This window comes from Cornus florida, unplaced genomic scaffold, assembly GCF_030987335.1.
Source record: "Cornus florida cultivar Cherokee Brave unplaced genomic scaffold, ASM3098733v1 CherokeeBrave_3.0.0_Hap2_Chr02, whole genome shotgun sequence".
NCBI lineage: Eukaryota > Viridiplantae > Streptophyta > Magnoliopsida > Cornales > Cornaceae > Cornus > Cornus florida.
Genome location: NW_026775572.1, coordinates 33,715,913 through 33,785,656, shown reverse-complemented (window position 1 = coordinate 33,785,656; position 69,744 = coordinate 33,715,913). Strand labels below are relative to the sequence as shown.

The 69,744-nt window shown below is 38.1% G+C and overlaps 3 protein-coding genes across 3 annotated transcripts; all 3 read left to right on the top strand.

The window, feature by feature from the left end:
- Nucleotides 1-22,018: 22,018 nt before the first annotated feature.
- On the top strand, nucleotides 22,019-25,445 carry LOC132286425 (uncharacterized). The gene is made up of 3 exons (XM_059788758.1): nucleotides 22,019-22,189; nucleotides 24,233-24,293; nucleotides 25,111-25,445. Exons 1-3 carry the CDS (start codon nucleotides 22,127-22,129, stop codon nucleotides 25,332-25,334), a joined length of 348 nt encoding a protein of 115 aa, XP_059644741.1. The 5' UTR covers nucleotides 22,019-22,126; the 3' UTR covers nucleotides 25,335-25,445.
- An 18,625-nt stretch (nucleotides 25,446-44,070) lies between these two features.
- LOC132294614 (zinc finger protein GAI-ASSOCIATED FACTOR 1-like) lies at nucleotides 44,071-47,759 on the top strand. Its single transcript, XM_059792525.1, has 3 exons — nucleotides 44,071-44,579; nucleotides 45,619-46,015; nucleotides 46,676-47,759. The coding sequence occupies exons 1-3, from the start codon at nucleotides 44,372-44,374 to the stop codon at nucleotides 47,595-47,597; spliced, it is 1,527 nt and encodes a 508-aa protein (XP_059648508.1). The 5' UTR covers nucleotides 44,071-44,371; the 3' UTR covers nucleotides 47,598-47,759.
- A 16,206-nt stretch (nucleotides 47,760-63,965) lies between these two features.
- LOC132296016 (uncharacterized) lies at nucleotides 63,966-65,672 on the top strand. Its single transcript, XM_059794267.1, has one exon. It carries the CDS (start codon nucleotides 63,966-63,968, stop codon nucleotides 65,670-65,672), a length of 1,707 nt encoding a protein of 568 aa, XP_059650250.1.
- The last annotated feature ends 4,072 nt before the right edge of the window (nucleotides 65,673-69,744 follow it).

Below are 69,744 nucleotides of genomic sequence, written 5' to 3'. Positions count from 1 at the left end.
GGTCAAGAATCCACGTTCTGAACCATTTACAACTTTAATTTCATAAGGAATGCCACCTGTGAATTTACGAGGCTTACCACCCTGCCCCTAACCATTTTTTTTCCTCACCTGAGTAATGAAATACCTGAATAATGAAATGTCAGAGATTGCTTCAGAAACACTTTACCAAAAAAAATAGAGCGAAAAAATACTTTAACAAATTGCGATTGCCGAAAAAACCAATAGAATTACGGGGAAATTCTATTATGTGCACTCCCCATTCTGAAAACCCTCATCCTCTATAATTACAGAACAGTCAAAGGAAATATACACAAACGTTTCAGAACAATGAAAAAAACACAAATTGGGTCGCAAAAGTAGTCTCAAAGTGTGTTCAATTGGACTTAAGCATAACCAATTTGGGTTTCTAAGATGTTGTGATTAAAAGCCTAATTTCACTTAAGCATACCTAATCAGGGTTTCTAAGATGTTTCTGATAAAGCCCCAAATTGAATGAACAAGTAAAACCTTAATTTCATCAAACAAACAAAAAAGCATGTGCACAGATAATAACAACCATGCATGTGTACACCGTACATCTAATCAAAATCCATTAATAAAAAATAATAAAAATAAAAAATAAAAACCTAATTTGATCAAATAGGGAAGAAATTTACACATAATGGTAACCGTATATATTTATATTATTATTAAAAGTGTAACAAGTTTCAGATTTCAAAGAAAAATGATTTTTAAAATTGTTTCAAGGGGCAATTTTTTTTTAAAAAAGGGGCCCATTTATGTTAAATTGGTCACAATAGTTATAGTTAGGGCATTGGGAACTAGTGGTTAGGTGATGCACCCAAAGGCGTGTTTAGTTGTACCTATAGATGGCAATCATGGGGGTTTGGTTGTACATTTGACCTAAATGCTTTATTTATGAAGTGAATATGCCTGCATGCTTAAATGCTTCACGATTTGTTATAAACAAAAATCAGCTGAAAATCTTTATATCTCTCACTAAAACGAGAATGTCCCAAAGAATGTTTATTGCAGAAGTATTGGATCTTGATTTCAGATAAGTCTAAAAGACAAAAGCAATAACTTCAAATCCCCTTCCAAATTTTGATACTTAACATCAAAGATAAGATATAATTCCAACAATCAGTTTCATCTAATATCTGAAACTTCAAACCCAAAGTCTGGAAAAAAAAAAATATTCTTTCAAAAAAATAAAAAAATAAAAAACTTAATATTGCGCCGTGCAAGAAAGCATTTGATAAGCTAACAAATGAGATTCTTATCTGTTCAAATTTAAAGTATAAATAAAGCCATATAACAACAAAATGAGATAATTATTTCTAATAGATAAAAAATTCAATTGATAAACAATATAGAACTAGTAGAACAAGTAAAATAAGTTGAAAGACTTTTACCTTTCTTTTTTCCGATTCCACTCATTTCACTTTGTGTTTTTGCTTCTTTTTCAAATGTAAACCCTGCATCTTTCAAATTAAGACGCACCATATTAGGAAACTTGATGTTAACACTTTTGATATGTTCTATAGTTTTGAAGACATAACAAAAATAAGGCACATAACATAGTACACAGATTTTAGGTTGTAACAGATGCAAAGAATCTCCCTCAGGTGCTTTGGGCGTACCGAACCACTCCACGGTGGCCCACGGGGGAAAGTCCATTTGCCATGGCCTATGGTCTCGAAGCTGTGATCCCAACCGAGGAGGCAGTTCCAACCCTTCAGACATTCTTGCTACTTGAAGGACACAATGGGCAGCAGCTTGAACACAACCTCGATTTCCTGGACGAGAAAAGGGATGTTGCAGCAATTAGGCTTGCTTCATATCAGCAACAGTTGCGCAGCAGCTATAACAAACGCGTTAGGCTCAGAAGCTTTGTGGTAGGCGATTAGGTTTTGAAGCAAGAGACAGCTCATGTAAAGAAACTGGAACCTAATTGGGTCGGACCCTATAGGGTTACCAAAGTGGTGGGGAAAGGAGCATACTGTTTAGCCGAAGCTGACGGGCATCCCATTGCGCGTCCTTGGAATGCGATACACCTTAAAAGGTACTACCATTAGATAAGTTTGACAATTTTACAAGAATTTCTTCACAAATAAGGCTACTTATGCCCACAGTCAGCTAATTTATTTCTTTATGTTACTTCTATCATATTCGATGTGGGAAGCCATTATGCTTCATTTCTTTCTTTCCATAAAAATGGGGGCCATACTAGTACCCTACCCAACAATTATGCGATTTTCATAAAACATGCATTTTTATGCATACACATTATGCAATTTTTATATGCTAAGATGCATTATGCAATTTTTATGCCAAGAAGCAATGCCAAAACCAAGATATCAAGAGGTATTCTTCACAATGAATCTTTTTATTTAAAGCTTTCTATCCCACATCGATAAAAAAAAGTACGTTTTGCATTCTATTATATATGAGAATATTAAAATAGTTGAGTGCAGTGTAAGGAGGGCCCACTGGTATTGAGAGCGGCCAAGCCTAATACCAGAGGCATACCTTACACTGACCTTTTTGTAAAGATGGAGTTATTGACCTATATTTGACAAACTCTAATCTATGTCCCACATCAAATAAGAGTAGAAAAGGGATGCGGTTGATATATACATAATCCACTACGTCTAGCAGCCAAAAAAAGAGTCTCAATGGAAGAAAGTCTCTAAAAAACGAATAGGAAACTTCCCAGCCATTGTTACTCGCTTTCTTGGCTTCCTATCATTTTTTAGTCTTCGGCCTCATGACAGGTTCAGGCTCAGCGCCGGGGAGTAATTCATTTGCTTCGGACACTAAGTGTCCGGTTCAGCAAAATTTCCCCTCAGCACCATCGCCGGGGAGTAATCCATTTGCTTCGGACCCTAAGTGTCCGATTCAGCAAAATTTCCCCTCAGGCTCAGCGCTGGGGAGTAATCCATTTGCTTTGGACCCTAAGTGTCCGGTTTAGCAAAATTTCCCCTCAGGCTCAGCGCTGAGGATTCATTCCCTTCGGACCCTAAGTGTCCAGCTCAGCACACCTCCCCTCAAGCTTAGCGCCGGGCAGTAATTCATTTGCTTCGGACCTGTAAATGCAAGAAAATATCTCTCTAAATTTCTTCAGAGTTTCATTACATTCTCACCATTCTTCCTCCCTTTTCTTTACCACTCTTATCTATTTATAGGCAATTACCAGCATTATTGGGATGTCATAACTGATTTCTTATGCTGGGCTCCCAGCTTCGGGCTTCCTTCCTAATGGGCTTGACTTTCCTAGGTAGATCTCAGAGGTTTGGCCCATTCTGCAGTGCCTCTATGTGGGCTGAAACCAATTGCTTGATCCGATGCTCCTTTCGCGGGTCATATCCGGATCGTATCCGGCCCATGTCGCCTTTGGTATCCTCAATTGCCCCCATAATTACTCCCTAATAAATTTGGGAGTAATTATCGATGACTGCCAATCATGATTTGACGGCTCAAGGAGATCTCATGGAAAAACGAACGGTTGGATCTGGAACCAACGCCTTAAAATTCAAAATCTTCTCGTTTCCCTGACACCTCGGTCTTCGGGCCCACTTTGCCTTTATAACCCTCAGAGATGTACTTTCAATTTTTTTTACTGTCTCTACCCTATCTCTCTGTTAATCAAACCGTTGTTCGTCTCTATTGCAAGGCGAGTTAAATCTTCTCCGGCGAATTTCTGCAAGAGTTACTCATTTTTCATCTTCTTGAAGCTTCCTTCAAATCCTTCAATCTCCTTAAGGTCAGTTCTGTTTTCCTTTTTCTTCAATCTTATTAAAAGCAAAAACTTTTACTCTTTCTTAGGGTTTCTGCTTTCATCTTCCTGACGTCGTACAAATTAAAGAATGCCCTGAAAAGGTGAACATTAGGACTGGAGAGGGGCTCATTCCCGGTGAAGTCATGTTTTCCCTTCATCAACTAAACATTATCAGATTCCCTCTGCACCCCTTTTTCAACTACGTTTTCAATAAATTGGGGCTCTCTCATCTGCAAGTGAACCCCAACTTTCTCAGAGTTATATCCGTTTTACTACTTCTGAGTCGTGACCGAGGTCTAGATTTTGACATTATTGACCTCCTTCTTTGTTATAAGGTCAACAAAATCAGGTTGAACGATTTGTACTACCATTTCTACCCTCTGGAAAAGGTGTCAATTTGTACGGACAAACTTGACTCTGAGAAATGGTGGAAAACAAACATAGTTGGGGTTAGGGGAGCTTGGTCCACTCCTGCCGCACAGGATTACCCTATTCCGACCGCCTTTAGCGAGTGTTCGATTTCTTCGTACAAGAAATACAAAAATCATAAGGCTGATTGTCCTTGTGAAATTTGCGTTCCTCGCTTCTGCATTTTCTTATGCCGTTGCCTAGGCATCCCTAGTAATGACTAGAGCTATGGTGTTTGCAGGGATAGGGTTAATTACCTGAAGAAGTACGTTCTAAACAACGTCCCTTCCTACTCAGATCTCCTCACTTCGGATAATCTTGCTGACATCTCTCTTCTTGGCAAAAGCATAAGTCAGCTTCAGATTCTTTCCTTCGGTAGGAGGAAAAATCCTCCCCAGGTCACTGCTGCTGTTGCGGCAACCTCTTTTCCTACTTTGGCATCTTCCTCTGCCACTATTTCTAACACTACTCTGAACGTAGTGGCCGTTGGTCCAACTATTGACGTCCTTCTTACTACCCAGAATGTAGCTCTTCAGGTTAATACCTCTTCTGCTGTCATTGCGGGTGCTCAAGACAAAGAACGAGGCAAAAGTCCACAACCTGACAGTGAACCCAACCTTGATGACGTCCCTCTGACAAGAAGGATTCGGACCTCTGGGCTGAACTTATTGCACCGTCCAATCAGACCTACTGCCCCCTCTGGGTCTGCTGCAGCCACTACCTCAACCTCTGCTTCTGTGGTGTTACCATGGACTCTTCAGCTCATCCGAATGGATGGGTCAACTGTAAAGTCAAATGAGACCATGTTCAAGGATGGTCAGACTGCTATAGCATATTACAGGAGCATGTGGACTCCTAAAGACATCAAGGTGGCTAAAAGCCTGTCTCAGAATGAGGTATTCAGCCGCTTTCCCTTGTCGGCCATGGAGGTAACTCTTTCCCTTCAAATAACAAATCTTTGCATAGTCCTTATACTTGAATTCCTCTAACCATACGCTCGGCTTAATCAGTACTCATGCATATCTCTGCAGACCTTGTTCGGGATGATGGCAATGCAGAAACAAGTGGAGTTGGCTAATGCTAGGGCTCGTAAGTTCTATGACAGCCTTGATGTGGCCAATAAGGAGAGCAAAACTTTAGGCGCCTAGAATGATGAACTGATGGTGCAGCTAAACAAAGTCGAGAACGAGAAGGACGTTCTGAAAAAGGAGACAGACTCCCTTCAAGATGAGAGGGATGCTCTCCAAATTGAGAAGAGCATCTGGCAGACTGAACGTGAGTCACTCAAAGCTGAGAAGGAAGAACTTCAACGCCTACTAAGTGATGAGCAGTCTGCGCGGATGGCCTTTGAGAAAAGGGCCTTAACCGAACGTGATGCCTTACTCAGCACCATTGGTAAGATGAATGGTGGTATGTTGGCCCTTCATGCATGCTTTTCCAGGATCGGTGCCCTTAGGTATGCACAAGGATTCCGAGAGGGCTATACCGATCGTGTTCCTGATGAAGGTCAGACCGGCTCTTCTCCAGATGAGGTTGACAAGGAGTTAGAGGTTGATCCCCCAAGAGTCTACGTTGATCCAAACTCCACTCCTGCTGACCACATTTTTTATGAGTGTCAGGAAATTGCTTCCTCAAGGGTCGTTTCTACTCCCTCCGTTGCATCGGGTTGCAACTCAATTTCACCCACATCAATGTGTTGATATCGATCTTCTTCCCGTAGAAATTTTCGCAGCATAGATACATGAAAAACATTATGTACCCTATGAAGATTATCTGGTAGAGCCAGACGATAAGCTACTGCCCCAATCCGATCTGTAATCATAAAAGGACCCACAAAACGATGCGATAACTTACCCTTGGACCCAAACCGCCTTACTCCCTTCATGGGAGAAACCTTAAGCAAAACCTGATCACCAACCTTAAACTCCAAAACACGAGTTCGAAGGTCAGCATAACTTTTCTGTCTGCTTTGAGCTGTATGCATCCGATCCCTAATGATAGCGATCTTTTCTGACGTGTCCTTAATAAATTCAGGACCCAAAAAGCTGTTCTCACCAACTCCAAGCCAACAGACAGGAGACCTACACGGTCTACCGTACAAAGCCTCAAATGGTGCCATGCCAATAGTTTTCTGATAACTATTGTTATAAGCAAACTCTGACAGCGGCAAATATTCCTCCCAATTGCCCTTAAAATTAAGAACACATGCCCGCAACATGTCTTCTAAAATCTGATTAACTCGCTCAGTCTGTCCATCTGTTTGAGGATGATAAGCAGTGCTAAGATAAAGTTCTGTACCCAAAGCCTGCTGAAAGCTCCTCCAAAATCCTAATACAAACTTCGGATCTCTATCTGATACGATGGACAATGGTACGCCATGAAGTTTCACCATTTCTGCAATATAAAGCTTAGCATACTGTTCTGACGTAAAGTTTGAACGAACAGGCAGAAAATGAGCGAACTTGGTCAATCTATCAACAATGACCCAAATAGAGTTATGATTATGATGTGAAGTAGGTAATCCCTCTATAAAGTCCATAGAAATACTCTCCCATTTCCACTCTGGTATGGGAAGTGGCTGTAGCGATCCTGGCGGTCTCTGATGATCAATCTTAATCATCTGACAGGTGCTACATTTAGAGACAAAGATAGCTATATCTCTCTTCATGCCGGCCCACCAAAACTGGCGTTTCATGTCCTGATACATCTTGTCTCCCCCTGGATGTACAGAGAACTGAGAAGTGTGTGTCTCTCTCATCACAACATTTCTCAAATTGTCAGCTGAAGGCACAATTAAACGTCCCTTGTACCTCAATCCTCCATCAGTCCCTATAGAATAAAAAGGAACATCTCCGGAGGCTAACTCCGAAACCCGATCAATACACTGTTGATCTGAGAGTTGCGCTTGAATGACCTAATGAATTATAGAAGGAATTACTACCACACATGCCATAAAAGCGTCTGCTAACTCATCAACAGTCTTCAAAGCATCCCACTCTATTGCAAACAAAGCTTAAAGGCTGATATAGGGTCGGCGGCTGAGTGCGTCTGCTACAACATTCGCTTTCCCTGGATGATACTGTATAGAGAAATGATAGTCTTTCACGAACTCCAACCATCTGCGCTGTCTCATATTCAGTTCCCTCTGTGTGAACAAATACTGTAGACTCTTATGATTGCTAAACAATCGAAAAGTCTCCCCCAAAAGATAATGCCTCCAAATACGCAAGGCAAAAACCACTGCTGCGAGCTCTAGATCGTGAGTCGGGTAATTAAGCTCATGAGGCTTAAGCTTCCTAGACCCATAAGAAACTGGTCGCTCTTCTTGCATCAACACACAACCCAAACCCTTCAGAGAAGCGTCGGTAAATACTAAATACTCGATTCCACTTTGAGGTGTGGCTAAGACAGGTGCAGAAGTTAACTTACTCTTCAATTCAGCAAAAGCAGTCTGACAAGAATCATCCCATACGAATGGTACATTCTTCTTAGTTAAATGAGTAAGTGGACCCGCAATTTTGGAAAATCCCTGGATGAACCTGCGATAATACCCCGCCAATCCCAGAAAACTGCGAATCTCTGTCGGTGAGGTAGGCTGTCCCCACTCCATAACGGCCGCAACCTTGGCTGGATCTACTGCTAACCCTTCTTCTGACACTACATGACCCAGAAATTTGACCTCTTTCTGCCAAAATTCACACTTCTCAAACTTCGCAAACAACTGATGTTCTCGAAGTGTCTGCAACACTGTGCGTAAATGTCTGGCATGGTCCTTCTCCGACTTAGAGTAAACCGGAATATCATCAATGAAAACAATGACAAACTGATCTAAGTATTCTCTGAATACCCTATTCATCAAGTCCATAAAGACAGCTGGAGCGTTCGTTAAACCGAAAGGCATAACACGAAACTCATAAGATCCGTACCTTGTGAGAAATGCTGTCTTTGGAACATCTTGTTCTCTGACTCGTAGCTGATGATAACCAGACCTCAAATCGATCTTTGAGAAGTAAGTAGCTCCCTTCAACTGATCAAACAGGTCATCAATTCTGGGCAACGGGTACTTGTTGCGAATAGTGACCTTGTTCAGTCCTCTGTAATCAATACAAAGACGAAGAGATCCATCATTCTTCTTGACAAACAGTACTGGTGCTCCCCATGGTGAAGTACTCCTGCGAATAAATCCCTAGCTGAGCAACTGCTGAATTTGATCTTTCAACTCTCGCATCTCCACTGGTGCCATTCTGTACGGCGCCTTAGCAATAGGCGTAGTGCCTAGAGCTAAATCAATGACGAAGTCTATCTCTCGACTCGGTGGCAAGCCTGGAATTTCCTGGAATACATCCTGGAATTCCTGTACTACCGGGATACTGTCCAGAGATACCGCAGTCGCTTCCTGTGAGTCCTCCTCAAGAACGAATAAATAAGTGCTAGGCCCTCTATCAGGTTGTGGTACAACAAGAAGATACATCTCCTGTCCTGGTATAGCAAATACAATAGACTTTTCGTAACAGTTAACCTGAGCATGGTACTGAGATAACCAGTCCATCCCAAGTATAACATCATACGAATGCATATCTAACACTAACAAATTTGCAAGAAATCGAAGCCGGCCCATATCTATAAGGATATCACCGCTACACTCTCGTAAAATTGCGCCAACTCCCAATGGGGTATAAATATTAAGAGGTTGGTCACATAACTGAGTCGTCATACCAGATAAGATAACAAAAGATCTAGACACAAAAGAATAATGCACCAGTGTCAGACAGTATACGAGCAGTTCTACCATGTATAGAAAACATACCCTTAATAGCCTGAGGAGCCTGCGCATTATGTGGCATGAAGTTATAAACTCTGCCATGATGCAACTGCTGTGGAGGTTGTCCCGGAGGAAATGGTGGTGCTAGAAGTGCCGGAAAATTCTGAACTTGCCCACGTGGCATCGGTGGGGCCGGTAGAGGTAATAGCTGATTAGGTCTCGGCTGACCATACTGTCCCTGCTTAGCTTTGGGACACATCTTGGCCGGATGCCCAATCTCTCTACAGTGATAACAACGTCCTGTAAAAGGAACTGCCTGCCTCCTCTGTTGACTTCCCGAAAACTGTTCCTATCCGGTCTGAGGTACCCCACCTTGTCTACCCTGATTAGGGACTCCATCCCTCGACACATCTGGGTTTCCTTTGTTTTTCTTCCAAGGTTGATGTCCTTGAAATCTGCCCCGATTATTGGACTTGGTACCACTGCTACTTCCTTTCTCCACTGTCTGGTAGTCTCGGTTAGCCCGCTTATCTCCCTTGAACTTCCGGTAATCACTCCTCATCTGGTAGTGCTGTAAAGCGGCATTAACCACCTGGATATAAGTAGTATATGCAGGACTACCTGTGATCACCACTTTAATCGGCCATATCAACCCCTTCACAAAGCGGTCTCTCTTCTTTTCTTCCGTATTGACCTCCTCTGGTGCAAATAATGACAAATTAATGAACTTCTGTTCATACTCAGCCATAGTCATATCCTTATGTTACAGATCCAGAAATTCAGTCTTCATCACTGATCTTACTGACATAGGAAAATATTTGTCATCAAAGCGAGTCTGAAATTCAGCATAAGTCAATCTGGTCCTCTCTTCGACAGTAGTAATAGACTCCCACCACTGCAATGCATTGCCTATCAGCATAAACGTAGCTAGCATCTGTTTCTGCACTTCGGTACAGATTACCATCCGAAGATGACGCTCGCTCTCCTGTTTCCACTGATATGCTAACAAGACATCTGTGGACCGCGCAAACAATGGTGGATTCCCTCTGATAAACGAGTGACGAGTTTTGTCCTATGACATTGGCTGTGCCACTGGTTCAGGAACAGGTACTATCGGAGGAGGTTGCTGGTTTCGTAGAGCAGATGTTACTCCTGCTGCTACAGCTCGTGCAATAATATTAGCAACTTGAAGGGAAAATTCCTGATTCTCATTTTGAGTTGGGGAAATACTGCGATGACGGTTCGCATTCCTTGTCCCACGCCGAGACATCCTTCTTTTGGATTCAGAAAAATCTAACGTCAGTACATTATAATGGACCGACTAAAAGAATACAAAGAACCCTAATACTTAGGCTCTAATTATCAGAATACACAACGCGGAAGTATAGTAATCACAGATCCCTAAGACACTCGAACCTGGAATGCTCTGATACTAACTGTGACACCCCCAACATTTTCCACGCATAAGTTGATCAGGCTTATACACGAAAAACGAGGGATATCAAAAACAATTAGCAATATACAAGCATGGAATACAAAATGATGATAATAAAAGAATTTAGACAGGAAAGGAACACTAAATAATACAACATCCATCCATCCTTTATTTAATACAGTACTCCATTACAACTTGGAAATCCTATGTCAATGATCCCTAAATATAAACCTGAGAGTTCAACGTCAAAAGTAAATAAAAACTGAAACTGAAGTAATACATAAAACTTCTACCCTGAACTGGATCGTAAGAGTAGATGAGTTCGGATGGTGGTCCCTCACTGCTAACCTCAACCTTGGAACGGGTACTGACCGTATCCTGAAATAACAACAATGGTGGGTCAACCCCACGAGCAAGTCCTCTCTACTATGACTCAAATCAGAAAATCAAATAAATTAATCATTATGAATCGGACGAGTACTATATTTGCATACATCCTAAGGGAACTATCCAATGTATAACATGACCTCAACCAGAATAGACGGTGATCACTCAGACTCACACTAGGTGGTTAAGTGTCTCCTTTCCCTACCCGGGAAATCAGCTATTATACATGGTGCACGGTACTGACAACACAGACTGTAAAGATTACATAGTAATATCGCATCTCCATGTACTAATGAGTTACTGAGCATAACAATTAGGCAATACATGCCAATAATAATACTAAATATACTGAGTATGTCAATTAGGCAACACATGCCAATAATATAAATAAATATACTAAGTATATCAATTAGGCAACACATGCCAATAATATTAAACCACATACCCCGACAGCCACACATCTGTCTATAGCAACGAATGCATAAGGTATAAATGAGTCTAAACTTATTAGCCAGCCACATGGTTCTATATGGCAACACATCCATATAATATAAATGCGACATAATAAACAGTCAATTTATTCCCTGAAATGCACAGAGCATAATAATCATGGTTTATATACGATTAACAGTATAAATATCCCATAATATAAAATGGGTAATTTATATGACTAAAACCATGGCATTATTTAATTTAAAAGCAATGATTAATACCATTTAATAAAATAATAACACCATCTATATTTAACAATGTCGTTAAATAAATCACATTCATATCCGTACGGTAAACGAGCCAATAAATGCTTAGAAAAGATTAATCGGCCATAAGAATAATTAACGGGTAATAAAATAATAATTTCGTGGCCCGTTAAACCCGTAACTACCAACACAGGCCCTAAAACTCCAAGTTTAAGGTTCTGGAATTTACAAAACAGGCCCTAAGGGTATTCTGGTAAGTTCCAGCAGCTGACAGGGCCCTTCACACGCCCCCACGCGCCGCCCTAAGCTCCCCCACGCGCAGCCCAACCTTCCCCACTCTCCCACGCGCGTCTGGCATCAGCCACGCGCGCGCACGCGCTCCCACGCGCGGGTTTAAGTCTCCTGCAGACGTGGCACCTCCTAGTTGGTTGGCTGTATTGACTTGCTGTGGGTGCCCTACACAGGATCACTTCATCTCATCTCACCTAATCCAAGGGTCAATGATCCGGGTGTACCGCGGTAACATGGACCACGATACACCGAATCAATCAGATTCATCTGAGGCACAGGATGCGCGCGCACGCTACCCTAAAGTACGCCGCATCACACCGGATCACTCCGGTCATCTCCCCCACATCCGGTGGCCGGAAAACTCGCCGGAAATTGCAGAAAAGCCCCGGAAAAATCTAGAAAATTCTAGAAAAATCCCTAAAGCCTTATTTAATTATTTTCAGCCATTATAAATTTCATAGGATATTAAATAAATATATAACGTCCTATATAATTAAAATTTCATTAATTTAATAAACTAAAATTAATAATTTATTAACCTCCTAACCTGGTCTCTATGCATAAAAATAAACTAAACAATTAATTTATTAATTCAAAGGGGAAAAGTAGATAATAACTTGCCTTTTGGATTTAAAATAAATCCGCCGGTTGCGCGTAGTCGGGTAAATTTCTCCTACATCGGTCCAAGCTCCTTTCTTTCTCTCTCTTCCTTTCCACACTTTTACAATGGCTCACTAAAAGTTATAACTTTTTTTAACTCCCTTTCATTCCTTCTAAGGTAGGCTAACTAATTTATATACAATTTATATAATATAAATATTACAAATATCTAATTTTACATTTAACTAACCACATTCCCAACCATATGGCTTCAAGTCTACCCATAAACATTAATGAAATCCTATCCTAATGTCTAATTTCATCATGACATTATGATTTAATACTATTATTATTATTATAACTATTATTATTATTATTAATAAACTATTATAATTATTATTATTATATTATTATTATTATTAATAAACTATTATAATTATTATTATTATTATATTATTATTATTATTACATAAGAATATATTATATCATCATAATACTTTATAACACCAATATAATACTTTAATTAACTAATATTGCTTAATTAAACATAATCAACAAATAAAAATTATTAATAATAATACATGCACAATTAAATGAACTCAATATAAGATGGTAAAGAAATCTACACATTAATTAATACAAATAAACTAAACTCTTTAATAAAATACGGGGTATTACACTTCCTCTGGACGTTCCTCCCCCGTCTTCCATGGTCCCATCTGCCAATACTACTAAGAAGGGAGGTTTTCAGAACGAAACAATCATTCAGCTTGACTCCCTTCCTCGTGGAGATGGGACTACCAATGATGATGATGGGACAGCTCAGCATTATCAAGAAACTAATGAGGCAGATGCAACTAATTAGGACCTTCCTTGATGTATCAATTCCCTCATTTGCTTTATATATACTTTGCCCTTGTAGACTCAAAATATTATGAATGAAATGAAGGGTTTTTAGCTGAACTTTGTCCACATTTTCTAATATATTATATTTTTGGCTAAACTGGTTAGTGCTTGACGCTTGGCTGGAATGCCACTTGCCACTTTCACTTTCATTTTTTGTCAAGTTTTTGGCATTCGGCTAATAGTGCTAGCTGCCACATACTTTGCTGAAGTGATTAGCGCTCAGCTAGAATGCCACTTGCCATTTTCACTCTTTATTTTTTGGCAAATTTTTAGCGTTCGGCTCATAGTGCCAGCTACCACTTACTTTGCTGAGTGGTTGGCGCTCGGCTAGAATGCCACTTGCCACTGTCACTCTTCATTTTTTGGCAAGTTTTTGGCGTTCGGCTTATAGTGCCAGCTGCCACTTACTTTGCTGAGTAGTTGGCGCTCGGCTAGAATGCCACTTCTTACTATCACTCTTCATTTTTTGGCAAATTTTTGGCGTTCGGCTCATAGTGCCAGCTGCCACTTACTTTGCTGAATGGTTGGCGCTCGGCTAGAATGCCACTTGCCACTTTCACTCTTCATTTTTTGGCAAGTTTTTGGCGTTCGGCTCATAGTGCCAGCTGCCACTTACTTTGCTGTTTTTCAAACACTCAATTTTTCAGAAGAAGATAGCTCTTTATAGATTTCAACATTTCGTACATTCATACGTACACAATTTGAAAATGAACAATGATAAAATTGGAACTTAACTTTCTATTGATAATACCTTTTTAGAGATGTAGCATTCTATGGCTTGTTGACCAGTCTTCCAGCCATGGTCTCTAAGGTGTAAGCCCCATTTCCTATGACTTCTGCAATTCTATATGGGTCTTCCCAATGTAACACCATTTTTTTAACCATTCCTACCTTCCTCTTCAGAACTAGATCACCTGGTGCAAAGTCTATGTGCTTTACCCTTTTATTATGGCTGTTCATAAGGGTCTGCTGGTAGGATGCGAGCTTTACTGCCGCTGTATCTCTCTTTTCTTCCAACATATCAAGGTTAAACCTCAACATACTGTCGTTTTGCTCTCGGTTCCATGCTAAGCTTCTGACAGTCGAAACAAAGTGCTCGACAGGTATAACTGCCTCAGTACCATATGCCATGGCGAATGGGCTCTCTCCGGTCAGATGTTTTGGGGTCGTTCTATAAGCCCATAAGATGTTCGGCAGTTCATCTAACCATTTTCCTTTCTGATCTTCAAGCTTCTTCTTGATGCAAGCAAAGATTGTTCTATTTGTGATTTCTGCTTGGCCATTTGCCTGGGGATGACTTATTGCTGCCAACTTCTGGTTGATTCCATACTCTTCTAGCAACTTTTTTACTTGCTTACTATTGAGATTAGTTCCATTATCCATGACAATCGACCTTTATTCCAAATGAAGCACCTCACATGAGTTTGGGTTACACTGGGATATGGCTCTGCTTTCACCCACTTGGTAAAATAATCGGTTACTAGCAGAACGTACTTGTTCTGTAATCTTGTGGTCGGCAGAGGGCCAACCACATCTATCCTCTATTGTGCGAAAGGCCAGGGCGTGGCCATTACATGCAAATCTTTAGGTGGTTGGTGAATCAGTGGTCCGAACCTTTGGCATTTATCGCATCTTCTAGAGAATTCTTCTGCATCTCGTGACATGTTCGGCCAAAAATACCCCTGCGCCATTGCTTTGTGCGCTAAAGACCTCCCCCCTGAATGATTCCCACATACATCTTCATGAATGGTTCGCAATATCTGTCAAGCCTCTGCGGAGGTGACACATTTTAAGTATGGCCCAAAGAAAGATCTTCGGTACAACTGGTTATGCACTATGGCATATTTCACTGCATTTAACTTGATTTTCCGAGCTTCATCCCTTTGTTCAGGCAGAATGCCATCCCGTATATAAGTCATGATCGGATCTATCCAGCTCGGTTCATATAGAATGATATTCACCTGCCAAGGATCTGAGCCTGAAGGTTCTTTGAAGATGGATGGCTGGTTCAATATTCTTACCGGATTCACCCTCGCCAATGTCTCCCCAGAACTCAAAGCACTGCATGCCAACCGATCGGCGTCTTCATTTTGCTCCCTCGGTAACTAGACAAACTTGACATTATCAAAGTTTTTAGCCTCGCGCATGACGGCAGAACGGTATGCCTCCATTGTTTCGTCCTTAGTTTCATATTCGCCATTCACTTGCCAAAAAACCAACTGTGAGTCACTAAAAGCGGTTAAGTTCCTAACTTTCAGCTCATTGGCTAGCTTGAGTCCCATCAGCAACGCTTCGTACTCTGCTTCATTATTAGTAGCTCGGAATTTAAGTCTGAGCGTTTGACTTAGGAATATGCCTTCTGGCGTCTGTAGTTTGATCCCAATGCCTGCCCCCATCTGATTTGAGGATCCATCTACAAAGAGTTTCCATGGACAACTACGAAGGTCTTCCTCCACATCTTCTGAATCACATTCTAGCAAGAAATCAACCACGACTTGCCCTTTGATAGCCGTTCTGGGTTCATACGTTATGTCAAACGAACTTAACTCTATGGCCCACTTCGTCATTCTCCTCTAGAGGTTTGGCTTATTCAGGATCACTCTGATTGGAAAAGCGGTTATAACGACGATAGGATGGGATTCAAAATAATGCCTTAGCTTCCTTTTTGCATTTATGAGCGAGAGTATCACTCGTTCAGCCTTTGAATATCTCCGTTCGACATCAGTCATTGTTTTGCTGACATAGAACACTGGGTACTGAGCTACTTCCTTGCAGCAAATCAGAACAGCACTCATCGCAATACTAGATACCCCGAGGTACAAAAATAAATTTTCTCCTGGTTTGGGGGCAGACAGGATCGGAGGGCTCTGCATATATTCTTTCAAACTAGTTAGCGTTTGTCGCTGTTCATCCCCCCAGGCCTGTCTCCTATGGTTTCGTATGGTATCCAAGAATGGCTTGCAGCAATCCGACAGCTTAGAAATAAACCTGCTCAGTGCAGCTATCCGACCTGTGAGGGCTTGTACTTCTTTAATTGTCTTTGGTTCAGCATTCTTGGTCAGAGCCTCTACTTGGGCTGAGCTAACCTTGATTCCTCTATGATTAACCACATGTCCTAGGAATTGACCAGAACTTATGTCGAATGAGCATTTGGTTGGATTAAGCTTCATTCCATATTTTCTCAATACCTCAAACACGTCCTGCAGATGCTTCAAATTGTCAACTCTTCTTTTGCTTTTCACCACCATGTCGTCAGTCTAAGCCTCTACAGTCTTCCCCATCTGATCCTTGAAAATCTTGCTAATCAGCCTTTGATAAGTTGCCCTAGCATTCTTTAATCTGAACGACATAACTTTGTAGCAATAGGTCCCTCGTTCAGTTACAAAAGAAGTTTTCTCCTCATCAGCCGGGTTCATGGGGATTTAATTATATCCTGAATAAGCATCCAAGAAAGTTAAACGTTCGTATCCAGTAGTGGCATCCACCATTTGATCAATCTTTGGCAGCGGGAAACTATCCTTCGGACAAGCTTTGTTTAAATTAGCGAAATCGATGCATACTCACCACTTCCCATTCTTCTTTCGTACAACTACAACATTCAAAAGCCAGTCTGGGTAATATACTTCTCTAATGAATCCCGCATCAAGCAACCTATCAACCTCCTCGGCTATGATCCGATTACGCTCTGGAGCGAATCTTCTCTGCCTCTGCCTCACAGACTTCGCGTTCGGATTGACGTTGAGGGAGTGGCAGGATGCCAAAGGGCTTATTTCGGGCATGTCCGAGTGGCTCCAAGTGAACACATCAGCATTTCGAGACAAGAAATCAATTAACTCATGCTTCTCTCCTTCGTCGAGTCTTATTCCCGCTCTGGTCGTTCGTTCCGATTTGTTATGATCGATCTGCACATCAACAAGGGGTTCTTTGGTCAAGTTTAATAATTCCTCCATACTTTGGCTAGGTGGAGGCTCCTGTAATTGCTATCTGGGGCTTGCAAAACGGAAGGGAGCTTTTCCCTTTGCCGCAGATTTTAATGTTACGGAATAGCATTCTTTTGTTGCCACTTGATCGCCATGAATATCAATCACTTTAGTTCCATCTGGCCCCAGACATCGCATGACCTGATGCAGAGTGGAGGGAACACCTTGTACTCTGTGAATCCACCCTCTTCCCATCAGGAGGTTGTAAGAGGGGTGGATCTCAACAACAACAAACTTTTCCGTCAGAATTCTTTCCGCAGCTTGTACTTCCACTTCCACCATACCGATGGGTTCCATCCTAACAAGGGGTTTACAGTGGGCTTGAGCTTTTCCGGCTTGATCTCGAGCCGATCAAATATGTCTCTTGGCATGACATTCGCACTGCTTCCGGGATCGATCAGAACTCTTCGCACCAGGCACTCTGCCACTGTCAAATTGACAACCAACGGATCTTCATGAGGAATTTGAACACGCAGCAGATCCGTCCTGTCGAACTTTATCTGTGTTGATACGCTCTACTAGTGCAGGGCATTCACACTGCCAATCCTCTTCTTTATTTGTGCTTGACAAAGGCGCATTCGAAGTAGCTCATCTGACTCCTCGCTAGGCTCGGGCCGACCATGAATTACATTGATTATACGAACTGGCTGTGAGTTATGGGAGCTCAGCTTCTGATTCCTCTTCACTTGCTCCATCGGTCGGTTCTGTTCTACCGCGGGGCCTTGAACATAACTTGCGAACTCCCCTCTGGCTATCAATATCTCTACCTGTCTCCTTAAGTTCCTGCATTCATTAGTCTGATGGCCAAAGTCAGAATGGAATGCACAATGCTTAGACTGGTCCCTCTATTCGAGGGGCTGTCTGATTGGTAAAGGAGATCGGAATTTATCGTTATTTTCTTTGTATAGCCTTGCTAAAGTGACTTTCAGTGGAGTAACCAGCTCTTCCTCTCTGGGCCTCTTCTCAGATTTCCAGGAGGTCTGACGATATGGCTGAACCTGCTTTTGCTTGATCTTGGCTTTGGTTTTCTCTTCTGTTGATATGATGGATGTCTTCTGAGCGTTAGCTGCCTCTTCTTCTTCTAAGCGCACAAAACCATCAGCTCTTTCATTGAGTTCATCCATAGTCTTCGACGTATTCACTACCAAGCTTGTATGGAATGGAGTGCCACGAGTCATGGCCAATTTAAATGCTTGAATCGCCGTAGAAGGATGACATTCAATCACCATGCTCTTTGTAAGGTTAAACCTGGTAAGAAAAGCTTGGAGACGCTCGTCCTCATGCTGTTTCATTGTGAATAGGCTTGAAATGTCCTTTGCTGGACGTTTATTCCCATAGTACTGGCTTATGAACCGATCGCATAAGTTTCGGAAACTATCCACTGAGCCCCTCGGCATTTGCACATCAAGGAATTGTTCTCAGTGTTCAAGGCCATTTTCAACTGGATGTGATATACATGATCAATCGTTTCGGTCGTCTCGTCAAATAGAATGAAAACGGGCATGGAGAATTTCCTCGGACTCGGAGCATTCAGAATTTCATCGGTAAATGGCAAGTCAACCATTCGAGCCACTGAACGGAGGGCGTCATTCTCCCTCTGGAACCCTGCGGTAACTCTCTGATCTATAGATCTCCTTTCTGAGCTTTGATAACCAAACGTTACCATGGAAGGCCGATAAGACGGATCGAATGATCTTTCCTCCATAAACTCCTTGTGCCACGGCGGTATAGCTTTATGGCAATCAAACTCCATTGCTTCTTCTCGGCTGAGCATTTCTTGATATGGATCGAAAGTCATGGCTTCGTTTCGCCTGATCTGTTCACGCCGTGGATCCACGTGAGTTGATCCTTCACGATCATCAACACGATGAGGATTTGGCTGTAAATCATTTGGCCGGACCTCCTCGTGGTGAAGATCTGTCTGGTTGTTCCCTACCTCCTCACCGTGATGTGCAGCACCGGGACGTAGAACTTCTTCTCCTGCCGGGAGCGATCGTGGAATCACCGGAGCTTCTTGACGTTGCATTTCAGTCCTTAGCTCTGCATTCTCTCTCCTGAGAGCTTCGATCATGTTCATCAACTCATCAAGTTTCATCTGCTGGACATTCTCTACCGGATTGGAGTTCTCACCCTAGTCATCATTCCGGAACGGAGCAAAGGCATGAATTGCAAATTCTAAATCAGATCTGAGTTTCACTAATGCGAATCACGTCAGATCTGGACTCAAATTTTATGAATTACGTTCACCATTTGCTAGATCTGAGCTTTCCTGGCTTTGAACTTGTCAGATCGAGCCACAACAGAATGAATCACCACTGCGTAAATCTGACGCCAATTTCTCAAAATCAATCAGGAATCAAGAACTTCTCAAGAGCAAACCGCAATCTCTCAGATCTGGATTCAATTTCCAGAAATCGAGCTTCGTCTTTACGAATCAGTCTGAATCAACATGATGTTGATCAAACATGAATCAATCTTCAACGTTTCCCACAGACGGTGCCAATTGTAAATGCAAGAAAATATCTCTCCAAATTTCTTCAGAGTTTCATTACATTCTCACCATTCTTTTTCCCTTTTCTTTACCACTCTTGTCTATTTATAGGCAATTACCTGCATTATTGGGATGTCATAACTGATTTCTTATGCTGGGCTCCCAGCTTCGGGCTTCCTTCCTAATGGGCCTGACTTTGCTGGGTAGATCTCAGAGGTTTGGCCCATTCTACAGTGCCTCTATGTGGGCTGAAACCAATTGCTTGATCCGATGGTCCTTTTGCGGGTCATATCTGGATCGTATCCGACCCATATCGCCTTTGGTATACTCAGTAAACATCAAAAATTTTAAGAAATTTTTATTTTTTGAACTTCAATATTTTGGGTGGGTCAATCAAGTTTCACAGCTCGAATTTAATTTATTTTATTTTTTTCAAATTTGCAAATTATATTTTCCTTTTCATGTTTGTAAACATCAAAATTTTTAAAAAAAAATTTATTTTTAAAACATCAATATTTTGGGCGGGTTGTGCGGTTTTCACGGGTTGTTTTTTTTATTATTATTTTTTTTTTATACACATTACATTTTCCTTTTCCATGTTTGTAAACATCAAAAATTTTAAGAAAAAATTATTTTTTAAGCTTCAATATTTTGGCCGGATCGATCGGGTTTCACGGGTCATTTTTATTATTATTTTTTTTTTCAAATATGCAAATTATATTTTCTTTTTCCATATTTGTAAACATCAAAATTTTTAAGAGAATTTTATTTTTTAAACATCAAAATTTTGGGTGGGTCGGTCGGGTTTCACGGGTCATTTTTTATTTTATTATTTTTTTTACAAATTACATTTTCTTTTTTCATGTTTGTAAACATCAAAATTTTTAAAAAAATTAAACATCAATATTTTGGATGGGTCAGTCATGTTTCACGAGTCAAATTTTTTTTTTTAACATCAATATGGGTCTTAACGGGTTAACCCTATACATTATTTAAATATAATTTTTTTAAAAAATAAAAAATAAAAAAATAATAATTAATGGGTCCACAGTTCATAACGGGTTGACCCTATACATTTTCTACCGGTCCATTTTCAACCCGCTCTGAACGAGTTAAATATAAGTCTTGACTCATGTTTAACCCGCCCATTTTCAACCCAGCCCAACCCGCCCATTTGCCAGAAAATTGTAATGTAACAAAATTTGGTTAGGATGCTGGGGGTGATTTTTCCATTAATTTATCTTCTCTCGGGTGAATTAGTAGTACAAATAATGTTATCACGGCTAGATGTCAATGACACACTTTGCACAATCTCATGCTTGCTGGTTGGAACTGTCTAACAATATTGGCCATAGTAGTGGTCTTTTTGTTAGGCACAATCTTCCTTTTTTGTGTTTTTTTACTAGCTTGTTGTAACATTATTCTGACATATGCCCTTTTTATTAGTTAGGGTTAATCGATTTGATTATTATTATTATTTTTTTGGTACTTATGAAGATTGAAGAGCCACGGCCACCCTTTCTATGCCAGAGAGCTATCGTGAGGGCGTTCTTACAATGAGAGTGCCTCCTAGTTGTTGATTGATCACATCTCAAACTAGTTTTGGAAATGGAAATAAATAGTAAATTTACATATATAACCATTTGTCAAAGTTGCATTATATGATTCTACTAAGAAAAATGATAAATAGCACAAAAAGGTCTAGATACATATTTCGTGTTTAAAATCTATTAATAAACATCCAATCTCAAGTCTCAACAGGCATGGACCAAAAATAATTAACCACAGTAAATTAAAAGAATATATTGTTTACTCGTGAAATGATCCTGACTTATCTAGAAAGAAGTAGAATTTGTTCAGGAAGTGATTTGTTTTGTTCAGGAAGTGATTTGTTCTCATAAAAAAAAAAAGGTTAAGTTTCATTTTTTTTACTTTCAGTTTAGTCATTAGTAATTGTTAAAATGACATATGTTTATCTCTCTATATCACAGCAAGTCAAAAAATCAAATAATGATAAATTTGAGAAGAGGGGTCAAGATGTTATTAAAAAATAATTTTTTTCTCCAAAAATTTGGTCTATTTATGACATTTGAAATTGCATAAAGAAAAAAAAAATTCTATTTAATTATGAAAAGTAGGCCATTGCTCTCTTGGAGGGAATCCACAAATTTTCAAAAAACATCTAAGGGTATTTTAGACATTTCACTAGTAAATACAGTCCTAGGTCGTAACCGTGCAATTATCACTTTGTTGGGCGGGTCGCTGCCTTGTACTGCATAGGGTCGTTGCCTTGTACCGCATAATTTTTGCCTTGGCAACCTCACTTTGTCTTGCTCTCAAAAACAAAACCCAAATCCAAAACCACCAATCCAGCGAGCAACAAGTTCATGGCGTGCTTAGTCTCCATCAGCCTCTCCATCTCTCTCTCTTCTTCCAAAACCCCAATCCAGGTAAAATTAGTTGGAGCAAAAATGTTCTTCACAAAACCCTAACTCTGTTTTACTTGAAACTGTAGCAGCTCTGTTTGGTTCCTGAGAAAATGAAAGAAAATAAATTTTCTTTTTTTTCTATCTTTTTTGTTGATTATTATAATTTGTTTATTTATGGCTCCGGGTGAAGAAAATTTGCTTTATTGAGTATATGTTTGGTTACCTGGAAAGCATAGGAAAAACGAAAAGAAAGTGTGAATTTTAGCTTTGATTTTTCCCAACTAAGTGAGGGATAAATAGATGCATTAGGCTTCAGCTGCATAGTGATAGTGGTATTGTTGTTCTTCAATTTTTGAAAAATCTAATATTCAATATTTGATAATCTATTCCTATGTATCTTCTCCAACCAAACATACCTACAGAGACATGGAGGGGATCAATGACATTAGTCTGTTGTATAATTTCAATTGGCTTAGTTCAGCTAGGATGGTGTTTATTATTATTGTTGTTAGTGTTCTTTGTTTTTCTTTTCTGATGTTAATGGCATTAGTTTTCGGCTCTGTAGATAATTTGGTCACTAATTCAAAATTGCAAGGTTTTGTAATTAAGTGGGGCAAAGCTTGAGTGGGATGACTCGTCCTGATATCCTGGAATATTCATAATTCTTGATAATGTGGTCTCCAAATATTTTTTATCGGAAAACGAAGAAGATAATCGATTATGATTTGGTCTTCCTGTACAGCAAATGTTAATAATTGCACAAGTGAGGAAGAGTGATGTGTTCTGCATTGTGTTGGTCCTCGGGGAAAGGGAAGTCCAAAAATTAGTACCGTTGAAATATCAAATAGTAAAGAAAGATGTTATAAAATGCTGTTTATCTTAAATTATGGTCTAAAATAGAGCGAAATAAAGATTCATATAGCTGATACCAAATGGTTGGAAAAGGTTTTGTTGAGTTGTCTAGTGAGAGTCTATAATTTTGAAAAGTAACTTTTAAAAGTTTCCGAAGTTTAAAAGCTGTCTAACTGTCCATACTTTTGGAAAATTTGAATTTTTTTGGAATTGGGATAGAATTCTTTGGTCTTGGGATATAATTCTTTGGTTAACTTGTGAATCAACAAACGATAACCTTGGTTCAGGTTGCCTTTGGATCATAGTGTCATAAAACAGTCATACACAAGCAAAACTTGGTTTGGCTGCTGCTGTGCTCAACTGAATCACATATTCGGGGTTGAGTAACACAATTGTACCGCATTGCATCAAATTCCGAACTTTTCTAGATATTCTACAAAATGTAGGATGATTAGGAAAAGTCTCTAGTCGACTTAACATTTGCTAGGATTGAGTAGATTTTACTTTATTACTAGCCTTTGTTCATTAACTTGTGGCCAGATTGTTTAACTGTTCTTAGGTGTTGCAGAGAAGTTATTAATTGAATGATTTCATTTTTCAGTAATTTATATATTTTGTATGATTATATCTATCTACTTATAAAAAAATAACAATACATTTTTTATTATTATTATTTTTTATCACAGATAGCTAAAGGTGAATTTAGTTAAATGCATATTGGCATATGTAATTGTTATTTGTATTATTTTCACTACATTTCTTTAATATTCATTATGAAAGGTAATTTTTGGTGACGAAAGCAATTGATTTTTGGATGTTGGTTGTGTGTTCATATCTGAATCCTTGTCCACACACAGATTCCGTTTAACATGGTTTTGTCTGGTCAACCTAGTGTAAATTATTTCTCTGTGATTAACTGCTGCTAGGTATCTGACAGACTGTGGCTTAATGACTAGCATAATGGTTGACTAAATCTGCTAATGTTTACTTTAATTTATCTTATAAATACACAAATTTATATCCTTAAAGCTCCTGTAACTTGTAGAAACTGTATATGAAGCCTTGCTTGGATGACTATATAAATTTTCTTATTCTAATTATATGGACAAGCATTGCCTTTACTTACTAATAACTAAACCATTGCCTAAGAAAGAGAAATGGATTGTGTAATTGTGAGTTTTCATGCCTAATGTTTGATGGATGTGATTTCAGGAAATACGTTCAAGGAGACAAGCTCTCTGGTGTTCTTTAAGCCAAGTAACCAGAGGAGCAGGTGCTTTCTTAATTCTTTTCATACTAATTTTGGCGCCGCTTTTACATTAGGAACTAAACTTAACCACTCATATGTTGTTTTTTGAGACATCTGCGAAAGCAAGTGCCAAAAAGATTGTAATTTTTGGCTGAAGTTCACTCAGTTGAGAAGACAAGTTGAAACTTTAAAACCAAAACTTTGGATTAACTGAAAAGGGTTTGAACTTTCACGTTCCGATAGATTTCTGTACCACCACAAGTTCAATAAATTTTGGAAAGTTCGACTTATATACTCTTAAATGGAAAAAGAGGGAAACGAAAAAAAGGCTTTCCTTCAATGTTAAATTACTGTTCTCTTTGTTTGCCAATTTTGTTCATATTCTTGGTTAAAAGGCTGCCAAAAGTCCCAAATAATGTCTAATATGATCAAAATTTCCTTTGGTTTTCTGAATTTACCCGATGAGAAAGACTGAGATTTTGCCACTATATAAGATCAAGTTGTTCTTTTCTAATCCTTTGACTTGGTAGTTTTTTCAAAGCAGATTAAAGAATTAAGTTTTTTTTTTAATTAGTTTTGAATATTTGCTCATTTTAAGATAGCTATATATATAAATGGAAATACTAGGAAGCAGATCAGTAACTTACCATTGGAGTGAAGAGGTTGAATGTATAAATGGAGATACTGGAAGTACAAACAAATGATATTATTGCACTCAAGAAATTGATTTATTTTAGATGCTGTGAAAAATGGAAGTGGACTTGCTAGAATACATTTGCCGATAACGGTCCTTAGTCTATGCCTGCCTTCGCCAAGCTGACAATTTCATTTATATTTGCAGCAAAGAAGCTCCATGCTCCCAACTCCTCTGGTAGAGGTCAATTTTCTGTCGATAGAAGCTGTCATCACCATATAGCGACACCCTCAAGATGTTTCTATGAACCTATATCTTGTCATTTTGGTGCAAGTTCTTGTATTCATACGGTGATATCGGGTTTTTGGGTGGGACCAGATCCCGAAGATGGCTGGGGATTTGTAGAGGCTTTTGTAAATTGGATATCTTGATTCTTGGTTTTTTTTTTTTTTTCTCTAGTTGGTACTCACACATACTTGTCTCCTCTGAGACTTGAACTTCTAACCTCTCTTTGAAAATAAGAGGCTGATACTGTTATGCCACTTATTCTTTTTCCTCCTTTAGTAGATGGGTCTCTGGCAAGAATCAAAATTACCTTTTGGACTGCCAATCTTGGTTGACTTGGAAACAGAGTTGGAGCAAAAGGAAATTTTGTTTCTGAAGATGACAGAAATGCTTGGAAACAGAGTTATGTTCAAGTTCATGCTTGGAATCACAATGGGAACAATCAAAGTTACTTCCATCCATGTTATTTTCCAGATCATTATGAAATGGAAGCACTTACGCGGAATTCACAGATTTGATGCATAGACTGATAGACGAGTATTGTTATCATGTAATGCTTGGGAGCATAGATTTATTAGTGTGGTTTGGATTTAAAATTGAAAAAAAAAATTAGTTAAAATTTAAACTAAATTTGTTTCAAATTCAAATCAAAGTGTTGATTCTGTATTTCCAAAAGCAACATTAGGGTTAAAAAGGGAATGTTTCTCTAGTCTCTAGATAATATATGTAAATATATTTTTTCTTTGCAAAATTAAGAGAAGGGGGACTCCAACATGGCACAAGTCTGGAGGCAAGTAATATCTTAATAATATTGAGAGGAACAAAATTAGGTCTTCTCAAATCTCTGAGTCCTACCGGTGAACTTTACTTGTTTAGTTGCTTCTCATTATTGTCCTTTACAAACTATAAATTTCCAATGATTAAACTTACGAGGTTGTGTGGTAAAATTTTAAGACCAAATAGAGATGGATCAAAAGTTTATCCAATCATATTTTTTGGATCAAAATTCTATCCAATCATGTTTTTTTTTTTTGATTTCTAAAACAATCAATGATGAATAAACTTGAAATAAATAACGAAATCCACCATTAATAATTATGAATTTCACCTACCAATTAAAAAATAAACCTGAAAACTTAATTTTATTCGTGTCAATATATCGTAATTACAAAGTAAAATTAATTGTTGTTGATGTAATTAATGTCAATTGTCAAATAGGGAGAAATAAGTTAGTTCAAATTTTAAATTTGATGTTGATATAATTAATGTCAAATAATAAGTTAGTTCAACTTAATTTCGAAGGATAAATTAATTTAATTTCGAAGGATAATTTTGTCACAATAAACACAATTAAAATGGGGAATCCGCATAACCCATCCTATGGTACCAACCACCATCCCAATGTAATCATCATGATTCATGAAGATCTGAAATCCGAGCAAGTATCGTATGAAATAGTTCCTACAAACTCTTTTCCTACAACAACTATCATACCAATTATATAGAACCACGTCATCAATCTTATTTCTTTTTGTACGAAAATACCCTTTAATATTTACCGAATGGACTAAAACGTCGTTTTACTTGTTTGGCAAACCATTTTTTCAGTTTCTCTCTCTTCTTAAGAACACCCTTTCTCTCACTCACACACACTGATATACACACACTGATATATACATTTCTATTTTCTCTCACTGAAAACTCGTAGACAAAAGAAATCGTTCTCTTTCTAAACCCCTTTCTCTCTCTCTACACGCACAAAACTACGAAAGGGCAGATGGTTTTCCAAGTTTACATGGTCCCACTCTCTTAAGCAAACAATGGAAGTTGAGCTCCTTTAAACCAGGTAACCATTCTCTGTCACCTCCGTTTCTCTCTCTATATATAATACACATTTATATACATATGGTTTCATGTGTGTGTGTATATATACAGTGTGTGTTGGGTGCTCTGTTCTTCCTCTTTTTTCTTTTTGGGGGTAAATTGCTCTGTTCTTATTGTTGTTTCGACGTGTATCATACAAAAGATGGACAATCAAGGATTCTAGGTGATTCAAAAACACACAACCGTGATCACCCGTTCGTCCATGTGTTGGCTCTCACATGGATTTGAATCTTTGAAGCTCTTCCATGGAGGTTAGTGACTCACATTCTCATTACATTCACCGGGTTCTTGTTTTGAATTGTATGAATGAGTGGAAATTCTGTGGGATCACACTGAAATTATCAATGCTATACTGGATTCTTGATGTTCTTGTTTTGAACTGTATATATTGATTTTGTATTTGTTGTTGTCGTTGTTGTTTCTTGATGGAGTTTTGCTAGTGAAAACGTCAATTGGTTGCTTCAGATGTGACAGTCCTGTGTGATTGTGGATTTAGGGTATGGTTATTCTTGTTCTTGGTTGGCGATCTTGAAACAACTCTGCCTGGATGTGCTTATGTGTACAAATTTTGTTGGGTAATCAGGCAATGGACTTCACTATTCTGTGTCTGTGATTATAAATGAGAGTTTCCTTGATTCACACAAACACACACACACGGGGAGAGATTGGGTTTCTCATTCTAGATTAGTGTTCATATTTAACTTTGTTCAGGAATTCATTTACGATTTCTAGTTTTGTTGAGGGTTTTCCTTAATTAGTTTAAGGGAAATGATTTTAAGGCCAAAGACTCAGGCTTATTCACTTAACGGATGCCTTGACGGCTTCGGCTCAATGAATAGTTTAGAGTCTTGGGCTAGAATAGCAGGACTCCTAGTTTAATTTGCAATTAGATTGCCATTGTGGATGCATCATAAACATAAGCAATTGTCCCGTTGTTATAGGATATTAATTTTTGGGGCAATAATTATTGTGGGAAAGATCCACATAAATGTAATAGTTAAATTAATGTAGTAGTTTAGATGTGAAGATTAAGCACAAATATTCGTACAATTCAAACGTGTCCCCTTGATTAGTTCTCAGAATATCTGCCTCGAATAAATGTTGTTATTAAATTACTAAACCACTCTACAGAACATTGATGGATCTGCTTCCAGATTGATTTCATTTGTGATGAAATTCAACCAGTGTAGGAAAATTTAAGCAAGTCTTTTAATTTTCATAGAAGAAAGAAAATTTGTAAAAAAAAGAGAGAAATTGGCAAGAATTTGCAAATGTCAAAATTCCTGTAATAGGTCAAAATGAAGTGAAATTTGTGTAGTATGTCAAACAACTCGTTGATATTTATGCCTCAAATTAGTGTAGTAGTTTAGATGTGAGAGAAAGCAAAAATACTCATACAAGTTGAACATGTGTCCTTGATTGGTTCTGAGAATATCTACCTCAAATAAATGTAGTAAGATTAATAAGCCACACTAGATTACTTAGGTTGCCACATATATATGCATCAGATGGACAAATGTTTGAATTGAACGAGTATTTGTGCTTTCTCTTTCACATCTAAGCTACAATGTATACAAAAGAGTGTATACATTGGTTTATATGAGATTGAGAGGACACGATTCAGGTGGAATTTCTTATGGTTGTATTCCATGATGATCCGATTTGAGTTAAATGCTCCAAGGATCTTAGTCTATACCATTTGGCAGATGGATCACAAAAGCATGTGCATTGAAGGAATGTTTTCTCCTGATTCTCCTAATAGAAGTGATATATTTGGAGACCCAAAGATGCTCCCTCGAGTTGGCAATGAGTATCAGGTGCAAATTCCGCCCATGATAATGGAATATGAGTGTCTTCATCTTGTAAAAAGCCCACTTCTATTACCCATTCCAGTCATGTGGATTGATGATAATGTAAATAACCACAAAAATGGAGAGGGATTTAAGAATAATCCGGATTGTTCAGTTAATCCAAATGGGTTGCTGGGATCAAAAAACAGAGAAAAGAGCCAACTTAATTCAAATAAGAAAGCTTTCGAAGTCAGAGTCGAATCATCAGATGTTGGTTTGGAAAATGGAGAAGAATTAAAATCACCAAGGGCTGAGGCAGTAGAAGGTAACTGGGCTCAAGAGTATAGAAGCAAAAGCTGCTCTTTAGTTCCTGGTTTGTTAGATGATTCTTGGAGTGACATTAAAGTGGATACTTTTGTCCTTGGTTTATATGTCTTTAGCAATGGCAAGAATTACCAGGATGGCAAGAATTGCAAGTAGAATCACAAGAATCTTGTTGAGGTGAATAGATTCATGGAGAGCACAAAGATGGGGGAAATTTTGTCTTTCTACTATGGAAAGTTTTACAGGTCAGGTGGACATCGAAAATGGTCAAATTGCCGAAAGATGAGCAAGAAGTGCATACTTGGAGAAAGAATTTTTAGAGGATGGAGGCAACAAGAGCTCTTATCCCGTTTGCGTCCTCATGTCTCAGAGGAAGTGCAAAAAATCATGGTGGAGGTATTTCATCTTCTTTTCATACTTGACATATCTGTTGCTACAGAATGTTTTGTTTTATCTCGCTGCAATGAACATGTATTCTTTCTTCTGTAACAAGTTTAAAAGAAGCATGTAATTTTTTTTGGAATATATGCTAACCTAGCAATGTTTACTATCCTTCAGTTTACATGATTGTTATACTATTTTCTTAAATAGCTTAGCTATTCTAAAATCTGGATGTGTTAAAGATCAGTGTCTTATCCTTATATTTAAGATGAGGGCTATGGAAGGTAACTGATGGCTGACATAAACTTTAGTCAGATCTATATAAATATGTCCTCTAAGAGATTTGGTACAGTGAAAAGGTTTCATATACAACTCAAAGGAACTGAAATCAAATCAATGCAGCATTAACACTAAATACTTGGAATTGGCTTTATTGATTCCTTCAGCCATATTCAAAGCAGAAACAGGTTTTCTGTTGCTGATTACAAATAAATGGGACAAAAGCTCTGTTGAGTTGAGTTCAGTATAGCTTCACCATTCTACTTACAGATTCCTGCTTTCTAAACTTCTTTTACCGCTCTGTTTTCTTTCTTATCCTATTTTGTGAATGACAACATAAGTGCTAATGTTGTTCCCAAAATAAAATGAACATCAATTAGTACTTAAAATTGTCTATGGCATCATCTTACTCATTGCTTAAATAAATATTAAGGTGCAAAAGGTATAATAAGTAATAAACAGTTTGAAGTAGTCAAGTGCAAGAAAGATCAAAAATATCTTTGCATGCAATCTAACTATGATGCTTTAGACATAGACTGGTATTTTTTCTTTCCTATTTCTATGACCGCACACTGGGAACTAAAGGGGAAAAATAAAAAATTAATCATTTGATATATTTTTTTGTGGTTTTACAGAAGAATCCTAGGTTGCGTGCCATATTTTCTGAAAATCAGCTTTTCTATCAACAGGGATTGGGATCTAAAAAATAAGGTTACTGATACTATTGGGTGAAGTATGTATCACCATGTTCATTAAGTTGGCATGCTATATTTTTTATTTACAACAGCTAATGTAGGACAGAAACTTGAGTGGCAGACCTTCTGGGGAAAAGGAAAAAAAATAAAAACTCGAGTAAGAGAATCAAGGCTGCTCTTTGTCTCTCCCCAAACTTTTTCGTTGGTCGGAGAATGGGACCTTGTGTGACCAGAGACGGTTCCCAAAGTGACTGTGACTAGTAAGGCCTTGTTAATATGATTCAATAGTCACCACCTAAACCTAACACTGAGGTTTATGAGGGGGAAAATTTGTAGTATGAAAATCCTCATCAAGAATATTTACTTTTTCTCAGTTTCAATGAACTTTAGGTGGTTATAGCGCATTCTCTTCAGAGATTGATTCTCTGGATCTTTCGTGCGAAGGAAATTCTGTGTGATTACTAAATATTGATCATGCACTGGTGATGCTAAATTTCAATATCTTACATAACAAAGTATCGTCCTTTATTCTTTGTCTAAGTATATGGTCTACAATCAGGTCTCCAAGACATTTGCAGAGGGAGTAACTTCTCTAGAAGAATATGTCTCCACTCTAAAGGCTACTGCTGGCATCAGTATGCTAATAAAAGCTGTAGGAATTGGCAAGGGGAAGGAAGATCTCACGAGCCTATCAATGGACCTTCTTAAGCCAAATCAAGTGTCCCCTGTTGTCTCCGAAATACTAACTGAAAAAAAATGTCCATTCCTAACGTTTGAAGACATAATGAAGTTTCTAACTGGAGACTCCCGGTCAAGCAAAACTCAATCAAATAATGTTTTCTGGGAAGCTGTTTGGCCCCGTCTGCTAGCAAGAGGGTGGCACCGTGAGAAAACGAAGAATCTGGGTTGTTCTGATTCAAAAAAGTCTCCTTTTCTTATGCCTGGTGTTGATATGATCTCGAGAAGGAAACACGTGAAGGGAGTCGATTACTTTGATTCCTATTTTGATGTTTTGAGCAAAGTTACAGCAGATCCTAAACTTCTTGAGCTTGAGGCTGAAGAACCTGGAGCCATCAGCTGCAAACCAGAAGCAGCATTGGACCTGGATGATCCATCTGATCATCAAAGGCCTTGTTACATTAAACCTCGAATCTCAACTTCCAGTACGAAAGTGGTGAATTCACTGGATGAGCCAGACTGTATTGGTATGTCTACGATGGTTGAGGAAAGAACTAATTCTCCTTACCATGCTAAGGATGTATTTGATGATACTAGTTCAGACCAAAGAATGCAAATCAATGGCTCAGAAGCTGCAAAGGAAATGATGGAAAGTCACGAAAATCAAGACACTAATGCATCTAACGAGCAGCAATCAAAGAGGACCATCAAACACCAATCCAGCCAGAGAGTGAAACCTCGCCATGCAAACGTTTCTGTGCCCCTTGTGGAAAGTTTGAAGTTTATTGTTGTTGATACCAGTTTGGCTCATGGAGGCAGATCATCTATGGTGAGAGAACTGAGAAGTTTACCATCTGACTATAAATATCCTTCTAACCTTAGTAGTCTTCCTAGAGAAATTGAAGGTGATCCCTTAGTGAGTTCACTGGATGAGCCAGACTGTATTGATAAGTCAATGATGGCTCAGGAAAGAACTAATTCTCCTTACCATGCTAAGAATATATTTGATGATAGTAGTTCAGACCAAAGAATGCAAATCAATGGTTCAGAAGCTGCAAAGGGAATGATGGAAAGTCACGAAAATCTAGACACTAATACACCTAACGAGCAGCAGTCAAAGAGGACCCTCAAACACCAATCCAGCCAGAGAGTGAAACCTTGCCGTGCAAAGATTTCTATTTCCCTTGGGAAACGGCAGAAAGTGACTGCTTGTTCTAAGGCAAAGACAAGCCAAGGCGTGGAAAATTTCATGGTGGGCTCTGAACTAAAACAAGTGGAACCCAATTGCGTCTTATATTCATCAGATGCATGTAAAAATGTTGTTTCCGATGTTGATCTTTCTCTGAAGAAGGTATTATCTAGCAGTTCTTTAGCCGAAGCCACTGCAGAGGAGGAGAGCACTTGCATTATTCATGGGGAAAGTTATGGTACAAAAATGTCTCCTGAGAAGCTTGAGAAACCTCAACTATTCGACCTGAATCACCCCCAATTTCATCAGATTCTGAAGATGGTGAATTCCGCATGCTGGAGGAAAATCCAGATGCAAATATTTCAAGCTTTTCCTCTCAGACAAACCAACCTGTGAAGGAAAATTGAGATGCAAATATTTCAAGATTTTCCTCTGAGACAAGCCAACCTGTGAAGGATTCAAAGGGATCAGGAACTTCTGTTAATGGGAATGGTGCAAAAGAGCAGCCAGTAGAAAATCTGAGGCAGCAAAGCACAAGAAACCGGTCATTAACCACAAGAGCAGTGGAAGCTATTTCAAGCAGGTTCCTGAGCACAACAAAGTACTGCAAGTCGGATGCATAAAAACCCAAGATCAAGGCCTTCGAATTGGTCTCACATCAGTGTCATTGAAACTTCAAATGCTGTCAGCACTAATACTGAAGAAAATGATGTGGATGGAGATTAGAACGGTAAAAAAATACATTTAATGAATTCTTGTTGGAAGTCAAAGAAAATCTGTTCAAGAGATACTAGAGATCTGTATGGCTGCCTTTCATCAAGAAGCTTTGCATTTCAAAGATGATTGATCTGGTTAGGTGCTGATTTTCCTATCTCTGACACAAAGATTGGGTTATTGAATTGCTTGAGTCGCCAAAGCAGCCACCATCTTCATGAAAAAACGCTTACAATAGTGCTCCTAGCCTGGAAGTTGTATTCAACACTGTTGCTAACTATACAGGAGAGGACTTGCTATATCATCTTCATCTTCTTCTTCCTTTTTTTCTTTCTACAATTTTTGTACACCAATTACAGTACATCACGGCAGACATCCTTTTTAGAACAAATGTAGTTATCTTTTGTTGAGTTCACCTTAATTTTTCATTCTTGGTAAGTAAACAGTAAGTGTCGCTCTGCTCTGGGTGTAGCACGTTACATTTTCGAGCAGGATGGCAATTGCCACTTGCTGACACCATACAGAGATGATGATCATAGAGGAGGCGAGCTCGCTTTATAGAAAGTATACAACAAATTTCAATCTTTTACATGGCTGAAACTGTTGGAAATCTTATCTATAAGTTGACTCAACGATTATGACAGATTTATTGGGTCTTCAATATAGGCTAATTTTTAGGGATTTTATTTTTATTCTGATTTGATTTTATTTTATTTTATTCTCTTTTTCATATTTGTAATTTTCCGCTTGTATATAATGATAGTCAGGCTCTCAAATTGAGTACGCCAATTTTACCAAGTTACTTTTTAGTATCAGAGCCTCAAACCTACGCCTCCCCCATCTCTCTCTCTTTCACCGCCGCTTTTAATATCTCTCTCTATCTCGTTACAGCCCCTTCCCTATTTTTTTTTTTTCACAGACCTTCTCTCTTTTTCAGGTCGCTGTTGCGACAGTCCTAGGGGGAGTCAATCTCCTCTAGGTTCGACTCCTGTAGGGGTATTCCCTTAGTCTTTTTCATGCACTAAGGGTCAGAAGACGTGTTTGTAATTTTTTGGGGCTGCCGGGATATTCGGCAGCATTTTCGGATCAGACCGCTGTGTCTCCGGCTTCTTGGTTTGATCAAAATCAGGTTTATTCCTCCTTTATTTGAAATTATTGGTAATCTGTTGAATTGATCTATTTAATATTATGGCTGAATCAAGTAATAATAAAGAAACTCTTTTTTCGGCGCAACACACACCGGCTCAACGAGTTACTAGTGTGCTGTTGAATGGCCGTAATTTTGCATCCTGGGCTCGTTCCCTCGACCTTTATGTTGGTGGAAAAGGCAAATCAGGGTGGATTTTGGGTACTGAAAATAAGCCAGATATTAAAGATCCTAAATATGCTCAGTGGGATATGGAAAATTGCACCATTTTAGGATGGATGTCCTTCATGTACCTAAATTTGCCTTTAACCTTTTATCTGTTAGCCGGCTTGCAAAAAACCTCCAACGTGCAGTTATATTCTTACCAGATCACTGTTTGTTGCAGGACCTTTGTTCGAAGAGGATTTTTGGCAGGGGTTATGAGCGTGATGGGCTTTACTACTTTGGGGAACCACCAGGAACGAGTCTTCAAGCTTCTGTCCTACCTACTTTTAGTGTTTATGATGTTTCTTTTCGCACTTTTAGTCTGTGGCATGCACGTTTGGGGCATGTAAACTTTCAATATCTATGTCTATTGTTTCCTTCGTTAAATAAAGCATGTAAGGACCATAAGTTTCAATGTGAAGTTTGTGAGCTTTCTAAACATACTAGAACTAGCTATATTTCTCATATGAGTCGTGCTCCTAGTATGTTTGATCTTATTCATTCTGATGTCTGGGGCCCTTCCCCAGTTACCGCTTTCTCTGGACATCGATATTATGTGACATTTATTGATGATTATTCTCGTTGTACTTGGGTTTATTTATTGAAAAAGAAATCTGATGTGTTTCTTTTATTTACCCAGTTTCTTCAAATGATCAAAAATCAGTATAACACTGTTGTCCGTAATATTCGTTCTGATAATGGATGAGAATATGTTTCGAATGAGTTCCGGTCTGAACTTAATAAAAAGGGGATTTTACATCAACTCACTTGCCCCTATAGTTCTGAGCAAAATGGCGTGGCTGAACGCAAAAACCGTCATCTTATGTCTGTGGTCTGATGTCTGCTAAGTGGTATGCATGTGCCTAAATTCTATTGGCACATGGCTGTTCTTACAGCTGCTTTTCTGATTAATCGTACTCCCAGTCGAGTTTTGTGTGGTAAGGCACCACTTCAGATTCTCCAGCCTGATTATACATTGTTTCACCTTCTGCCTCGTGTTTTTGGCTGTACTTGTTTTGTTCATAACCGTAGTCCTTCTCGTCATAAACTTGATGATAAATCTATTAGGTGTATTTTCTTGGGGTATTCTGCTATGTCAAAGGGTTATCGTTGTTATGATCCTGTAACCAAACATATGTATCATTCTCTTGATGTGACATTTCATGAAACTGTTCCTTTTTATAGTACTAATTCTGTGGTACAGGATTCTCTCTCTTGTGATCTGGAGAAGGAGATTTCTCCTATTGCCCGTCCTGTTCCTCTCTTTGAAAATCACACTGTCCTGGAATCTCCTTCTCCATCCATGCAGGGTTCCCCTCCACCTTTGCAGGTCTACTCTCGTCGCCATCGCACTCAACCTCCCCTACCAGAATCATCTTCAGAACCAAGTCCAGGTAACTCTCCTTCTCCTATTGCTCCTACAATTCCTGAGCGTACCTCCCGTTATCCTACCCGTGATCGTCATCCTCCTAATTGGTATGGTTTTTCTAGTAGCACTAACCACCCTATTTCCCAGTATGTCTCTTATGATGGTCTTTCAGGTGCATATAAATCCTTCCTGGGCAAGATTGGGACCGTTTCTATTCCTCGATCTGTGTCAGAAGCCCTCCAGGATCCCAATTGGATGTCTGCCATGACAACAGAAATGGATGCTTTACACCATAATAATACATGGGAACTTGTTGCTTTACCTTCTAGGGAGAAAACGGTTGGCTGTAAGTGGGTCTTTAATGTGAAGTACTTAGCCGATGGTTCTATTGATCGGTATAAGGCTCGGTTGGTGGCAAAAGGCTTTACTCAGATTCCGGGTAAAGACTTTAGTGCTACCTTTGCTCCTGTGGCTAAGTTGACATCTGTGCGACTGTTTGTCTCCTTGTCTGCTGCCCATTCTTGGCCTCTGCATCAGTTAGATGTCAAGAATGCATTTCTTAATGGAGACTTACTTGAGACTATATATATGGATCCACCCCTTGGGATTTCGGGCTGAGGGGGAGTATGCTGGGAAAGTCTGTAGGCTACGGAAGTCTCTTTATGGTCTGAAGCAATTTCCTAGAGCTTGGTTTAGTCATTTCAGTAATGTTGTTTTATCCATGGGCTTTGTGCGCTGCCACTCAGACCATACTTGTTTTATTCGATGTCACTCTAATGGTTATTGCATTTTGTTATTGGTATATGTGGATGATATCATTATCACAGGTGATGATGCTTCAGGGATTGCTCAGGCGAAACTCCATCTTCAAAAGTCCTTTGATGTGAAGGACTTAGGTCCTCTTCGATATTTTCTTGGAATTGAGGTTGCTAGATCCCGTCGTGGAATTTCTTTATCTCAAAGAAAATATGTTTTGGATCTTCTTCAAGATACTGGCATGCTTGGGTGTCGACCCGCTTCCACTCTTATGGACCCCAATCTTAAACTCTCTGTTGAGTCAGGGGAATTACTTCCAGATCCATCCGTGTATCAACATTTAGTAGGTCGTCTTATCTACTTGACTAACACAAGGCCCGATTTGACATTTGCTGTCAGTGTGATTAGTCAATTCATGCATGCCCCTCGCTCAGCTCATATGGATGCAATCTACTATATTTTGAGGTACCTTAAGTCGTGCCCTGGTCTTGGTCTGTTCTATGCCTCAGGAAATCAGTCTGGACTCTCATGCTTTACTGATGTAGACTATGCTGGATGTAAGACAGATACACGTTCTATCTCTGGCTTCTGTACTTTCTATGGTAATCATCTCATATCATGGAAGAGTAAGAAGCAGGCTGTTGTTTCTAGATCCTCTGCTGAAGTTGAATACCGAGCTATGGCTCAAGGTACTTGTGAGCTCCTTTGGCTTCAATCAATTTTGGGGGAGTTGGGTTTTGTACAGAAAAGTTCTTCAAGGCTATTTTGTGACAATAAATCAGCCATTATGCTTGCTTCTGATTCTGTTTTACATGAAAGGTCGAAACATATTGAGGTAGACATTCACTTTATTCGAGAGAAGGTTCGATCGGGTATCATTAATCCTATTTTTGTTCCTTCTTCAGAACAGACTGCAGATGTGTTCACAAAGTCTGTTGGGCCTTCTCTTCTCTAGTCTTCCATCGTCAAGCTGGGCTTAGTCAACATATTTGCTCTAGCTTGTGGGGGAGTGTTGGAAATCTTATCTATAAGTTGACTCAACGATTATGACAGATTTATTGGGTCTTCAATATAGGCTAATTTTTAGGGATTTTATTTTTATTCTGATTTGATTTTAGTTTATTTTATTCTCTTTTCCATATTTATAATTTTCCGCTTGTATATAATGATAGTCAGGCTCTCAAATTGAGTACGCCAATTTTACCAAGTTACTTTTGAAACAAATCTGCTTGTGGTAATTGAATGCGGCAAAGTTGTTTGCATTTTAATGATCCTTGAACTCCTTGTTAGAGGCTATTTACATCACAAGATACCTACTATAATTTGAGGATAACATGGAGAAGTGCGGGGGAGTCTAGTTAGCTTTGTGATATAGGAATGTTGCAATTGATGGTTGATATCTGACACTTTTTTCATCTCATCTCTAAAGTCATCTTGCTTGTTCATATTTGCTTTTACAGTTTTACAGTTACAGAAGTTTTATGTAAAATCTGCTAAAACACCAATCTCCAGTCTCAACTTAGCTGCTAGAGGCTGCATCAAGTGGTCATGTTCTGATCAAGTTTACGCAACCATGAAACGACAGAATTTGAGTGAGTCCTTGACTATCTTACTCCTGTAGCAATGAGTATCCCTCCATTTGTATTGAATTGAAATTTATTTCGACTTCCTTTTTCTTTGTTTGAGTATATTCTGCTTTATTGGGGTTGGTTGAAAAATGGAAAATGGCTCAAGAAATAAAACTAGGGTACTTTTTTATTTCAAAATTGAACTAGAACCATTTCTTTTTCCTTTTTATTTTGCTTAATTTGAAGGCAGTGATATGATGGTATTTCATTTAAAGATGATGACATGCCCATGTGGTGATGCCCCCATAATCTGCTCTAAACAATCAAATTGTACCTTCAAATTCTTACCTAAAATGCAATAGACATTTGTTCCCATAATAGGTCTGAATACATACTAATTTCTACAGTTTCTCTTCAGCATAGAAACTGGTGCAATAGTTGTTATCACATGGCTATCAAAATTATGTTTTTCTTTAGCGATACGCAGGTAGCCAAGTAGGTTGGTTTTCCTCTATAGCACTTGAAAATATGTACCGTCTGATAACAATTTATGGCTCAGCATCTGACACCTGCACACATTCATATCAACATCTATTATGCAGACATTCAATTTATGGTTGCATGATTTGTCCTGCTCATACTGTTCAAGATTACGTATGCTGCTGTTCGGTTTTTCTCAATTTTTAAGTGTGATTTAGCTTAATTCGATGTTTTGTCCTTTTAAATGATTTTGCTTAGGAAGATTATGCATTTGTAACTTGTATGTATGGCTTCATTATTCTTCCCTTCAACGGCTCCCATTTACAATGTCATTGTTGTTGTAACATAGGATTGGTATCTTCTTCTCCCTGGAGCATGGCTGTTTTGTTTTATGTTATAGTTCATCTGATCATATGCTGTAGTATGAACCTTGCAGGCTGCAGAAATTGACTCTTATTTTCTAATGCACTCTGTTTCTGGTTGGTACTTGCATGTTTAAAAGCACAATGAACTTCAGGGATTAATTTGTGTATTTTCTTTTGTATTACCAATTACTGATATTTACTTACCACAGAAAAATAAATAAATAAATAAAGGAACTTCTGGGATTTTCTTTGTTGGCCTGTTTACTTCTTTTTTTTATTTTTCCTTTTTTTTGTGGAAAGGTAAATGGACTAAAGGGTTGTTTTTAGTTTGCTCTTTAGGGGACTAAATAAGCTGAAGTTCCTTTTTAAAAACTTTATCATACTTGAAGAAACCCTCACATGCCTTCAAAGCAGAGAGGTTCATGTTTTCAATGATATGGCATGAAAAAGACAGGAATGCATAAATTTGAGTAATGTTGGTGATTTTTGGGGTCACGAATTCGGAGACGCCGAATAAAGAATATGTAAGATGGGTGTGAACTCTACTAGCACATGACATGGTAGGGCCCACACCCTTACTCACATTACACCACATTTAATTGACGACATCATTCAAATTCAGAAGATGTATCATTTTTCTTTAGATTATAAGCACTCCTTGGTAACGCTATTTCTGTAGGATTAATACATTACGTGAAATGATACTCTTATAGATATTAAGAGGTCTAGAAATTGATGTTCAATAGAACAAAATTTAAGCATGATCATATCCGATCAAATTCAAATTTAATTATAATATCCGAAATTAAATAGGATTTAATTGAGAGAAACAAGTGACTTGTCTGAAATCAACAACTGCCAAAACCTGATTATGTTATATGTCGAACAATAATTAATGATAAAAAAAATTAATAAAATGATCTCATTGGAGTCTTTTGCACTTTTAGAAAAGTAATTCTTTATTTGAAGAGGAAGCAATTTTATTAGATTGAGTGGCATATATAAACAACTTGGCGTTGGGTACAGGTAAGCTTCCTAATTTGTATACGTTATATTAATAAAATAGTATTTGGTCACTAACGAACTTCTAATTATTCCTTTATAATACCACCTACCCAATAAAATACATTTCATGGCAACGTTAATTGGGGTGTCCTAATCTTTTATTGGGGGAGTCCTCTCTCTCCCTATATATATATATATATATATATATATATATATGTAGGCATGTATATGTATCAATTAAAAACAGCAGTATTGATTATGAAATTTTAACAAGAGATAAAAATTGTTGTGGAATCTTAGAAAAACAATGTGGATATATCAAGGTCATTCTATTAAATAGAAACTAGCATGAGAGGAAGAGAAGAGTAAGGCATTTTTTATTTTTTTATTGTGTCATGCATGGCCGGTCTTGGGCCTAGGCGGTTTGCCTAGGACCTCCAATTTGGAAGGACTTCAAATTTAGGATATAAATTAAAAATAAATAAAAAATTTAGGACTTTGGCTAATTTTGATGGGCCTCAAATTTTAAAGTTTGTCTAAAACCTCTCAAAATTTAGGGAATGTCGGGATCGGTCTTGCGATTACGGTGATGTCAAGCCTCTTAGAACACTTTATAATCACTAAACACGTACAGTCTCTCCTTTCCACGGCACCACGTGAAGCAATTATGGAATTTTTTTTTTTTTTTTGGAGGCAGCTCCAATACCAAAGGTAAAAGTAAAATAAAATATAAAGTAATTCATCTGTAAGAGGTTGGTAATGAATTGTGGTACTTAAAAGCTTGTGGCACAAATGATTTACTTATGATTCAATCCCACTGATTTTGGTTAATAGTTTGTTTGAACATCTAATCGAGTTTTCTTTTCTACTTTCTAGCGCTGCCAAAAAGATATTAGTGCTTAGTAATTATTATATTGTTTAGGGATTTGATGTGTAAAAGAAATTTCATTAATATATTCCATTCTTAAAAAATATCTAATTTTCAGCTATCTACAACAGTCTGAAAGTACTTATTATGGTGTCCAAAGTCCAAATAAAAATCAAATTTCAAATAAAAAGCATTTTTAGAATGTCAAATTGTAATGATAAGAGCCGCAAAGGTGGATGCTATGGACGGTTAGATTTTGTTGACAATAACCCCTCCTCAAGAAACAAGAGGAGAGAGAAAAAATAATAATAATAATAAAAATAAAAATTCTACTAAAGCAGTCGTCTAGCCGAGAGAAGTGTGTCGGTGATCCAGTCTCTTTTTTTTATTTTTTTTGGTTTTTTTTCTCTCTTAGAGCACAAGACACGCATCATTCAAATAAAGAGTGTGGTTCGAAATTGAAATCTTAAGGACTTGCCTTCCGAATTTCTATCAAAGTCTTTGTGTCTCTGAAGATGAGTCTCCCTTTTTCATAATATGTCAAAATAAATTAAAAAAAATAAAATAATAACTCCCTCCGTTTTAAAATAAATGTCCTGAACTGAATAAAAAATAAATAAAAAATAAAAAATATATATAAAAATCAGCAACTACAATATTTTGATGTGCAAGTGTGCAGCATAAAACATTAATTTACAATTCGAACAATCATACAAGCATTAAAACTCCTACTCCATCTTTTTCACCATAATTAATAAAATATCCTAAGATGGCTACAAGGACCTTCCATTAAACTCCCTGCCGTTTGGTTTGATCAATCCCCAAACATCTTTCTCACTCAAAAATGGCATTTGTGTAAATACCACTTTATATCATATTCGGGTGCTTTTGAAAATCCCATGAAACATTTCATTAGGGATACGTGGATGTTCTTATTATTTGTTAAAAAAAAATTAAAAAAAGAACAAATAAAGTTCACATGAATTTCAATCATTTTCAATAGATACTTATAAACAAGAAGTAATATTATGAAATTGAAAATTGAAAGATAATGAAAAGGCGTTGTATTTTTAATTTAATATTATTTAATGTTTCATTTCTATGTAATATATGGTACGAATATTGTATATTCATAGTAAATGTATTACGAGAATGTTGCATTAATATTGCAGGTATGATGAATAGCATATACTCGATAGAGTGTGTGTTACTTCTTCAAGAACACTTTTATCTCCACCTGCCAAAAGTTTTTTAGTGCCAAAATCTCTCATAGAACAGGCTTTTCTTACACCAGATCCAACTAAAACAAAGTTTTCTAATTAAAAGTGCTTATGGTATGTCGCGTCACAGTCCCAAAATGACACTGTTATATCTATAGTATAATAGAAAAATTGATTCATCATGGTCAATTCATCATATATTAGTTAATCAATGCATTTTTCAAAATCAAGGGATTAAATTAAATTATTAAAAAATGTCTTTATCACAATCTTGTCATCACACCATAACCATTAGTGATCTCTGATCATGGACAATCTTTTTTTTATTTTTTTATTTTTTATTAATATATCAACCTATCAATCACAGCCCAGCAACCATGCACGGCACGTCATCATCCCAAACCTGCAAGTGAAATGACTAGAATACCCATGCTCTTTTAAAAATAGCCAATAATGCCCCTGGACGATCTGATCTTGTTGACACGTGAACATTGGAATTTTTGGTAGTTTTGTCGGGTCGTTTTCGCGAGAGATTCGATTCAGTATCGCACCCGTGACCACAGAGGGTGTTTTGGTCATTTCATTGTTCACGGCGGCTCTTTGTGGACTTTTACAGTGGCAATTTTGTGGTTTTGGCTGGTTGGAAGTGTTCTTTTTGGAAAAGAATTACTTTTTTGAAAAAAACAGCCGAAAAGGACAAACCAGCGACCGGAAGCTCCCATCCGCCAGCAATGTCTGGAATATAGTTGTTTGAGTTGCACTCTAGTAAATTGAACTACCTAAATTGCCCCTAAACCTTCTAATTATAACTAAAAACCCAGAACTATTAGTTCTAAAATCTCTCATTTTTTTCTTTTACCCCCAACTTTATAAAATTTCATTTTTGCATGTATATTCCTTTAAATTTTTTATTTTCGCCCCCCACTAAACTTTAAAAATTTTCATTTTTTATACATATAATTCTATAAAATTTTAAAATTACCCTTCCTCAAATTTTTTTATTACATTGCGTTTCCCTTAACATAATTTCTGGCTCCGCTCCTGCTTACAACTGAATATGCAGATATTAATATGTACCCCTTTATTACACTTTCTTTCACTTTTTCCAGTTTTCTACTGCCATTTTATCAAAATTCTTTACTTAAATATTTACGTTGCACGCCTATATAGTTTTTCTACTGATATGGGTAGTTTTACTATCGACCTAAGAAAAACTACCCAAGTCATATTTTTAAGTAGATTAAAATATGGATGGACAAAACATCATTTTTCCTGGAATCCAAACACCTGATCTGCCAAAACCTCATACTGACTCTTTAAGGTCCAACAGTAGCATGAACTAATAATAGAGAATGAGTATATTGTGAAGTGACAAGCATGTGCTAGGTTTCTTCTTCATTTTTTTATTCCCCAAAATGTGAACCATGAATTATATCAAACTTTTCATGTCCAAAAGGCATTAATTAATTTAGATGGTATGATTTCTCTTTTTCAAAAGAATAATTGAGTATTCAAGCACTGCTTAAGACAACGTTATGACATGTATACGTTTATTTATAACATCATACTTTGATAACATATTATAAATCATTACTTGTAAATACTGACATATATAACATGAGTTGGGATCCAATCATCCAATAATTAACATTTGGAATTTGAACAAATAGTTAAAAAAATCATCTTATATTGACCGATAATGTCATTCTAGCTTCTTCTTATTCTCAAATTAAAGTTATTCTAAACCTTGTCCTCATTAGGATACAAATTCCAACCTTTGTCCTTATAGTAGTGGATAGATAATTAACGAATGGTTAGTAAATGTAAACACACCAAAAGGGCAATTCCTTAAATACCCAACAAAGATAGGGCATATATGTTGAGAAAAAAGCTAACCAACAGTATCCAAACAACCTATTGTATAATTATTTATTATAATATATACAAATAAAATCCAAACAAGACCTCTCTCTCTCTCTCTCTCTCTCTCTCGTGTCCTTCTTGTGACAATTAACAAGGAGCTAGCTCTTCTCTCCTCACCAGAAATGAAGGAGGGAATTCCCTTGTTTTTTGTCTTCTCCTCTTGTTGTACAGCAAATCCCAAGTTTTGTGTTCATCCAAAAAATAAATAAATAAATAATTAAAGAGAAAGGAAACAATAGAGATAGAGAGGGAGAGCTAGAGTTTGAAAAGAAGAGAAGAGAAAGACAAAAGTTCGTAAAAAAAGTTCTTTTCCTTTCATTTTTTCCCTCTCTCTCTAGCTTTCAATGTCAAACATCTCAGCTGATGGTGGGAGCTTCTCTTCTGGCAACACTGGTGGAGATGAAGTTCTTGAAAAACAGCTACAGCAGCAGCATCTGATATTTAGTGACCACTTCAATGGCTCTGATTTGGTGCCTACACCTGATCACATTAATGATGGATCAAGTTCTCAACTGCCGGTTAAGAAGAGAAGAAATCTACCGGGAAATCCAGGTAATTAATTAATCGAGTAATTAATTTTATACCTTTTATTTGCGATTTTATTGCATAGCTAGTATGAAGTTTGGTGATTTTTAATTAATATTGAATTTTATGTCTTTCATTGTTTTTTTTTCTTGTGAAATTTTGTTTTATATTTCTCTGCTGATTTGATCTAAATTTTAGTTAAAATTAACAGAAACTTGAAGTGGAGAATTGTAAGATTCAAATCATTCATTTTTCTTAATGTTTAATCATTTAGTTTGTTTTATATTTATTTAACTTTTTTTTTCTAAAGAATTCGATGGCCATTTTTTTTTTTTTTTTTTGGTATATAGGAGTAATTCAAATGGAAAGTCATAGTTGGACAGGCCTTTACATGGTTAATATATATAACATAATAAATAATGTTCATTTCAAAAATATAATTAAAGGAATGGGACTGAATTGAAGTAAGTCAACATATATATGCAGGAGGCAGATTTAACTTTATTTGTAAAAAAAAAAATTGAGAAATTTTGGTGAGTTATTTAAACTTAATGGGTATTTAGAAAGAAATAGAGAATTATTGAAGTGTAGGTTGTTGAGCTCAATTATTGGTTGCCTGATTACAATAATTGCAGTAAACAGTTAGCTTGCCTTGATTGCCTCTCCTTTCGTCTTTACTGTTGTTTTTAACTGTTTCGAGTAAGGGAATCATTTGTTCCTGTGCATGCAATATCAGTATATATTTTCCTCTCTCTCTCTCTCTATATATATATATATGATTCAGGGGTGAGTACCTTTTGATTCATTATCATTCTGTAGTCCTATTGGAAACTTTAATATGTTCAAGAACACACACTGTACAATTAAATATACCATATATATATACATATATAAAGCCAGTTACATCTAATAAGATCACAATAGAATCAAAAAGAAAATTAAAATAAAAATCTGTTAAATTATGAACATGAATTTTTTTTAGTTAATTAGCATATAATTTATAAATCAGGAACTTATCAGTACTAATTAATTTTTTTTTTTCATTAATTGAAAATGTAACATGCAGATCCCAGTGCTGAAGTCATTGCTCTATCACCAAAAACCCTAATGGCAACAAACCGATTCGTGTGTGAAATTTGCAACAAGGGATTCCAAAGGGACCAGAACCTTCAACTGCACCGTCGAGGCCATAATTTGCCATGGAAGCTCAAGCAGAGGACGAGCACGGAGGTAAGAAAACGCGTCTACATTTGCCCTGAAGCTTCATGCGTCCACCACAACCCGGCTCGCGCATTAGGTGATCTTACAGGCATTAAGAAGCATTTCTGTCGAAAACATGGCGAGAAGAAGTGGAAATGCGATAAGTGTTCCAAAAAATATGCAGTGCAATCGGACTGGAAAGCTCATTCAAAGACCTGTGGTACAAAGGAATATAAATGTGACTGTGGTACCATCTTCTCCAGGTTTAATTCCGACAATCTAATTCGGAAATTTAAATTTTATTTTTGGTTTTTTTACAATTATTTTGCTTCCCATAAAAAATATTTTTCATAATTTTAATGCTAGCTAGCATTGCCAAAGTTTCCTTGTTTGACTATATACAGTGTATTTTACTGATGAGTCATCCTATTTTAACATGCATGATATGGACTACTCCAAGTAGCATTAAAATAGATCACCATAGCAAATGATATATATAGTACATTATAAACATATAGTAAAACAAATCAAATTAATTAGCTCTTGACATGACTGAAAATGTATAATATACAAACAAATTAACAATTTATGCACAGTACTACATATATATATGTGTTTGCAATTTTATTATATTAACAATAAATCTTTATTTTTGGTTAATTGTCTTATATGCTTATGTTACTTCTCTATACCTAGTTTGACTATATACTCTTAAAATATTGTTTATTTGACTGATAAGTCATTTTCTAATATTTTAACAAACATGCATGATATGAACCACTCCATGTAGCATTAAAATATATATATCACTATAGTAAATAATAATAAATTATAAACATATAGTAATTTACAATGTACAAGTCATAGTCTTTGTGGTCCTCTCTCTCTCTCTCACACACACCTAGTTTCTTCTTCTTCTGCAGAAGAGATAGCTTCATCACTCACAGAGCATTCTGTGATGCCCTAGCTGAAGAAAACAACAAAGTAAACCATGGCTTGACAGCAGCCAACATGGAAGGTGACATACAAGGCCAACTCTCCGACACCAAAAACCCGATAAAGCCACTGTCCCACGAGCTCATGCCGAGGTCTCAGAAGCCCTTGAACATGGCAGGAAGCATGTTCTCAAGTAACCCTACAAGCCTCTTTGGCAGCCCAAGAAACATGTTATCATCCTCTTCTAATTGCCTTCAGCTTAGTGCAAATTCATCGGAGGACTTCAATAGCCACCAAATAGCCGGCTCAGGCCAGATGTCCGCGACAGCCTTGCTACAGAAAGCAGCCCAAATGGGAGCCACTGCAAGTAGTAACGTGAGCTCTCCGATAATTCAAAAGGGCTTTGCCACAAGCATGGCACCGTCATCATTTAATGGGCTAATGCCACAGCAACTTGGCAGCTCATATGACCACATTCATCCCCAAACCGATCAATCACAACTTGCCGGTCTCATTGGTGGATTCACAAGCCATTTCTTGCAAAAGGGACCTCAAGAAACTTCGTCGTCACAGTTTCTTGACGCTAGCAATGGGGTGCATGACATTGGAATGTACAATAACGGACTAGTGTTCAATCAAAATGAAGGGTTGTTAAAGAACACGACGGAAGAGCATGATGATACTAATAGTAATTCTAATCAAGGGTTTCGTGCGCCTACAAGCGCGATGACTGTTGATTTTCTAGGGATTGGAGGGATGAGACCGCGGAATTTTCGTGAACGACAACAGCAAGGAATGGAGTTTGATGAAGCAATAAGTGATCAGGAGAGAATGCAGGGTTTGAATCCCTTTCAACAACAAATCTGTAATGGGCAAGCAACCTTAGAGAAACACATGTGGGATGTTTGAGAACACCACAGTGACTTTTTTCTTCACCTTGTCTTCTATTTTTAGTTCTTTGGTGTAATTTTGTATTAATCTTATATGGAAGAACCAAATTAATATGTCTCTCTAAAGAGAGAGACATTAAGAACATTGGCTATATAAAAAATGAGAAATTAAATTTCCTAATTCTGTGGATAATGTTGTGGTAAAAATGTTACCTAATCCCTGTAGTGATCTTCACTCTTACCACAAATTGTTAGGCAGTCCCACATCCGTTGGTGAAGAAGGGGATTTAGGACTTATATGGAATAAGGGTTAATCCACGTAATGGGTTAACCTTTTGAATTGAATACCCCTAACCCAACAACTGGTATCAAAGCACGTTGTTCCAAGTAAAGATAACATGATCTATCACAAATAAGTAGGATGAAAGCTAATCAATTTAAGTTGGATTGCGTCTGTTTTCCAATAGTAGTCTGGAAAAGGATTCAACATTATTTGTAGCAGATCAGTTTCTATGTTGAATGACTTAATTGTTGATGAAGTTCACCCCCTATTAGGAGTGGACTTTTCATCTTATATGACAATTGCATAGGAAATGAATCATCTTCAAGCCTTTTTCTGTCCCAAGCTCAGTTCAAGCTATCAATATACTTCCCAAAGAGTTTTTTCATGTGACTTGAGGAGAAAGCTCAATCATCCTCACTACATGTTTGTACACACTGTCAAATACGATGAGAATGAGAAAAATATATATATATATTATGTTTTTTGTTTCTTTGATAAATATGGGTATTGAGTGTGTAATTTACTCTCTACATATATACTTTTTTTTTTTTTTTAACCTAGCAAATTTAAATATATGCTATTAAATATGGTTATCAATGTTAAAATGTCAGAGCATCTCCAACAGTTTGTATAAAATATACTCAATATGTCAAAAAAAAATTATATCCAGCGTGTGTTGGCACCCATTTTGGTAATTGGGTCTGGGCTCCAATTGGGCTTGATAAACAGTGACATGGTGTCATGGGCCAAGAGTATATGGGCCTGATGAATGATGATGTTTTAGACGCTCGGGCTGCACAAACATTGGGTTAAAGGATGCAGTGATAAGTTCGGGCTTGGAAACATGGATTTAAAGCACTGGATTTGGGTCGCAATTGTGATAGCATTGATACAGTGATATGGAAGTGGGCTACAGGTAATAAACAGTGACATGGCAAAGCTACACACAAGGGCATCATTGATCAGATAGGAGTATTTTTGAAATATTTTTGAACTTTATGTTAGATAAGATTTATATGTTTACCAGATTTTAGTTAGGAATTAATATTTAACTAGGAACCTTAATTTGAATTTAAATTTAGTAATGAGATAGAGTTTTATTGTAATTAGAGTACTTATTGGTAGGAATTTATTTCTAATATTTTATATAAATAAATAAAAGGGCATGCTGAGAAAGGGGTCCATCACCCTCAGAATCATTATTATTATTTGTTTACTTTATCAAGCTTTTCCAAGAATAACATCTTTACTATTTCTTCTTTCTATCTATCTATATTTCTCAATCTCTCGCTCTATCTATTTCTCTCTCTCTCAATCTTTTTTTCTTTCTATATTTGTTTCTCCCTTTTTCTATTCTCTAATCGTTACTATAATTTTTTCAATTAAAAGTCTTTTTAACTAAGGCAATTCTTGAACTCTAAGAGGAGTATCACTGTTCTCTTTATCCTCGCATCGTCTGAAAGTCAACCCTCGAAAGAGACTGTAGTTGACCAAATAAAATCGAACCATACAATTAGTTCTGGCACGCCCGTTTTTCATCAATTTAAGATCGGCTCTAGTCGGCCGATTTTAACGTCAACATTTTTGGCACGCCCGGTGGGACTCATCAGGTGAGTAAATTATAGTGAAGATGCCTCCAAAGCTAAGAAATTCGAAAGGTGTGACTACAGGTGACAATATTGACGAAAAGAACCAGCAACTCAGCTGTGGTGATGATGCCGACTCATCTATTCCATCCGATCTTCCTTTGGGTCGGGTACTGGAATCGATTATGCAGAAAATTAATGCCAAGCAAGCATAGATCGGTGAAGTAAGGTCCCAAGTGGGGGAATCAAATCAAATTTTGGTTTCTCAGATACATGAGATGAGGTCAATGACTGGGGAATTAAATTAAATGATGTACGCTCAAATGGAGAAGATGAATCAGAAGCTCGAAACCAGTATATCGGCTAATCAAAATCGACATGATCAAGCCGAAGCATCTCATATTAATGAGTCCATATTTCAGCGTATGACGGCACCATTGATACATATATCCCAAGGGCCTCGAACAAGCATTGTACTGCCAAGTGCAGGACTTGGTATTACAATCGACAATGTGCCGAATCATACACTCGGCATGCCGATAGGAAATCCACCAATCTTATCGGATCCGCCGACAGTAAATACTGTACCAGTGTACCAGCCACCAATGAATGATCAGCATAATCAAAATGTGCAGCGTCCACATATGCAGCCGATTCCACCAGTGAAAGATCAGCAAGAGGTGGTAGGCATCCTAAACCAAGGTAGGGCTAATCCATTGATACCTCCAGCAGCTGCCAGGGGGCAAGTAAATGCCAATCATCAAAGGGAGTGGGTTAATCCATTCATTATGTGGCATTCAAATGATCCTCCAGGAAGAAATGCAAGGATTGATAGGGCTCAGATTTTGGCTTTAATACAGGCCGAAGTAACACAGGGTCGCAGACGTGCTCGGCCTGTATACAGAAAGCCCTATCCTGATCATGTCGATGCCCATGAGCTGCCTAGAAATTATCGGTATCCCGATTTTTCTATGTACAGTGGCGAAGAGAATTTCTCTACGGTGCAGCATATTGCAAGGTTCACCGCACAATGTGGAGAAGCAGGTCCTAGCCCTTGGTTAAGGATGAGGTTATTTTCTAGCTCTCTAGTCGGGGCGGCATTTGAATGGTACAGCAACTTATCGGCCAATTCTATTCAGACTTGGGATGAGATGGAAGAGGCTTTCCATACCCAATTCTACCGAACAAAGACAGAAGCTACGCTGGCAGACATATCTCGATTATCTCAGTTGCCGAGCGAATCGGTTGAGACTTTTGTTGCCAGGTTCAGAAAGGCTAAACTCAAATGCCGAATAAGTTTGCCAGAACCAGAATACATCAAGTTGGCATTGAATGGCCTGGACATTAAACATTGCAAAAGGTTTGATGGGGTTGAGTTTCAAGAACTCTTCAACTTAGCTGACAGGGCTTCTCGGTATGAGGAAATACTGAAAGAAGAGAAAAAGAGGAAGAATTTTTCTAAGGGTACTTGGTACAATGACCCTAATTATGAAGTATTCTCTGCAGAAGTTGGAGATGGATTGGAAGTTGACGTTGTAGAGTTCAACATCAAAAACTCATACGTTTGTGAGGCGTTGGTTAAACCTAAACCGACCACGGGGGGCAATGCAACATCAACATCAACATCGGCAGCAAGGAAAGGTCCTACCGATACCGGGAAAAGCTATTCTTTCGATTTGTCAAAAACAGATCAAATCTTTGATCACTTGATGGCCGATAAAATGATATCTTTGCCTAAAAGGAATAAGATTCCATCGGCAAGTGACTTGAAAGGTAAAGAGTATTATAAGTATCATAACTCTTGGAACCATGTTACTAATGATTGTACTGTTCTACGAGGTGTATTGCAGAAAGCTATTGACGAAGTTACTTTAAAATTCCCGGAGAAAACTTCAGAGACTATGAAGGTGGATACCAATCCATTTCCTACAATCACATCTACAAATATGATAAGCTTAGCCAAGCGAGAGAATCGGCAAGAGGTTGAAAAGATATCAGGTGAGTTCCTTTCATTAACTGCAACACCTGAAAAAGTGGTAGAGTTGCAGAAACAATTAAGGGAGGCTCAATTGGCCTTGAACAACCATGGTTGTTGCCCAAATTGCAAAGAAAAGCAAAAACCAAAGGAAGATGTGCCAGTGGAGGTTCAACCAAAAAAGAAAGGAATTCTTGAGAGTCTTATTTTCCCAATTAAGCCTGGGGAAGAGCCTCAGCAAGGTGATCCCAGCAGCAGTCATCTGAAAACGGGAAAGCAAACTCAGCAAGTACATGTATCTAGCCGATTTCATCCCCAAAATCGACATCCCAGTTTCAAGAAACAGTCACCGGTTCAGTCAGAAATTTGGGTACAAAAAGGAGCCGATTCGTATAAAGTGCGAACTGTGAAACCTAGGACAGACTCAACTGAAAATAGATGGACTCGAGTTAATCATCCAAAATTCCCTAAAGCTCAACAATATCAGATTGGATGCCTAACTCGATCTCAGAAACGTAGGGAACAAAGGAGGAAAGCTGAAGAGAAAAGGAAAGCAGAAAAGGTGGGCACAGAAGAGTTTACTTAGTAAATCAGTACGGCTAGAATAAAAACCAACAGGATAAGGAGCATCAGCCAACATGGCCAAACAAAAAAATGAGTTCAAAATTTAGTTTGGTAGTTTCGCAGATGAGATGTCATGTAACATGGCATTTGTATTACCAGCTATGTTTCAGGCCCCATCGGCGTCGAATGCAAGTATTGGAAATGAAAGAGAAACAGAAAACAAAAGTAAAGCCAAGGGAAAAGAAACTCAGCGGATTCAAAACTTATCAATTCTTTCTTCAGAGTCGGCAGAAAAGGTAGTCTTTGAAAAACCTTTGTTAGCAATGACTCAACAACTAAGGCCTTTGTATGTCAAGGTATGGGTGGAAGGCCAACCTATTAACCGAGTCTCGGTAGACAATGGCTCAGTTCTGAATGTTATTCCAGCAAACACGTTGAAGAAACTCGGCAAGAGTATAGAAGATGTTATTTGTGATACCCCTCGGATCCGGAACACAGGTTGATCAGGCCCAGGCCCAAACCCGAGGGAATATCAAACAATTAAAGTATTTTATAACGAACACAGAATAAAATTTAAGAATTTAAATAAAGAAACAGAAAGAAATATAAAATCCTCCAGATAAAAATTATAATAAAACTCCAAATCTTCAAAACCTCCAAGGGTACAACTTGGGAATCCAACTAGTGGACCCCTAAAGAAAATCTCAACTGAACTGAAACTGAGAATAAATTAAACTGGAATCCTCGAGAGAAGTCCTACATATATGGATGAATGTGAAACTGTCCTCGATAAGCACAATCAAGCTCTAAGGCTGGAACCATTCTGCACCTAAAAAGAATAATAGAAGAGTGGGTCAGACCCACGAGCAAGTTCTAATCTAACTGCAATCTATACAATGACCCGATACGCCGATACACCGTAGATACCTCACAATAACTATCTAGTCCTTACATATATATATATCCACACTAAGGGGCATTCACTGATCTATAATAGGGGTCTCAACCTGAATAGAAGGCAACATGCGAATACGCATCCAAGGGTGGGCATGAGTACCTAGACCTAACAGGGTACACCTCAAACTACTATAGCCAGCTACGCATCCACTGCATATACGCACCCTAACCAACGGTCTCAGACTCAAGCTCATCTCGTGGTACCACAAACATTTATATAAAGTCCGTCCTAAACCAGGGTATGTCGTTCAAATATTTATTGAGCTGACATACAATATACAAACTAGTTAGTCACTCAACTTATTCAGTTGATATGACTTAACTACCATCCATTAATCCAGGAAGCCATTCAACTTAGTTGCAGTTGATCTGACTTAGTCACAAATAGGATTCAATATTTTTTTATCCATTCCTTTAATCCATTAAGGTAGGTTTAGGAGTTTTGAGCTAAACCATCCCTAGTATGACACTGTCTCATACCGGTGCATATAATCCTCCATATCCATGTAAATTACAACACATAAATATCAGTTTAGCAATTTACAATCCAAAACCATTCCAAATAATTGCAGAAGAGTATATGATACTTCAACAATTTAAATCTCGAAAGTAATCCATGCAATTGTATAAAAGAATTTGATATTCTAACAATTCACCTCCAGAGCATGCATAGTTCAAGTTTAAACGTAAAATGATCTATCATGCACTTAATATAAGATTTATAATCTTATTATACTCCATTATGTTACCCAAAATTAAGCTAAGCATTTTGATTCTTTCCATCCGTTATCAGTATGTCAAATTATATGCTTTTATACTATTTCATGTTAGAGACATAAACCATACAACAAGAGGTTTATTAACATCTGAAATTAATGCTTAGGACCCTCCAGAACAGTTTAAAACACTCTAGAGTACATCCATCATCCAAACAGTACTCAAAAACCAACCCTGTACGCATCAAAATAGGAGAGCCTGCTCTAAAATTTTGGAACAGGCACTTTTTAGAGCATGGAGCCGGCTCCATGCTTCTTGGAGCCGGCTCAATGAGCCTTGGAGCCGGCTCTAGACATCCTAGAGCCGGCTCTTTAGATGGTAGAGCCGGCTCCTTCCTCTATGGAGCCGGCTCTCCTCTTCTCTGAGAGTCTTCAGTCCCCTGTGCTTCGTTTCAACTTCTCTGCTCCTTCTCCGGCTTATTCCTATCACTCTGTTGGTATTTAAACTGATCTTAGAAGTTTTATTTACACTCAAGAGTATCCCATCAGAATTGTTATTATAGTAGGAATTATTACAGCAACAAAAGCAACAATTGTCTTAACATGCTTTAACGCTCAAAACTGAAACACAACCTTGCAACTACCGTTCCATTCCAACCCCTCTGCTCCTCTTCAATACTAAACCTAAGGGTCTTATAACATCCCATTAACATCCCCATGGTTGGTTTACAGAAGATAAAAGCAAGTATAGTAACTAAAATTACAACAAATTTTAACATGCTTTAACTAACAGAACTAGAAGCAAACATACACGAACTGTAAACAGACTCGAATTTAAAGCAAATAGAACATCAACAAAGCATATATTAAACACATAAATTTCAATTACTGATTAGTTAAACCCTAGAGACTATCTAGGTGCACAGAACACGAGCCAAAGGGAAGGAGGAAGATAAGAACTTGCCTGTGATTTCAGTTATGAAATCCCGGCGTCGTGTCCACTGTTCCGGCAACACCGAACTGCTGTCAAGCCTTCTATTACTCCAAGATAATTCACCACAATCCTTCCTTGGTCCTCTCTAATTTCCCCCTTAACAATCCTTACAACGCTCTGTTCATCTACCCTCTGTTTTTACATAACAACTCTACGTGTATGTGCTATGTGATATATCGTAAACCCAAGGCTTAAAGCATAATGGTGTATTTATAGGCTTAATACTAAAACCCTAATCCTTGTCATATTAGAGATAGAGCCCTAAACTTAATCCTAGTTGGCCCATAGCAAAACCTACAATTAAATACTATGTCGGCTACACCAGACGACGTCCCAAAAACTGTAAGTAAAATAACTTAATATATTTAAAACTCACGTAGTTTAATTCACATAAGAATTCCAATGAGTCAATAAAAGCAAACAAATAATTTCAATTAAATCAATATAATGTAATTAATTCAATTAATGCAAATAATTTCAAATAATAAACACAAATAAACAATTAAATAAATTAAAATGTAATTTAACCAATAAATTAAATACCAGAACTATCCTTTTGAAATTAGAGGTATTACATTCTTCCCCCCTAACAAAAGGAATTCTGTCCTCGGAATTCGCTCTTACCTTCTTCCATTATTCCAAAAAACTGTAAGCGAATGACATCCTCCGGTTCCCAAGTAGACTCAACCTCATTGTGATGATTCCACTGAACACGAACCAAAGGAATAACTGTGTTACAAAGGATTTGATCCCGACGGTCGACAATACGACACGATGACTCCCAAAAAGTTGCATCCGGCTGTAACTCAATCTCCCCAATATCGATATGTTAATACCGATCTTCATCTCGCATAAATTTCCACAACATGAAACATGGAACACATTGTGTATACAATCCAAAGTATCCGAAAATACCAACCGATAAGCAACAGCTCCAATGCGATCCGTGATCATGAATGGACCGATAAACTGCAGTGCCAACTTCCCTTTCTTCCCAAAGCGCATAACACCTTTCATAGGTGACACTTTGAGTAGAACCTGATCTCCAACCCTAAACTCCAAAGTACGAGTATGCTGATCAGCATAACTCTTCTGCCTACTCTTGGAAGTATGCATACGATCCCGAATAAGAGCAATCTTCTCAGAAGTATCCTTAATAAACTCAAGACCCAAGAATCTACTCTCGCCAACCTCCATCCAACAAACAGGCGATCGACATGGTCGACTGTACAATGCCTCAAATGGTGCCATACCAATAGTCTTCTGGAAACTATTGTTGTATGCAAACTCCACAAGTGGCAAGTAATCCTCCGAGTGGCCCTTGAAATCAAGAACACACGATCGAAGCATATTCTCCATAATCTGATTCACCCTCTCAGTCTGTCCATCAATCTGAGGATGATAAGCAGTACTAAGATGTAACTCTGTACCCAAAGCCTGCTGAAAACTCTTCCAAAATTCAGACACAAAACTTGAATCCCTGTCTGATATAATAGACAATGAAATACCATGTAGCTTCACAATCTCTGAAATGTAAAGCCTCGCCAACTGCTCCGAAGTGTAGTCAGTGCAAATAGGCAAGAAATGAACTGACTTGGTCAATCTATCCACAATAACCCAAATGGAATTATGACCCTTGAAAGAAGTGGGCAATCCATGCACAAAATCCATAGAAATGCTCTCCCATTTCCACTCCGGCATCGGTAGTGGCTGTAGAGCTCCTGGCGGCCTCTGATGATCAATTTTCACCATTTGACAAGTACTACACTGAGAAACAAATAAAGCAATGTCCCTTTTCATACCTTCCCACCAAAACTGCCGCTTCATATCCTGATACATTTTATCCCCTCCTGGATGAACAGAAAACTCCGAGTGATGAGTTTCCATCATCACATCCTTCCTCAAATCGTCAACAGGAGATACCACTAAGAATTCCTTGTACCTCAAGCCTCCGTCAGTCCCAGCATGGTAAAATGGAACCTCCCCAGAATCTATCTCTGCAACTTTGTCAATACACTGCTGATCCGTGAGTTGTGCTTGCAAAACCTTGCGAATGATGGAAGATGTAACCACCATGCAAGCCATAAAAGGATCTGACAACTCATTCACATTCCTCAAAGCATTCCACTCAGTGGTGAATAAAGTAAAAAGACTACCAATAGGTCGGTGACTGAGTACATCTGCCACCACATTCGCTTTCCCTGGATGGTATCGTATAGAAAAATGATAGTCCTTGACAAACTCCAACCATCTGCATTGTCTCATATTCAGCTCCCACTGAGTGAACAAGTATTACAGGCTCTTGTGATCACTAAATAATCTGAAGGACTTACCCAACAGATAATGCCTCCAAATACGTAAGGCAAAGACCACTACTTCCAACTCCAAATCATACGTTGGATAATTAAGCTCATGAGGCTTAAGCTTCCGAGATCCATAAGAAATCGGTTGCTCCTCCTGCATCAACACATATCCAAGACCCTGTAAAGAAACACCCGTGTAGACAAGATACTCTATCCCGCTTTGTGGAGTATCCAGAACCGGTGCAAAAGTCAACTTCCTTTTCAGCTCATCAAAAGCTCGTTGACAATGTTCATCCCACACGAACTGTATACCCTTCTTAGTCAGATGAATGAGTGGTCCTGCTATCTTGGAGAACCCCTGGATGAATATCCCACCAAACCGAGAAAACTCTGAATCTCGGTAGGTGAAGTAGGTTGTCCCCACTCAACCGCTGTAGAAACCTTGGCTGGATCTACTGCTATCCCCCTTTCTGACACCACGTGACCCAGAAACTTCACTTCCCGCTGCCAAAATTCACACTTCTCAAATTTGGCATGCAGCTGATGCTCACGAAGTGTCTACAACACTATCCGTAGATATCAAGCATGATCGTCCTCCGACCGAGAATAGATCAAGATATTATCAATAAAGGCAATGACAAACTGATACAAATAAGCCCTGAAGACTCTGTTCATTAAGTCCATGAACACTGCATGTGCATTAGTCGTCCCAAACGGCATAACCCAAAACTCATAAGAACCATACCTCGTGAGAAACGTTGTCTTAAGAACATCCTGCTCCCTAACCCTCAGCTGATGATACCCAGAACGCAGATCAATATTGGAGAAATACGTAGCTCCCCGTAACTGATCAAACAGATCATCAATCCTGGGCAGAGGGCACTTATTTCGTATAGTAACTTTGTTCAACTCTCTGTAATCTATACACAAGCTAAGTGAACCATCCTTCTTCTTCACAAACAGAACTGGTGTTCCCCAGGGTGAAGTTCTCCTACGGATAAAACCCTGGCTGAGTAACTGTTGAATCTGATCCCTCAGTTCTCTCATCTCCACTGGTGTCATCCTATACGGTGCCCTAGCAATAGGCGTAGTGCCTGGGGCTAAGTCAATAACAAAATCGATCTTGCGACTAGGTGGCAACCCTGGAATCTCCTAAAAACATCCGGAAAGTCCTGTACAATTGGTATATGATCCAACGACGCAGTAACCTCCTCCTCCGTTTCCTCCTCCACATAGAACAAGTAAATGCTAGTGCCTTCATTAGAACGTGGCATCGCGACAACATACATATCCTGACCAGGTATGGTGAATACAATAGACCTATCTTAATAGTTAACTTGGGCATGGAAATGAAATAACCAATCCATCCCATGTATCACATCATAAGTGTGCATATACAGGACCCAAAGAGTGGCTAAAAATCTGAGTCTTCCAATATCTAGTGTCACAGGCCTATTACTCCCATGTAAAATGGCTATTTTGCCAAAAAGATGTAAAAATTCCCTGAAGTCTATTGCATACCTGTGTCACATAAGGTAAAACAAAAATGCAAAACACAAAAATGCAAAACACATAAGGTAAAACAAAAATGTTCCAAAAATCTTCTCATTTTTAGATTGTTGTTCTATTCTGGGAATTCCTCCTTCTAAACCAAACCTACCATATTGATTTATACCAGTTCTTTTGTAAACTCCTTGGTAATACTCATGTCTCAACACAACGTACTTTCAAACAAATATTTGTTTGCCCCTTCAAACCCAATCATTCTACTGTGATAATCATCTATTATCACAACATACACATCCCAAAACAGTTTAATAAAAACACGTGTATCTACCATAAAAATGATATTCCAAAACATAACGAAATAACCAAAACCACAAGTTCACTTTATTAATAGCTTTTCCAAACCATAAACTGTCAAACGAATAATCGTAAAATATTCTTTAACATAATCCTAGTGTACGGGATTAAATTCGTACCACACTTTTACTAATACCCCCTCTATTACAAGTAATTTAAAAATACTCTTAGAAGAGCATTCATCCTTGAACTCCGGTAACCTCCATCTTGGATGCTCCGGTATCTCCTCCATCCTGATCTTCTTCAGGGTCTTCTTCTTCGCTTGACTCAGCTTCGAGTACCACCGAAGTTATGTTAGGTCCACAATATAGTGGCCAATCTCGCACACTAGAAATCTTCCTTGACTTGTACTCCGAAGCAACACCTATGGGAACCAATTCCTTGGTCTCCAATTCTGCCTTCTTGGTCAGCCTTCGTAGGGGAATCATCAGAATAACCTTCCTCTTCTTTTGGCCCCTCTTTGTTTTCATCGCGAACCACAACCTTCTCCTAGTGCCAAACATTCTGAAATTACAGAATAAATTTGACATCAGTACGTTCTAAATGAACCGTAAAGGAATTCAACAAATCCTAAACTTAAGCTCTAATTAAGAGAAAACGCTACGCAGAAGTCTTAATACGAAACATCCTAGAGACACTTGAACCTGGAGTGCTCTGATACCAACTGTGATACCCCTCGGATCCAGAACACTGGTTGATCAAGCCTAAGCCAAAATTCGAGGGAATATCAAACAATTAAAGTATTTTATAACGAACACCGAATAAAATTTAAGAATTTAAATAAAGAAACAGAAAGAAATATAAAATCCTCCAGATAAAAATTATAATAAAACTCCAAATCTTCAAAACCTCCAAATCTTCAAAACCTCCAAGGTTACAACTTGGAAATCCAACTAGTGGACCCCTAAAGAAAATATCAACTGAACTGAAACTGAGAATAAATTAAACTGGAATCCTCAAGAGAAGTCCTACATATATGGATGAATGTAACACTGTCCTCGACAAGCACAATCAAGCTCTAAGGCTGGAACCGTCCTGCACCTGAAAAGAATAATAGAAGAGTAGGTCAGGCCCACGAGCAAGTTCTAATCTAACTGCAATCCATACAGTGACCCGATACGCAGATACACCGTAGATACCTCACAATAACTATCTAGTCCATACATATATATCTATCCACACTAAAGGACATTCACTGGTCTATAATAGGGGTCTCAACCTGAATAGAAGGCAACATGTGAATATGCACCCAAGGGTGGGCATGAGTACCTAGACCTAACAGGGTACACCTCAAACTACTATAGCCAGCTACGCATCCACTGCATATACGCACCTTAACCAACGGTCTCAGACTCAAGCTCATCTTGTGGTACCATAAACATATATATAAAGTCCGTCCTAAACCAGGGTATGTTGTTCAAATATTTATTGAGCTGACATACAGTATACAAATTAGTTAGTCACTCAACTTATTCAGTTGATATGACTTAACTACCATCTATTAATCCAGGAAGCCATTCAACTTAGTTACAGTTGATCTGACTTAGTCACAAATAAGATTCAATATTTTTTAATCCATTAGGGTAGGTTTAGACGTTTTGAACTAAACCATCCCTAGTATGACACCGTCCCATACCGGTGCATACAATCCTCCATATCCATGTAAATTACAACACATAAATATCAATTTAGCAATTTACAATCCAAAACCATTCCAAATAATTGCAGAAGAGTATATGATATTTCAGCAATTTATATCCCGAAAGTAATCCATGCAATTGTATAAAAGAATTTAATATTCTAACAATTCACCTCCAGAGCATGCATAGTTCAACTTTAAACGTAAAATGATCTATCATGCACTCAATATAAGATTTATAATCTTATTATATTCCATTAGGTTGCCCAAAATTAAGCTAAGCATTTTGATTCTTTCCATCCGTTATCAGTATGTCAAATTGTATGTTTTTATATTGTTTCATCCTAGAGACATAAACCATACAACAAGAGGTTTATTAACATATGAAATCAATGCTTAGGACCCTCCAGAACAGTTTAAAACACTCTAGAGTACATCCATCGTCCAAACAGTACTCAAAAACCAACCCTGTACACATCAAAATAGGAGAGCCTGTTCTAAAATTTTGGAGCAGGCTCTTTTTAGAGCATGGAGCCGGCTCCATGCTTCTTGGAGCCGGCTCAATAAGCCTTAGAGCCAGCTCTAGACATCCTAGAGCCGGCTCTTTAGATGGTAGAGCCAGCTCCTTCCTCTATAGAGCCGGCTCTCCTCTTCTCTAAGAGCCTTCAGTCCCCTGTGCTTCGTTTCAACTTCTCTGCTCCTTCTCCGGCTTATTCCTATCACTCTGTTGGTATTTAAACTGATCTTAGAAGTTTTATTTACACTCAATAGCATCCCATCAGAATTGTTATTATAGTATGAATTATTACAGCAACAAAAGCAACAATTGTCTTAACATGCTTTGACGCTCAAAACTGAAACACAACCTTGCAAAAACCGTTCCATTCTAACCCCTCTGCTCCTTTTCAATACTGAACCTAAGGGTCTTATAACATCCCATGAACATCCCCATGGTTCGTTTACAGAAGATAAAAGCAAGTATAGTAACTAAAATTACAACAGATTTTAACATGTTTTAACGAACAGAACTGGAAGCAAACATACATGAATTGTAAACAGACTTGAATTTAAAGCAAACAGAACATCAACAAAGCATATATTAAACACGTAAATTTTAATTACTGATTAGTTAAACCCTAGAGACTATCTAGGTGCACAGAACACAAGCCAAAGGGAAAGAGGAAGATAAGAACTTGCCTGTGATTTCAGTTATGAAATCCCGGCGTCGTGTCCACTGTTCTGGAAACACCGAACTACTGTCAAGCCTTCTATTACTCCAAGATAATTCACCACAATCCTTCCTTGGTCCTCTTTGATTTCTCCCTTGACAATTCTTACAACGCTCTGTTCCTCTACCCTCTGTTTTTACAGAACAACTCTACGTGTATGTGCTATGTGATATATCGTAAACCCAAGGCTTAAAGCATAATGGTGTATTTATAGGCTTAATACTAAAACCCTAATCCTTGTCATATTAAAGATAGAGCCCTAAACTTAATCCTAGTCGGCCCATAGCAAAACCTACAATTAAATTCTATGTCGGCTATACCAGATGACGTCCCAAAAACTGTAAGTAAAATAACTTAATATATTTAAAACTCACGTAGTTTAATTCACATAAGAATTCCAATAAGTCAATAAATGCAAACAAACAATTTCAATTAAATCAATATAATGCAATTAATTCAATTAATGCAAATAAGTTCAAATAATTCAAATAATAAACACAAATAAACAATTAAATAAATTAAAATGTAATTTAACCAATAAATTAAATACCAGGACTATTCTTTTGAAATTAGGGGTATTACATTATTCCTACTGATATAGCAATTTGTGGTTTCAACGGAGGCTCTACTAGTACTAAAGGGATCTGCTTCCCTTAAAAGTAGAAGTTAGAGGAAGGACGTCTTTTGTGGCATTCTTTATTATTGAATCAACGGCTTCCTATAATTTGTTATTAGGCCGTGACTGGATTTATCCAAATATGTGCATCCCATCATCATTACACCAGATGCTGATTTTTTAGGATGGAGATAAGGTGAAAATAGTGAATGCCAATGATAAGCCATTTGTGGCAAAAGTGTACTCGGCAGATGCTGTTTTGTATGACCAAGAATGTGTTCCTATTCGATTTGTGGGAACAAGAGCCGATGGAAGACCTACCTCGGCAACCATAAGAAGTAGCCTTGCCTATCGTGAAATCGGCGAGTTGCAGCAAGAGAATTCTAGGCCGAAAGTAGAACTCCCTCGGCTTACTATAATTGAAGAAGAAGTTGTTTATGGAAGCAAAATTTGAAAAAAAAGCAGCTCGGTAGCAGGCCTTTAGGGCCGCTTATATTAGGTTATAAGCATACATAACCGAAAAACGGCTAGAAAAAGAAGCAATAATAGAGCCAGGACTATCGGTTAATCTTACTGAGGTCGATCAATTCGATAATGAAAAGTTGGATGTTATTCAGTTGGAAGACTTGGAATTGGCACAGGCTAAGCTCGATGATCTTAAAGCGGAAACTCAGGATCCATTAAAGGAGGTGAATTTAGGCACTGACGCAAAGCCTAGACTAACTTATATCAGTGCACTGTTAGAACCAGATTACAAGCCGAGGTTATCGGCATGTTAAAAGAATACAGTGACTGTTTTGCTTGGAATTATGAGGAAATGCTGGGTTTATCCAGAGATCTGGTGAAACATCGACTGCCCATTAAAGATGGCTACAAGCCATATTAACATCCACCTTGTCGAATGTCTCAAAAGGTGGTAGACAAAGTTAAAGTGGAAATCGAATGATTGTTGGATACTGGCTTCATTTGAACTACAAGGTATGTTGAATGGTTATCAAATGTAGTCCCTGTTATCAAGAAAAATGAAAAATTATGTATATGTGTCGATTTCCGAAACATAAACTTGGCAACCCTAAAAGATGAGTATCCAATGCCGATAGCCGATCAACTGATTGATGCGGCTACAAAACACGAAATTATGTCTTTTATGGATGGACACTCAGGCTATAATCAAATTTATATAGCCGAGGAGGATATTCCAAAGACAGCTTTTAGGTGTCCCAGATCGATTGGAACTTTTGAATGGGTGGTAATGCCTTTTGGTTTGAAGAATGCTGGTGCTACATATCAGCGAGTTATGAATTCTATTTTTTATGATATACTCAGCAAGTTTATGGAGGTTTATATTGATGATGTAGTAGTAAAATCAGTAACAAAAAAGGAGCACTTAGTTCATCTCAAAGCATCCTTTGAGAGGATGAGGGCTCATAAGCTAAAAATGTGCCTTTGGAGTATCGATAGGAAACTTTTTGGGTTTTTTGGTTCATCAAAGGGGTATAGAGATCGATAAGAATAAAGCCAAGGCAATTATTGACGCTAGTGCGCCGAGAAGCAAGAAACAGTTGCAAAGGTTACTTAGGCAAGTGAACTATCGTAGGCAATTTATTGCCAATACAGCTGGGAAGTTATATGTGTTTTCCCCGGCTACTCAAGCTGAATCCGATGGAAGAATTCAAATGGGATGATACACATCAAAGGGCATTTAACCAGATTAAAAAATACCTGTCGAGTCCTCCTGTCATAATGCCACCGAGGAAGAAATGGCCAATGAAGTTATATTTATCGACTACTGAAGAATCCATTGGAGCTATGCTAGCACAAGAGAATGAAGCAGGAAGTGAACAAGCAATATATTATCTCAGCCGAGTTTTAACTCCAGTCGAGTGTAGATATACGCCGATAGAAAAATTATGTTTGGCTTTATATTTTGCAACAATGTTGGCACTAATAGAGTTCAACTTTGCATATGTTCTACAAAAGGCAATTAAGGGAAGAGCATTGGTAGATTTTCTTGCCGATCATCCATCGCCTGAAATTGAATCACAAGTATTTGATGAGCTTGACTCGGCATCCATATTCATGACTCCATGGACTTTAATGTTCGATGGGTCGAGTACCAGTGAAGGCTCGGGAGCTGGTATAGTCATAATATCCCCAACAGGGAACCAAATTTCGTTTTCCTTCTTTTTGGATTTCAGGTACTCAAATAATCAAGCCGAGTATGAAGCATTAATTATTGACTTGGAAATTCTGCTAGAAATGGCAGTCAAAGATGTCCACATAGTGGGAGATTCAAGTTTGGTGATTAATCAAATCTCGAAAGACTTTAGATGTTTGAATTGGCAATTGAGACCATTTCACTCGTTAGCAACCCAATTGGTTAACCAATTTCACAATGTAACTTTGGAATACAGACCAAAGGTCATGAATAAAATAACTAATGATTTAGCACATACTGCTTCAGGAATCAGAGTGCCAAGCGGTATGAAAGAAAGGATAATGAAAATTACACTCCGATCTCTTCCATCGGTTGAAACAAGAAATCAAGTTATGCAAGAAGTGTTTGCCACTGATGCTGTCGAGTTGGATGATAATGATTGGCGAATCCCTTACATCTTGTTCTTGCAACATCCAACTCCAGAAGCCGATCGAAGAATAAAAAGAAAGTTCGATTATGTACTTATGGATAGAGATCTTTATAGAAGATCGGCTAATGATGGTTTGTTATTTCAGTGCATTAGTAAGTTTGAGGGTTTGAAGATTATGGCTGAGGTACATGAAGGGATATGTGGAGTTCACCAAGCCGGCATAAAAATGAGGTGGTTGATACGCCGATGTGGATATTATTGGCCTGGAATGAGAAAAGATTGTATGACATATGCAAAAGGTTGTATAGACTATCAAAAGCATGGTCCAATGCAGTGGGTTCCAGCAATGGAGATGCAATTATTAGTTAAACCATGGCCTTTCAGAGGTTGGGCCATGGATCTAATTGGCAAGATTAATCTTCCTTCATCAAAGGGTCATCATTGGATTATTTTAGCTACTGATTACTTTACCAAATGGGTAGAAGCCGAAGAATACGTATCGGTAACTCATAATATCGTCATACAGTTTTTGGAGCGACATATCTTTCACCGATTTGGCTTACTTGAAACAATTGTTGCCGATAATGGATCCGTGTTTCGAGCAAATGAAGTATTACAAATCGGCATTGATATACAAGTGAAAATGGTAACTTCAACACCCTATTATGCTCAAGGGAATGGCCAAGCAGAGGCTTCAAAAAAAGTTGTTATTGAAATTATTGAGAAGATGATAAAAGATAAGCCAATGCGTTGGCTTGAAACCCTTTCAGAAGCTTTGTAGGCTTATAAAAATTCGAAGTGAACAAGTATAAGAACAACTCCTTATAGGCTAACATTTGGCCAAGATGTTATGCTACCAATGGAGTTAAATGTGAAATCGATAAAAGTAACTTTACAACACAATCTCGTACCTGCCGATTACAACGAAGCTATGCTTGCCGAGTTGGAAGATTTAGATGAAGTCCAAAAACTTACTTCAGACCACCTTATGGTCCATAAAGCAAAGGTAATGAGGGCTTACAATAAAAGGGTGAAATTTAAGTCATTTGCAGAAGGTGATATGGTTTGGCAAACAATTCTTCCACCTACAAAGGTGGATAGAACTTATGGAAAATGGTCGCCCACATGGAAGGGACCATATGTAGTTCACCAAGTGTTGCACGGAGGTGCATATAATTTAAAGGATTTGGATGGCAGTGCACATAAAAGGCCAATAAACAGGAGGTACCTTAAAAAATATAAACCAACTATTTTTGAACTTATGGAAGAAAAGAAAATTTCCGATAAGTCAGAATAGTTTGGATTATATTGCCTTTGGTTTTATGCAAGTTATGTAAAGGTAGGAGTGGTTTGTTTATGCAATGAATAAGTTAAAACACTATTATAGCAATACTGTTTAAAACATCACATCACGCTCCATAAAAAGTAAATTGTTTAAAACCATATTACATACCATTATTAAAAAAAAAAGATAATTGTTCAAAGTTGGGGAAAGTTCTTGTGAAAGTCTTCAAATTTGGCCTTAAAATTGGCTTAAGAGGTTGTAGTTTGCTGGAGCTTGGTTTCTGCATGTTTCTTGAACTGCTCTAGCTTTGGCACCTGTGCCTGCAGTGCTTTGAACTTGGGTACAGCAACTTCGGTTTGTTTTTTCAAATCTGCTACCTTGTTGCCGAGTTGAGATTTATCCTGTTGAAGCTGAGCTAGTTCTGGTTGAATTTTTTTCTCCCTGGCATCCAAATTGGCAGCTTCTTTCTTCAAGGACAGGTGAAGTTCTCTTCCACATTTTAAAAATTGAGCAAGCAGTTCTTTCTCTTGGGTTTGAGCAGCACAAAGGTTGAGAGCTTGAGTGGACTAGGCATAAGCAGTGATCATGGAGGGGACTTAAAGTTGAAAGTTCTTGAAAAAGGTTTGGTCCTTCAGGGAGAAACTTGGGTAGCTACTCAGAAAGGAAAGGGTCTCGATAAGTTCTTCTTTGAAAGAGGGGACAGAGGACAGATCTTGTTGAAGTATTTGGAGTAATATTTGTACAGCCTTAACTATTTCCAGTAGAGTAGAGTTTCAGTGGTGTTCTCGGTTGGGATTATAGTAGGTTCAGGATTTGGGGAGTCAAACACAAAATCAAATAAAGAATCCAATGCAGTGAATAGTGAACTTGGGTTGGATCTTGCAAGCACAATAGGAGGAGTGGGTTTTTTCTGCACTTGAGAGGTTTCGAATCAGTTTTAATTATCATAAACAAACAAGTAATATGTTCATTATTAGATACTTACCTCCTTAGAGTCTCCAATTTGTTCATTCATGGGAGCTGAAGCTAGATGTTGGGAAGAAGCTGGGGAGACCTTTTCAGGGGATCTTTGTTCTTGGTCCATTGCAACTTCAATTTTTTCATTTTCAATGTTGTCCACAATAAAGTCTCGACTTGATTTTTGCTCCGAAGAAGGTGGAGTTTCCTGAAAGAAATGCCGATTTAGTTATATTGTTTGAACAGAAATGTAATCAGGCATCTAGGGATTTACCATGAGAGTTTCAGTGGCAGTCTTCCTTTTCTTGGACATAACTTCATCATCATCATCAAGCGAGATGAAATGTCTTTTGGCTCTTGACTTTCTAGCAAGTTTCTTTCCCACAGTTTTCTTTCTTGTTTTTCTCTGAACCAAAAGAGTTAGCAAAGGAAAAATGGTATGTATTAAAAAAATGGTTACGATTTAATCATAAGTGTTACCTGAGTAACAGTTATGGGAGGTATGCTTTGAAGAGGAGTGTAGAGATCAGGTGGAGTTGATGATGACAAAGTTGGGTTTGTTCCTTTTGGTGCAAAGGTGGAGCACCTGCAGTTTTAAAAAATAACAAATCTATATTGCAGTGTAGATATAGTTATTTATTAGATCAAAATAAGGACCACAACTTACTCTGCCAAGAGCGTGATCTTGTTCTACCTGCTGGAGTTGTAGGTGGAGCATGACTGCTGGATTTAATGGGCTTATTCTCTTGTGTAGGAGTTGTGGTAAGAACAACAGGTGTGATGTTTTCTCCTCCTTGAAAAGAAAGAGAGATGAACTTGTATGATCCAAGGAGAGTATAGACAAGCTGCACAACTTCTTTTGACCTGGTAAAGCAGATGTAGGAAGACTATCATTCTTCAAAGTTTGGGTCGATGGCTGGTTCTTCTACAAATTCTTTGTATTGAAATTATTTAAGAGTGTCTGAAATTTATTTGTAACATCACGGACTTGGTCGCTATCAGTCAACTTCACTCTTTTATAAAAATTCTTGTTATAAGAAGAATGAGGAGGTACTGGAATTAACTGAGTCAATCCAAATTGCCTGGCTAGTTCTGCAGAGTTATAGAACTCTACCCCAGTCTGGCTCTTTGCATGGTGGGGAGCAATGGTATTGTAAGAAATATCTCTTGCAGTCAAGAAATGGCCCCAAGCAGTCTTGTGTAGTTCAATTTGTTCTGCTGCGGAATCGGTGGTGGGAAGAAGCAACCAAGAAGGGGCCAAACGACAGTCTGAAAAGGGAAGGAATTGAGAGCGGGTTCAAAAGGTACATTGATGATAAAAGAATTGAAAACAATCAAGGAATGATTGTTCCTTAGGTTTTACTTGGGCATATCCAAAAGAAATTAAGGAGTCATTTATTGAAAGATGAATTTTGGGGGACACAAGAAATAAGCATGCAACCAGAATTAATAAAGCCAGAAAGGTCCTCTAGATCGAGAAAAACTTGAGACAGTGAGGTCCGATAAACCTCTGTATAAAGATGCTAACAGAAAAGAAGCTAATACCATGGATTTGCCTTTAGACAGCGCTATAGCTAACTGGGTGAGATCTTTAGTGATTTGAATTGTAGGGGCACACAAGAAATGTCTACAACACCACAACAACAAAAAGTCTATGTGTTCTTGTTCAGTTACTTCAGTTTCATGTTCTCCAATCATTTCTTTGAGAAATGGCCCGTGAGATTGGACGTGATGTTTAGGGTCGTCTTGTTCAGGAAAGTAAAAGTTGGTTTCTGAGTCTTGAAGAAGGTAGTTGATATCTTCCCCTCCAGGTTTTAGTCCAGTTAGAAAACAAACATCCCTAAGGGTTGGGGCCATCATCCCACAGCGTAAATGTAACGAATTGGTGGTGGGTGACCAAAAGTGTAAAGATGCAAAAAACAATGGCTTGTCTAGAGTAAAAGAAAGTTTACTGAGTTGGATGATGTCAAAGATGCCCATTCGCTTCCATAGATCACCTTTAGCCACAGACACGCGATCCACCCACTCATCCCATTGGAGCATGGGAGGATGCCAATTTCTGATTGACAGAGACGGCCTTTCACCTTCAACAGTCTGATACACAAGTTTGAGAAAAGGAAGTTGGTTTTCCCTTTGAGGGTAAAAAGGAGACAGGGATGGAGGAAATCAATTGATAAATGCTAAACCAAGGCCCTTAGCATTATTTGCTAAATCGATGAGTGTGGTATTGTTTAGTTCGGAGGATGGTAAGGTTTTGAGTGTACTCTTGGTCATTTGGGGATGAGATGTCGATTCTAATGTTGGAGATTCCAAATTAAGACCAGGGTTTTGTTTTTTCAAAGACATATTGCAAAGAAAAAAGGGTTTGATTTTGATGGAGATGAGAGATTTTGGAAGAGGAGTTTAGTTGATACAGAGGATAAAAGATATTTTTTATGTATATGAATCGTGGGTGGTTAGAAGAAGAAGAGTTTACGGTAGTAGTAATTATGGATTAGTTAGGTAATGTCAATCGGCAGTTTTGGGAACTAATAACATTATGGGGTTTGGAATCTATATGGTGTATATGGGGATAAGCTACAATGGGTGCGTAGTTCAAAATTTTAGAAGC

Coding starts and splice junctions, on each gene's coding strand:
- LOC132286425 (XM_059788758.1), top strand. CDS start 22,127: ATGGCGTGCTTAGTCTCCATCAGCCTCTCCATCTCTCTCTCTTCTTCC. Junction 22,190..24,232: donor CTTCCAAAACCCCAATCCAG/GTAAAATTAGTT, acceptor ATGTGATTTCAG/GAAATACGTTCAAGGAGACA. Junction 24,294..25,110: donor CCAAGTAACCAGAGGAGCAG/GTGCTTTCTTAA, acceptor TTATATTTGCAG/CAAAGAAGCTCCATGCTCCC.
- LOC132294614 (XM_059792525.1), top strand. CDS start 44,372: ATGTCAAACATCTCAGCTGATGGTGGGAGCTTCTCTTCTGGCAACACT. Junction 44,580..45,618: donor AAATCTACCGGGAAATCCAG/GTAATTAATTAA, acceptor TGTAACATGCAG/ATCCCAGTGCTGAAGTCATT. Junction 46,016..46,675: donor TGTGGTACCATCTTCTCCAG/GTTTAATTCCGA, acceptor CTTCTTCTGCAG/AAGAGATAGCTTCATCACTC.
- LOC132296016 (XM_059794267.1), top strand. CDS start 63,966: ATGGAAGAATTCAAATGGGATGATACACATCAAAGGGCATTTAACCAG.